We start from the raw sequence: 72,089 nt of genomic DNA, 5'->3' as shown, positions 1-72,089 counted from the left end.
TGTAGAGGAATCCAAGTGATTTTTGTATGTTTATCTTGTAACCTGAGACTCTGCCGAACTCTTCTATTAGTTTCAGTAGTTTTCTGGAGGATTCCTTAGGGTTTTCTGTGTATAAGATCATGTCATCTGCAAATAGAGATAATTTTACTTCTTTCTTGCCAATGCGGATGCCCTTTATTTCTTTGTCCAGCCTAATTGCTCTGGCTAGGACCTCTAGCACAATGTTGAATAAGAGTGGTGATAAAGGGCATCCTTGTCTGGTTGCGGTTCTCAAGGGAAATGCTTTCAGGTTCTCTCCATTTAGAATGATGTTGGCTGTTGGCTTTGTATAAAATGTGCTTTATTATGTTGAGGAATTTTCCCTCAATTCCTATTTTGCTGAGAGTTTTTATCATAAATGGGTGTTGGACTTTGTCAAATGCCTTTTCTGCATCAATTGATAAGATCGTGTGTTTTTTGTCTTTTGTTTTATTTATATGGTGGATTACACTAATGGTTTTTCTAATGTTAAACCAACCTTGCATAAAAAAAAAATTTTTTTTTTTAAATACCTGGTATAAATCCCACTTGGTAGTGGTGGATTATTTTTTTGATATGTTGTTGAATTCTATTGGCTAGAATTTTGTTGAGGACTTTTGCATCTATGTTCATGAGGGATATAGGTCTATAATTTTCTTTTTTTGTAATGTCTTTACCTGATTTTGGTATCAGGGAGATGGTGGCTTCATAGAATGAGTTGGGTAGTATTCCGTCATTTTCTATGCTTTGAAATACCTTTAGTAGTAGTGGTGTTAAGTCTTCTCTGAAAGTTTGGTAGAACTCTGCAGTGAAGCCATCTGGGCCAGGGCTTTTTTTGTTGGGAGTTTTTTGATTACTGTTTCAATCTCTTTTTTTGTTATGGGTCTATTTAGTTGTTCTACTTCTGAATGTGTTAGTTTAGGTAGGTAGTGTTTTTCTAGGAATTCAGCCATTTCTTCTAGGTTTTCAAATTTGTTAGAGTACAATTTTTCGTAATAATCTGATATGATTCTTTTAATTTCATTTGGTTCTGTTGTGATGTGGTCCTTCTCGTTTCTTATTGGGTTATTTGTTTCCTTTCCTGTATTTCTTTAGTCAGTCTAGCCAATGGTTTATCAATTTTGTTAATTTTTTCAAAGAACCAGCTTTTGGCTTTGTTAATTCTTTCAATTGTTTTTCTGTTCTCTAATTCATTTAGTTCAGCTCTAATTTTTATTATTTGTTTTCTTCTGGTGCCTGATGGATTCTTTTGTTGCTCACTTTCTATTTGTTGAAGTTGTAGGGACAGTTCTCTGATTTTGGCTCTTCTTTTTGTATGTGTGCATTTATCGATCTAAATTGGCCTCTGAGCACTGCTTTTGCTGTGTCCCAGAGGTTTTGATAGGAAGTATTTTCATTCTCGTTGCATTCTATGAACTTCCTTATTCCCTCCTTGATGTCTTCTATAACCCAGTCTTTTTTTCAGGAGGGTATTGTTCGTTTTCCAAGTATTTGATTTCTTCTCCCTAGTTGTTCTCTTATTGATTTCTACTTTTATTGCCTTGTGGTATGAGAAGACGCTTTATAATATTTCGATGTTTTGGACTCTGCAAAGGTTTGTTTTATGACCTAATATGTGGTCTATTCTAGAGAATGTTCCATGTGTGCTAGAAAAAAAAGTATACTTTGCAGCAGTTGGGTGGAGAGTTCTGTATAAGTCAATGAGGTCAAGTTGGTTGATTGTTGTAAGTAGGTCTTCCGTGTCTCTATTGAGCTTCTTACTGGATGTCCTGTCCTTCTCCGAAAGTGGTGTGTTGAAGTCTCCTACTATAATTGTGGAGGTGTCTATCTCACTTTTCAATTCTGTTAAAATTTGATTTATGTATCTTGCAGCCCTGTCATTGGGTGCATAAATATTTAATATGGTTATGTCTTCCTGATCAATTGTCCCTTTTATCATTATATAGTGTCCTTCTTTATCATTTGTGGTGAATTTAAGTCTAAAGTCTATTTTGTCAGAAATTAATATTGCTACTCCACTTCTTTTTTGCTTGATATATTTTTTTCCATCTTTTGAGTTTTAGTTTGTTTGTGTCTCTAAGTCTAATGTGTGTCTCTTGTAGGCAGCATATAGACGGATCATGCTTCTTTATCCAGTCCGAGACTGTCTGTCTCTTTATTGGTGCATTTAGTCCATTTACATTCAGCGTAATTATAGATAAATAAGTGTTTAGTGTTGTCATTTAGATGCCTCTTTATGTGTGAAATTGTTGACAATTTCATTTTTCCACATACTTTTTTGTGCTGAGACGGTTTTCTTAGTAAATTGTGAGATCCTCGTTTTCGTAGTGTTTGGCTTTATGTTTATTGAGTCGTTAGGTTTTTCTTGGCTTTTATCTTGAGTTATGGAGTTGTTATACCTCTTTGTGGTTACCTTATTATTTACCCCTATTTTTCTAAGTAAAAACCTAACTTGTATTGTTCTATATCTCCTTGTATCACTCTCCATATGGCAGTTCAGTGCCTCCTGTATTTAGTCCCTCTTTTTGATTATTGTGATCTTTTACATATTGACTTCCGTGATTCCCTGTTATATATATATTTTTTAATTAATCTTAATTTGTTTTGTGATTTCCCTATTTGAGTTGATATCAGGATGTTCTGTTTTGTGACCTTGTGTTGTGCTGGTATCTGATATTATTGGTTTTCTGACCAAACAATATCCTTTAGTATTTCTTGTAGCTTTGGTTTGGTTTTTGCAAATTCTCTAAACTTGTGTTTATCTGTAAATATCTTAATTTCGCCTTCATATTTCAGAGAGAGTTTTGCTGGATATATGATCCTTGGCTGGCAGTTTTTCTCCTTCAGTGCTCTGTATATGTCGTCCCATTCCCTTCTGGCCTGCATGGTTTCTGCTGAGTAGTCTGAACTTATTCTTATTGATTCTCCCTTGAAGGAAATCTTTCTTTTCTCCCTGGCTGCTTTTAAAATTTCTCTTTATCTTTGGTTTTGGCAAGTTTGATGACAACATGTCTTGGTGTTTTTCTTTTTGGATCAATCTTAAATGGGGTTCGATGAGCATCTTGGATAGATATCCTTTCGTCTTTCATGATATCAGGGAAGTTTTGTGTCAGGAGTTCTTCAACTATTTTCTCTGTGTTTTCTGTCCTCCCTCCCTGTTCTGGGACTCCAATCACACGCAAGTTATCCTTCTTGATAGAGTCCCACATGAGTCTTAGGGTTTCTTCATTTTTTTAAATTTTTTTATCTGATTTTTTTTTTCAATTCTTTTATCTGATTTTTTTTCAGCTATGTTGGTGTTTATTCCCTGGTCCTCCAGATGTCCCAGTCTGCATTCTAATTGCTCGAGTCTGCTCCTCTGACTTCCTATTGCGTTGTCTAATTCTGTGATTTTATTGTTAATCTTTTGGATTTCTACATGCTGTCTCTCTATGGATTCTTGCAACTTATTAATTTTTCCACTATGTTCTTGAATAATCTTTTTGAGTTCTTCAACAGTTTTATCAGTGTGTTCCTTGGCTTTTTCTGCAGTTTGCCTTATTTCGTTTGTGATGTCTTGAAGCATTCTGTAAATTAGTTTTTTATATTCTGTATCTGATAATGCCAGGATTGTATCTTCATTTGGGAAAGATTTTGATTCTTTTGTTTGGGGGGTTGTAGAAGCTGTCATGGTCTGCTTCTTTATGTGGTTTGATAAGGACTGCTGTCTCCGAGCCATCACTGGGAAACTAGTTTTTCCAGAAAATCCGCTAAAAAAAAATGCAGTCAGATCCCTATCAGAATTGCCTTTGGATTATAACCGCCACCTTGTTCCCTGTAAGGATGAAAGTCTGAGATTTGGATCATATATGCTTGGCTGTAGCTGGTTCTGTGTTTTCAGTTCAATTAGGGGTGGATTTTTGGTCCCTGGTTTTTTTTTTTTTTTCCTTCTCTCAGGCCGAAAGAGTGGGTTAGGAAAAGACCAAAAGAAAAAAAAAAAGGGGGGGGAAAGCAAAGCCGCCACAGAGCCGGAGCCGTTCTCCCTCTGGCTCAGGCAATTCCAATGTTAATGAAGCCGCCTGGGGAGGGTGGGGGAGGGATCAGAGAGATAGGAGAGTAGCACCTCAGAATATAGCCAGAGTTGCTTGTCTTGCTTGGAATGACTGTTATATCTGAGATTCCTGCGGGGCGTGTCGCCTATGTGTGCTGGCTGTGTGGAGATTGCCCCCAGGGGTCTGGCCCTCTGAAGCCACATGCTGCCAATCCAAATCCTAGCGTCAAGGTTCCCCTGCTGGGAAGCTTTACTCCCAGCTCCAAAATCAGTCGCTGCCTCCCAGGGACTTCTCGTACCGCCAGCCGCGTCGCCACACTGCCTCCGCTGACCGGCTGGGCCCCCTCCCCGGGTTAGTTCAGGGGAGTGGAGCAGCTCTCCGAGCTTGTTCCATTCCAGCGCCCAGTCAAAATCCCAGCGGCACAATTCCCTGGCTGGGACGCTGCTCTCCCAGCTCCAAGACCAGTCACTGCCTCCCGGGGATTTCCCCCACCGGCTCCGTCGCCACACCGCCCACGTGGACCAGCTGGGCCCCCTCCCGGGGTGAGTTCAGGGGGGTAGGGCTGGGCCCCTTGTTTGCGCCCTCAGCTCCCCTGGGCTCTGCCCTAAATCGGGCGCCAAAGGTTACCTGACTGGGACGCTGGCTCCAGGCTCTGAAAACAATCGCTGCTTCCCCGTATTTGTTCATTTTCTGTCTCTAAATCTGTGTTTGTTGTTCAGGGTTCGTAGATTGTTATGTACTTGATCGATTCACTTGTTTTTCCGAGTCTTTGTTGCAAGAGAGATCCGAGGTAGAGTCTACCTAGTCCGCCATCTTGGCCCCGCCCCTCAATGCCTTTTTTTTTATGGGTCTATTTAGTTGTTCTACTTCTGATTGTGTTAGTTTAGGTAGGTAGTGTGTTTCTAGGAATTCACCCATTTCTTCTAGGTTTTCAAATTTGTTAGAGTACAATTTTTCATAGAAATCTGATATGATTCTTTTAATTTCAGTTGGGTCTGTTGTGATATGGCCCATCTCATTTCTTATTTGGGTTATTTGTTTCCTTTCCTATATTTCTTTAGTCAGCCTGGCCAATGGTTTATCAATTTTGTTGATTTTTTTTTGGATTTGTTAATTCTTTCAATTGTTTTTCTGTTCTCTAGTTCATTTAGTTCAGCTCTAATTTTTATTGTTTGTTTTCTTCTGGTACCTGATGGATTCTTTTGTTGCTCGCTTTCTATTTGTTCAAGTTGTAGGGACAATTCTCTGATTTTGGCTCTTTCTTCTTTTTGTATGTGTGCGTTTATTGATATAAATTGACCTCTGAGTACTGCTTTTGCTGTGCCCCAGAGGTTTTGATAGGAAGTGTTTTCAGTCTCATTGCATTCTATGAATTTCTTTATTCCCTCTTTAATGGCTTCTATAACCCAGTCTTTTTTCAGGAGGGTATTGTTCAGTTTCCAAATATTTGATTTCTTTTCCTTGATTTTTCTGTTATTGATTTCTACTTTTATGGCCTTATGGTCAGAGAAGATGTTTTGTAATATTTCGATGTTTTGGATCCTGCAAAGGTTTGTTTTATGACCTAATGTGTGATCTACTTTAGAGAATGTTCCATGTGCACTAGAAAAAAAAGTATACTTTGCAGCTGTTGGGTGGAGTGTTCTGTATAAGTCAATGAGCTCAAGTTGGTTGATTATAGCAATTAGATCTCCTGTGCCTCTATTGAGCTTCTTACTGGAAGTCCTATCCTTCACTGAAAGTGCTGTGTTGAAGTCTCCTACTATAATTGTGGAGGTGTCTATCTCACTTTTCAGTTCTGTTAAAGTTTGTTTTATGTATCTTGCAGCCCTGTCATTGGGAGCATAAATATTTAATATGGTTACATCTTCCTGCTAAATTGTCCCTTTAATCATTATGTAGTGTCCTTCTTTATCCTTTGTGGTGGATTTAACTTTAAAGTCTATTTTGTCAGAAATTAATATTGCTACTCCTGCTCTTTTTTGATTGTTGTTTGCTTGATGTATATTTTTTGCCATCCTTTGAGTTTTAGTTTATTTGTGTCTCGAAGTCTAAGGTGTGTCTCTTGTAGGCAGCATATACATGAATCGTGTTTCTTTATCCAGTCCGTGACTCTCTGTCTCTTTATTGGTGCATTTAGTCCATTTACATTCAGCATAATTATACATAAATATGAGTTTAGTGCCATCATTTTGATGCTTTTTTGTGTGTATTGTTGACAATTTCATTTTTCCACTTACTTTTTGTGCTGAGAAGTTTTACTTTGTAAATCGTGTGCTCCTCATTTTCATAGTAGTTGAATGTATTTTTGCCGAGTCGTTATGTTTATCTTTGTTTTTATTTGAAGTATGGAATTGTTAGACCTCTTTGTGGTTGCCTTAATATTTACCCCTATTTTTCTAAGTAAAAACCTAACTCATATAGTCCTATATCGCCTTCTTTTCCTCTCCATATGGAAGATCTATGCCTCCTGTATTTAGTCCCTCTTTTTTGATTATTGTAATGTTTTACATAATGACTTCAATGATTCCGTTTTTAGAATTTTTTTCTTTTTAAATTAATCTCATTTTGTTTTCATGATTTCCCTATTTGAATTGATATCAGGATGTTCTGTTCTGTGACCTTGTGTTGTGTTGGTATCTGATATTATTGATTTTCTGACCAAAGAATTTCCTTTAGTAATTCTTGTAGCTTTGGTTTGGTTTTTGCAAATTCTCTAAGCTTGTGCTCATCTGTAAAAGTCTTAATTTCACCTTCATATTTGAGAGAGAGATTTGCTGGATATATGACTCTTGGCTGGCAGTTTTTCTCCTTCAGTGCTCTATATATGTCATCCCATTGTCTTCTTGCCTGCATGGTAGTCTGAACTTATTGATTTTTCTTTGTAGGTGATTTTTTATCCCTGGCTGCTTTTAAAATTTTCTCTTTATCTTTGGTTTTGTCAAGTTTGATGATAATATGCTTTGGTGATTTTCTTTTGGGATCTATCTGGTATGGTGTTCGATGAGCATCTTGGATAGATATCCTTTCATCTTTCATGATGCCAGGGAAGTTTTCTGCCAACAGATCTTCAACTATTCTCTCTGTATTTTCTGTTATCCCTCCCTGTTCTGGGACTCCAATCACATGCAAGTTATTCTTCTTGATAGAGTCCCACATGATTCTTGGGGTTTCTTCATTTTTTTTTAATTCTTTTATCTGATTTTTCAACTATATTGGTGTTAATTGCCTTATCCTCTACCTCCCCCACTCTGCATTCTAATTCCTCAGTTCTGCTCCTCTGACTTCCTATGGAGTTTTCTAAATCTGTAATTTTATTGTTAATCTTTTGGATTTCTGAATGCTGTCTCTCTATGGATTCTTGCAGCTTATTAACTTTTCCACTATGTTCTTGAATAATCTTTTTGATTTCTTCAACTGCTTTATCAGTGTGTTCCTTGGCTTTTTCTGTAGATTGCCTTATTTCATTTCTGAGGTCATCCTTCATGTCTTGAAGCATTCTGTATATAAGTTTTTTGTATTCTACATGTGGCACTTCCAGGATTGTATCTTCATTTGGGAAAGATTTTGATTCTTTATTTTGGGGATTTGTGGAAGCAATCATGGTCTGCTTCTTTATGTGATTTGATATCGACTACTGTCTCCGAGCCATCTATAAGATACTGTAATGATTTCTTATATACTTGCACACTAAGTCTTAATTTCTTGTTTTGTTTTGTTTCGGTATAGCCAGATGTGCTACTAGATTGCACTATCTTGATCGTTGTAGCTTTTGAATCACTTATGTCCTGATACAAACTGGTTTGAGCTGTTGCCAGATATAGGAGTCTATGAGTCCATTCACTATTCTTGAATAGATTCAGCTTAGGTGTGCTGATTGTGGGTCACTTAGTGTGTGGTGTAGGCTGTCACTTATTAACTTAGAGGAGTAGTGGTGACGGTTGTATTCACCAGATTCTAGTAGCAGCAGGGGGTCACACTCCAAGGAGGGCAGGATGCTGATAGCCTTCCCCCACGTGCCAATGAGGTAGAAGTGTCTCTATTCCCAGAGCATTTTGGTGAGTGGGCTCTGCTGCTGTACCTTAGGCACCCAGTGCTTGTACCTCTAATGATTGGTAGGTGTCACTATGCTCAGACCCCTTTAGCAGGTGGCTAGGTGGTGTGGGTGGAGCTTTAGCCCTCAGTTCCCTGCTGTGGATCAGTGAGTGCTCTGTTTAATAGGTAGATAGGTATCAGACCTCCAAAGCTTGTCTTTCCACTGCGTCACTAAAACAATTACAGTCAGATCTCTATCAGAATGGCCTTTGCATTATAACAGCCACCTGGTTCCCTGTAGGGACGAAAGCCAGAGACTATGGATCTCTTTTGCTTGGCTGGAGCTGGTTGTGTATTTTATTGCAGTTTAGGGAAGTCAGGGAAGGATTTTTCTCTCCCGGATTGTTAATTGCTGCTTCTCTCAGGCCAGGAGAATGGGTTAGAAAAAAAAACCCACAGAGCACTTCACTCTCTGGCCCAGGAAATGACAATGTTAATGAAGAAGCCTGGAGCAGGGAGGGGAGGGATCAGATAGATAGGAGAGAGTAGCAATATAGATAAACTTACTTATCTTGTTTGGTGAAGACTGTTTTATCTGAGATTCCAGAGGGTTGTGTAGCCTGGGGTCAAGATTTCTCCCAAGGGTCAGGCCTGCAATCTGTGCTTGCACCAGCTGTGATCTGCTCCTCAGCGCTTAGTCCAAAGCCCAGCGCCAAGGTTTTCTGACTGGGACACTGGTTGCAGGCTCTGAAAACAGTCACTGCTTCCCCGTGGATTCTCATTCTCCTGTCAGCTGCGTCAGTGTGCAGCCTGCTTGCACTGTCTGAGTCTCTGCCGAGGTTACTCCAGGAAGTTAGGAGATAGGGCTGTGTCCCATGCTTGCGCCGTCTCAGTAAGCCACAACCAGCACAACCACTCTGGCACCAGGGAACTGTGAGGGCTCAAGTTGGTGGCGGGGGATGCTGGTTCCAGAAGTGGCCGCTGCTTCACTGTGCGGCTTTTCGCTCCCCTGTCACTCAGGTCAACTCCTTAGTTTTGTGTTTGATGGTCAGGGTTTGTAGATTGTCATGTATGTGATCGATTCACTTGTTTTTCCGAGTCTTTGTTGCAAGAGGGATCTGTGGTAGCTTCTATCTAGTCAGCCATCTTGGCCCTGCCTCCCTGTTTTTTGTTTTTGTGAACTGAAATTTTGTTCCACATATTTCTCCTACTCTGCCTGGGACCCTCTATTTTGATCCCTGTCGGAGCAGTTGGTGGTCCCTCTACATTTTTTAAACTCTCCTATTTTTCATCTTTTTGTGCTACATTCAGAATAATTTCTTCATATCTTCCAATTCTCTAATTCTTTATTCAGCTGTGACTCCAGTCCAGTTCCTGTGTAGTTGACTCCAACTCATGGCCACCCATGTGTGTCAGAGTAGAACTGTAGTCATAGGGTTCTTCTGTTTGTTTGTTTGTTTTATTGTACTTTAAGTGTAAGTATGCAAATCAAGTCAGTATCTCATACAAAAATTTATATACACCTTGCTATATACTCCTAGTTGCTCATCCCCTAATGAGACACTCCTCTACACCCTGTATTCCCATGTCCATTCGGCGAGGTTCTGTCCCCCTCTGCCTTCTCATCTCCTCTCCAGAAAGGAACTGCCCACATAGTCTGATGTGTCTACTTGAGCCAAGAAGTTCACCCTTCACCAGTATCATTTTCTGTCTTATATAGTCCAGTCCAATCCCTGTCTGAAGAGCTGGCTTTGGGAATGGTTCCTGCCTTGGGTTAACAGAAGGTCTGAGGACCATGACCTCTGGGGTCCTTCTAGTCTCAGTCAAACTATTAAATCTGGTCTTTTTACAAGAAATTGAGGTTGGCATCCCACTGCTTTCCTGCTCCCTCAGGGGTTCTCTGTTGTGTTCCCTGTCAGGACAGTCATCGGTTGTAGCCGGGCACCATCTAGTTCTCCTGGTCTCAGGCTGATGTAGTCTCTGGTTTATGTGGCCCTTTCTGTCTCTTGGGCTCATAATTACCTTGTGTCTTTGGTGTTCTTCATTCTCCTTGTTCCAGATGGGTTGAGACCAATTGATGCATCTTAGATGGCCACTTCCTAGCGTTTAAAACCCAGACACCACTCACCAAAGCGAGATGCAGAATGTTTCCTTAGTACATTTTATTATGCCTATTGACCCAGATGTCCCCAAACCCCTGCCTCTGCTACGCTGGACTTTGAAGCATTCAGGTTATTCAGGAAACTTGTTTTTGGTTTAGTTCAGTTGTGCTGACCTCTCCTGTATTGTGTGTTGTCTTTCCCTTCACCTAAAGTAGTTCTTGTCTGCATTCTAATTAGGGAATACCTGTCTCCCTCTCTCCACACTTTCGTGACCATCAGAGAATATTCTCTTCTCTGTTTAAACTATTTCTTAAGCTCTTAAAATAGTAGTCTCATACAATATTTGCCCTTTTGCAACTGACTAATCTCACTTAGCCTAATGCCTTCCAGATTCCTCCATGTTATGAAATGTTTCGTATATCCATCATTGGTCTTTATAGATGTATAGTATTCCATTGTGTGAATATACCATAATTTATTTGTCCATTCACCCACTGATGGGCACCTTGGTTGCTTCCATTTTTTGCTATTGTAAACAGTGCTGCAGTGAATATGGGTATACATACATCTGTTCGTGTAAAGGCTCTTATTTCTATAGGATAGGATATATTCCAAGGAGTGGGATTACTGGATCATATGCTAGTTTTATTTCTAGCTTTTGAAGGAAGCTCCAAATCCATTTCCAAAGTGGTTGTACCATTTTACATTCCCACCAGCAGCATATAAGTGTTCCAGTCTCTCCACAACCTCTCCAACATTTATTATTTTGTGTTTTTTGGATTAAAACCAGCCTTGTTGGAGTGAGATGGAATCTCATTGGAGCTTTGATTTCCATTTCTCTAATGGCTAATGATTGTGAGCATTTCCTCATGTATCTGTATCTCCTCATGTATCTACCTGAATGTCTTCTTTAGTGAAGTGCCTAATCATAGCGTTTGCCCATTTTTTAAATGAGTTGTCTTTTTGTTCTTGAGTTTTTGCAGTAATATGTAGATTTTAGACATCAGACACTGATCCAGTCTGTAGGTAGTCTTTTTACTCTTTTGGTGAAGTCTTTGGATGAGCATAGGTGTTTGATTTTTAGGAGCTCCCAGTTATCTGGTTTCTCTTCTGGTGTTTGTGCTTATGTTTTGTATACTGTTTATGTCTTGTATTAGGGCTCCTGGCATTGTCCTTATTTTTTCTCCCATGATCTTTATCGTTATAGATTTTATATTTACGTCTTTGATCCATTTTGAGTTAGTTTTTGTGCATGGTGTGAGGTATGGGTCTTGTTTCATTTTATTGCAGATGGATATCCAGTTATGCCAGTCTCATTTGTTAAAGAGGTTGTCTTTTCCCCATTTAACAGACTTTAGGCCTTTGTCAAATATCAGCTACTCTTATGTGGACGGATTTACATCTGGATTCTCAATTCTGTTCCATTGGTCTATGTATCTGTTGTTGTACCAGTACCAGGTTGTTTTGACTACTGTGGCTGTATAATACATTCTAAAATCAGGTAGTGCAAGGCCTCCCACTTTGTTCTTCTTTTTCAGTAAGTTTTACTTATCCGGTGCCTCTTTCCCTTCCATAGGAAGTTGTTGATTTGTTTCTCCATCTCAATAAAAAACGTCATTGCAATTTGGTTCAGAATTGCATTGTATCTATAGATCACTTTCAGTACAATAGGCATTTTTACAATGTTGAGTCTTCGTATCCATGAGAATGGTATGTTTTTCCACTTACGTAGGTCTCTTTTGGTTTTTTGAAGTAGTGTCTTGTAGTTTTCTTTGTATAGGTCTTTTACATCTCTGGTTAGATTTATTCCTAGTATTTTATCTTCTTCAGTGCTACTGTAAATGGTATTGATTTTTTTATTTCCTCTTCGATGTTCTTTTTGTTGGTGTAGAGGAATCCAACTGATTTTTTTATGTTTATCTTGTATCCTGTTACTCTGCTGAACTCTTCTGTTAGTTTCAGTAGTTTTCTTGAGGAGTTTTTAGAGTTCTCTTGTGTAAGATCACGTCATCTGCAAATGGAGATATTTTTGCTTCTCCCTTACCAAACTGGATGCCCTTTATTTCTTTATCTAGCCTAATTGCTCCTTACTGAGCTAGGATATCCAGCACAATGTTAGTAAAAGGTGGTGGTAAAGGGCATCCTTGTCTGGTTCCCAACCTCAAGGGTGAATGCTTTCAGACTGTCTCCGTTTAGGATGATTTTGGCTGTTGGCTTTGCTTTGTATAAATGCCCTTTATTATGTTGAGGAATTTTCCTTCTATTCCCATTTTGGTGAGAGTTTTTATCATGAATGGGTGTTGGACTTTGTCAAATGCCTTTTCTATATCAACTGATAAGATCATGTGGTTCTTGTCTTTTGTTTTATTTATATGGTGGATTACACTCGTTTTCTACTGTTGAACCATCCCTGCATACCTGGTATGAATCCCACTTGGTCATGGTGAATTACTTTTTTGATATGTTGTTGAATTCTATTGGCTAGAATTTTGTTGAGGATTTTTGCATCTAAGTTCATGAGGGATATAGGTCTGTAATTTTCTTTTTTTTATGCTGTCTTTACCTGGTTTTTGTATCAGGGTTATGCTGGCTTCACAGAATAAGTTTGGGAGTATTCCTTCCTTGTCTATGCTCTGAAATACGTTTCGTAGTACTGGCATTACCTCTTCTCTGAAAGTTTGGTAGAACTCTCCAGTGAAGCTGTTCAGACCAGATTTTTTTTTTTTTGTTGGGAGTTTTTAAATTACCTTTTCAATCTCTTCTTCTGTTATGGGTTTATTTAGTTGTTCTGTTTCTGTTAGTTTAGGTAGGTAGTGGGTTTCTAGGAACTCATTCATTTCTTCTAGGTTTTCAAATTTGTTACAGTTTTTCATAGTATTCTGATATGATTCTTTTAATTTCAGTTGGGTCTGTTGTAATATCGCCCATCTCATTTCTTATTTGGGTTATCTGCTTCCTCTCTTGTTTTTCTTTTGTCAGTTTGGCCAATGTTTTATCAATTTTGTTAATTTTTTCAAAGAACCAGCTTTTGGTCTTGTTAATTCTTTCAATTATTTTTCTGTTTTCTATTTCATTTAGTTCTGCTCTAATTTTTATTATTTGTTTTCTTCTGGTTCCTGAGGGTTTTTTTTTTTTTTGCTCTCTATTTGTTCAAGTTGTAGGGATAATTCTTCGATTTCGGCCCTTCTTTTTGGATGTGTGCATTTATTGATGTAAATTGACCTCTGAGCACTGCTTTCACTGTGTCCCAAAGGTTCTGAAAGGAAGTGTTTTCATTCTTATTGGATTCTCTGAATTTCTTTATTCCATCCTTAATCTCTTCTATAATCCAGTGTTTCTGGAGGAGGGTACTGTTCAGTTTCCAAGTGTTTGATTTCTTTCCCTGCTTTTTCTGTTATTGATTTCTACTTTTATGGCCTTATGGTCAAAGAAGATGTCCTGTAATATTTCAATGTTTTGGATTCTGCTAAGGCTTGCTTTATGACCTAATATGTGGTCTATTCTAGAGAATGTTGCACATGCACTGGAAAAGAAAGTATACTTGGCTGCTGTTGGGTGGAGTGTTCTGTAAATGTCTATGAGGTCACTTTGGTTGATTGTGGCAATTAGATCTTTCATGTCTTTATTGAGCTTCTTTCTGGATGCCCTGTCCTTCACCAAAAGTGGTGTGTTGTAGAGCTGTCTATCTCACTTTTCAATGCTGATAGACTTTGTTTTATGTATCTTGCAGCCCTGTCATTGGGTGCATAAATATTTAATAGGGTTACATCCTCCTGATATATTGTCCCTTTAATAATTCATGTCCTTCTTTATCCTTTATGATGGATTTAGCTTTAAAGTCTATTTTGTCAGAAATTAATACTGCCACTCCTGCTTTTTTGATTGTTGTTTGCTTGATATATAGTTTTTTCATCCTTTGAGTTTTAGTTTGTGTCTCTAAGGTGTGTCTCTTGTGGGCAGCATATAGACAGATTGTGTTTTTTTAATCCATTTGCCACTCTGTTTCTTTATTGGTGTATTCAGTCCATTACAATCAACATAATTTTGGATAGGTATGAACTTAGTGCTATCATTTTGATGTCTTTTTTGTGTGTTGTTGGGAGTTTTTTTCCACTTAATTTTTTGTGCTGAATAAAAAAAATTTTTTTTTTTTTCTGAATAGATTATCTTTATATATTGTCCTTTCCTCATATTCTTTGTTGTTGATTCTGTTTCTGCTGAGTCTCTCTTTTTTTCTTATATTTTATTTTGATGTGTAGGATAGTTTGTCTCCTTTGTGGTTTTCTTAATATTTACCCCTATTTTTCTAAATTTAAACCTAACTTTTATTTCTTTGTATCACCTTGTCTTTCTCTTCATATGAAGGATGTATGACATTTCTGAATCCCTCTTTATTGTTTTAATGTTGTCTTCTTTTACATAATAACATTGCTGTTTTCTGTTTTGAGCTTTTTTTTTTTTTTTAATCTTGATTTATCTTTGTGATTTTCCTGTCTAGGTTGACGTCTGATTGCTCTGCCCAGTGTTCTAGTCTTGGGTTGATACCTGATATTATTGATTTTTCTAACCAAAGATCTCCCTTTAGTATTTCTTGTAGTTTTGGTTTGGCTTTTACAAATTCTCTAACCTTCTGTTTATTTGGAAATGTCCTACTGTCAGCTTCAAATCCGAGCGACAGTTTTGCCGGATATATGATTCTTGGCTGACAATTTTTTTCCTTTATTTTTTTATATAAGTCATCCCATTGCCTTCTTGCCTGCATAGTTTCTGCCGAGTAGACTGAGTTTAACCTTATTGACTCTTCTTTGTAGGTGACTTTTCGTTTATCCCTAGCTGCTCTTAAAATCATCTCTTTATCTTTGGTTTGGCAAGTTTGATTATAATATGTCTTGGTGACTTTCTTTCAAAATCTACCTTATGTGGAGTTCGATGAACATCTTGGATTGATATCTTCTCATCTTTCACAATATCAGGGGAAGTTTTCTGCCAACAAATCTTCAATTCTCTCTGTATTTTCTGTTATCACTCCCTATTCTGGAACTCCAATCACTCGTAGGTTATTTCTCTTGGTAGAGTCCTACATGACTCTTAGGATTTCTTCATTTGTTTTAAATTCTTTTTTCTTCAAATATATTGGTGCCAAGTGCTTTATCTTCAAGTTCAGAAATTCTGCCTTCCACTTGCTCAGTTCTACTTCTGTGACTTTCTATTGAGTTGTCTAATTCTGTAATTTTATTGTTAATCTTCTCAATTTCTGATTGCTTTCTATGGATTTTTCCACCTTATTAAATTCTTCATTATTTTCCTGAATAACCTTTTTAATTTCTTCAACTACTTTATCTGTGTTTTCTTGGCTTGTTCTGCATATTGCCTAGTTTCCTTCCTGATGTCTCGATGTGTTCACTATATTGATGTTTTGTATTCTTCCTCCAATAATTCCAGGAAGGCACTTTCATCTAGAAGATCCCTTGATTCCTTGTTTTGAGAGCTTGTTGAGGCGATCATGGTCTGTATCTTTATGTGACTTGATATTGACTGTTGTCTCCAAGCCATCTATACATTATTGTGTTAGTTTAGTTCATATTTGTTTACTGTATCATAGCTTTTTGCTTTGTTTTGATATGCCCAAATGGGTTGCTTGAGTGAGCTAGCTTATTTTCGCCTTTGGAGCTCTTATGTCCTGTCCCCAGATGGCTAGAGCTGTTATCAGGTACATCAGTCTAGGAGTCCATTCACTTTTCTTGTATGAATTCAGCTGAGGTGTCTAGGTAGCTGATCAAGTGTGTGGTACAGGCTCTGTCCTACAGTCTTAGAGGGGCAAGGGTGATTGGTGTAGGTACCAGTATCTGGTTGCAGCACGAGGCCACATTCTGAACAAGGCAGGGGGCTGAGATTTGTCCCCCAAATGTCTCTGAGGAAAGCGTGTCCCTGTTCCCTAGAACGTACAGGTGGGTGGGTTCTGCAGACGGACCACGGGCACCCAATGTTTTTGGTTGTAAGGACTGGGAGGTACCAGTTATCCTTGGACCCATTGCAGGTGGCCGGGTGACCTGAGTGGAGCCACCAGTTCTTTGGTCCCTGATGTGGATAGGTTAGGACCCTATTTAATAGGCAAACAAGTGTCAAAAACCAAACACCCCACCTCTCCACTGCACAGCTGAAACAGTTGTAGTCTCCCAACAAGGGCCTATTCTCCTGAAAGAGTCCCACACAAGTCCACGCAAAAGGGAAAGGCACTCAAAGTCCACGGACCTTTTACGCCTGGACAGGAGCCACTCCTGTCCTCAGCTACCCCAGTTAGTGGAGCTGGTAAATTACCTTTTCCCCCAATTGTGGATTTATTCCTTCTCCAGGGCATGGAGGATGGCTCCAGGCGCTCAACAGGGCCTATCTCAGGCCCAGGGAAATCAACAGCCGCTGAAGCCAGCTTGGGGGCTTGAGGCATGGTAAGATATACGAAGTACTTAGCGTTTGCGGAGAGCGCCTTTATTCTCTGGTTCTGGAGGTGTGAGTAGGATGTGTGCTTGGCTGCTCCTCCCTGAGGAAACTGCGGCTCAACGCTAGTACCAGTCCGCGGCAGCCGTTCCCAGGAACAGTGCTTGAGGGCTTCTGGCAATTCAGGTCCGGTAAGTTCTCTCCTCTTCTGAACTGTCTCTTCCTTCCCCTACCCCTCAGTTTGTTTTCTAACCTCGCCTTTGTTGTTTAGGGCTCCTAGCTTGTCATAAATATACTCATTTCACTTGTTTTTTCAGGTCTTTGTTGTAAGAGGCCTCGCCAGAAGTGTCTGTTCCGCCATCTTGGCTTCGCCTCCCCATAATTATTGTAGCTTTGTAATGAATTTTGAAATTGGGAAGTGTGAGTCCTCCAACTTTATTCATCTTTTCCAAGATTGTTTTGCCTATTCAGGGTCCTTTGCAACTTCATATGAATTTAAGGATATGGTTTTACATTTCCACAAAAAAGAAAAAAAAAGCCATTGGGATTTTGATATGAATTGCATTTGAATCTACAAATCTCTGAGAATTACTGCCATTTTAACATTAAGTATTCCAATCTATGAACATGGGATGTCTTTCCATTTATTTAGGTCTTCTTTCAGCAATGTTTTATAGTTTTAGTGTACAAGTTTTGCACCTCCTTTGTTAAATTTATTCGAGTATTATATTCTTTTCAATGCTATTTTAAATGAAATTGTGTTAATTTCATTTTCAGAACTTTCATTGCTAGTATATAGAAATACAACTGATTTTTTAAAAATCGTTTTAGGTGAAAGTTTACACAGCAAATTAGGTTCCCATTGAACAATTTTATACAAATTATTGTGACATTGGTTACAATTTTCACAATGCATCAGCATTCTCATTACTTCCATTCTGTTTGTTGTGTTTCCATTGATCTAGCTTCTTGCCCACCTTACCTTCTCAACTTTGCTTTAGGTAAATGTTCACCATGACTTTTTAAAAGAGCTCATTACTGTCTGATATGGTTTATTTTATAAGCCAATCTCACAAATAGCTGATAGGTGACCAACCTCCAGGAGTGGTTTCAGTTCTATGTTTAAAGGGTATCTCAGGGCAACAGTTTTGGGGTTCCTCTAGTTTCTACCCATCCAGTAAGGCTTTTTTTTTTAAGAACGTGAGTTTTGCTCTACCTTTTTCTCCCCTTCTATCCAAGATCCATCTATTTTAGTGTCCCTAGTCAGAACAGTGAGTACAACTAGCTGAGTTTTGTGGGTTGATCTTGTCTCACATAGCTTTGGTCAACTCATTAGTTCTAACATATATATTTTGGTACATTCTTTAGAATTTTCTCTATATAACTTCATGTAATGTGAAAATGTAGTATTTCCTCCTTTCCCAGGAATGCTCTGATATCTTAAATGTCTAAAATCTTTGAAAGTCAGCTGAGTCCCACTCATGGTGCTATGTCCCCTTATATATATTTTTTCTTCTGATTTTTAAGCTATTAGTTTCTGCAGAGTGCTTGTTTGCTTCTTCCAGTACCTGACTGCTCTTCTGATTTGTATTTAAAAAATGAAATCTGCTTGACTTTCCTGTGGTCACTTAGGTAGTAAGATTTAGGGCTGCAAATCTTCAAAGGCCAGCTATTGCTACAAATTCTTGTGGGGTCGGGGAAGGGTATCCTCTGCCACAGAACACCAAAGTTCAACAAAAATTTCCTAATTGTATTACAGTTCAGATTCTTATTCAACATCACTCTTTGGGTGCTCCTGGGCTTTGTTAAAACTCTAGTTCACTTGGTTTATCAAGTGTTCTCAGGACTAAAGCTGACTTCTGGGTATGTTCTCCTTCCTTTCTGGCTGGGCTCCTGGTTTTAAGTTTTTTACCTGAGAATATTCCTTTTCTTGACAGACCACTGATACATTCAAAAATAATAAAGTTTTGTTTTCCCCAGCCTATTTTTTTCACAGGAAGGGTAGTCAGAAATGTCTACACACTCGTTTTGGTGGTACTTTACCTACAGTAGTCAAAAGAGCAAGAAGGCCTGGTGGCGCAGTGGTTAAGGGTTCTGCTGGTAATCAAAAGGTTGGCAATTTGAAACCACCAGGTGCTCTGTAGGAGAAAGATGTGACAGTCTGCTTCCATAAAGACTACAGCATTGGACACCCTATGGAGCAGTTCTATTCTGTCCTGTACGGTCACCGAGTTGAAGCTGATGTGACAGCAAAGGATTTTTTTTTTTTTTTTAAATCAGAGTAAATAAGGTTGATTCATTACTTTTCTGTAGCACATTGCAAAAAATTTTTGTACTTACGAAGCTACAACAGAATGCAAGGCAAGGAAAACAAGCTCAATAATTCATCTATTAAATATCTGATCACCTATAATGTGCCAGGCAGTGTTAGTCATTGAGAAAAGATTATCAGTAGAGCAAAACAAAGTCCCTGCCCTCATAAAGCTTACCTTCTGGGGTGGGGTCTAGGGGAAACCAAACATTACATGTAAGGTGGATAATAATATGCCACAGTGCACTCTATGGTGGTTGTGTTGGTATTTTATACAGAATGTTCAAGAAAAACCACTCAAAGGCGGTACCTGAAGAGATACCTATCTAAAGTTAAGAAAGGAGGAAGCCATACAATGCCTGGCACAAGAGCCTGGCAAAGAACAAGAGCAAAAACCTTGAGACCGGAGAAATCGTATTCCATTCTCAACACAGGTTCACCAAATACATAATTTAGCTGAATTGGCGGTGGTAGTGCAGCCAAACAAGAAATGAGAGGTAAGAATGGTGGCAAAGTCATTTACCTCCTTGTAGGTTACTTTTAATATTTCTGCTTTCATTTAGCAGACAGGAAACCATGGGGGGTGGGGGGGGGGTGGAACAAAGCATTGTGACTTATGATTCAAGGCTGTGTTGGGTGCTGTGTTTAAGACCGCTCGAAGCGAGGACTAGTGGAATAAACTAGGCAAGAGATGGAGCTTCAGATGCTGGTACCAGCAGTGAATATGGCAGTCAAATTTTGAACAAAATTTTAAGTAGCACTGACAAGAATTGCTGTTTGATTGGAAATGGAGTGTGAGAATTCAAGTCGAATACCTAGGTTTAGAATCACTGTAACTGAAAGAAGAGTTCACATTTACTGAGACCAGGAAAGATGTTTGTAGAACCAGGTCAGTTTTACACATCTTAAAAGATGTCTCAGAAGTAATTATTTTGCTTCTGTCCTTATAGATGTCTAAAGGTGGATATTGATGTCGTGTGCCACTGTGAGCCAATTCTGACTTCTAGCTACCCTACTGAACAGAGTAGAACTGCCCCGTAGGGTTTCCAAGCAATGGCTGGTGGATTTGAACTGCCTTATGCTCAGCAGCTTCAGTTCTCAACCACTGCACCACCAGGAGGGATATAGAATATGCAGCTATATACAGGAATCTGGAATTCAAGAGAGATTGCTGGGAGGTCAGCAAACAAATGACTGTTAATTCTGTTCCTACCAAATTAGGGCACAGAAGTACTTTGACACTATTCAAATTCGATATGGTAAACAAAAAGGTTATATAGAGGCTGGTTAAGCACCTAGCTGTACTAACTGAAAGCCTGGCAGTTGAGTACACCCAAAGGCACCTCAGAAAAAAGGCCCGACAGTCTATGTCCAAAAGGTCACAGCCACTGAAAACCCTATGGGGTGCAGTTTTTTGACACATCGAGTTGCCATGAGTCAGAACTGACTTACTTGACGGTAACTGGTTTATTTTGGCCAAAACAATTTCATAAAACCATTTTTTACAGTACAGATTTTTAAAATTAAAAAATAACCTATTTCAGAAATAATGTACAATTTGAGATGATTAACAATGGGACCGTAACTAAAACAGTATTTCCCATGTAAAAGAACAATTAACAATGTAGCAGAGTTAATCGTTAAAAATTCTTCAAAATTTAAGAAAGGAGCAAGTAGATATATAGAGTAGCAGGGAAGAACACAAACTAGTCATCAGCTAACTTCATTCTTTCTAGCATTTCTAGAAGTTTAGTTTTGATCTTTTTACATGTTCCTTTGTGTTTTTTTTTTTTTGGCTTCCAGGTTTTAAATTCAAATTTACATTTCCCATACCGAAAGAAGAAAAAATTTTTATAAGTACCTCGGGCTACATTTAATATCTTAAATTCAGTAAACACTGCAAACACCCTTAATATGACATCTTACCTATTCACTGGAGTGGGGGTGGGGGTAGGGTTGTTTAAAGCCACAGAATGAGAACTGGGTTCAAATCCTGGTACAACTATTTAGTGCAATGTTGAAAGGGTAGACTTTTGTACCTCATTATACATACCAAAAATAAAGTTACATCTTAAAAAATTTTGAACGTTCCTAGGTAAGCCGTTACACTCCAATCAGGAAACTGCAGGAAGTTACATTTTTAATATTCAAAGTGTAAAAGTAAAAATCGACTTAGTTTTACAAGTCAAAGTATTATGAATTTGTTAAATTAGAAACATACTAATACAAGTTCTAAAAAATTAACTCATTAAAGAGTTGTAAAAACAAAAAAACCTACGGGGTAAAAGATTATTGGCTGTCACATTACAAAGGAGAGCTACGGATTTCTAAAATTGGTTTCTCAAACTTTACCACATATCAAAATCACCTGGATGGCTTTTTACGATTCCTGGACTGCACCCCCATAGCCCATAGTTGCTGATCCAGTGGGTCTGTGGGGTGGCCCAATAATTTACATTTTAAAAAATTTCTCAAAAGATACCAATACTGTTGGTCTCTGGACCACACTCTGACAACCAGTCCTAATTCTTCATAGACCAGTTTCTTTATAACTGCTGTTTTAAGAAGTTCAAAATTGAGCTCACATACATTTACTTCAAGTGTGGACTTCATGTGTTAGCTGGAATTACTGAGTAAGACCAAAGTGTCTTTAAACACAGACTTTAATGGTAACAATTCCTTTAAGCTCAATAACTTTTAACTATTACAAGTCTTATGCAAATGTCACTATTAGACAATATTAGTGACTTGCATTGGATTCCTCATAAAATAGAAGACAAATTCACTGAAAAGTGTAACCGACAATCATTTAACAGTTCTGTTAACGCCAACACAAAACATGGCTAATGAGTCACCCCCAAAATCACTAACACAGCATGATCAGCATCTTAAGTATACTTCAACTAAGCCTTTAAAAAAAAGTGAGTGTTTTCACTACCCCTGAGACCACTAGTTAACTGTGGTTCATACTTTAAAATGTGAGTACACCCACACATGAAAGCTAACTAATCATTGTTTTAAGTTTCCTATATCTGATTATCACATTGCAAACTTGCCCAGGAACAAAATTTGAGTTACTGAAATATAAATTTAAGTCCATTAACAGGCCAGCTGGACTATAATCCCTATACGTCAAGAGAAACTTTAAGGATTAATTTAAAACTCATTTATGCATTAAAAGATGTAGGAAATTTATAGGCAGAGCTAAAACAATTCTTAATCTGCTGATATTCAATTAGTCCTATACATGGCACAAGTAATGTCAAATTCCTGGGTTGCTTAGGGAAAGGAGGGCATATTTTTGGATTTCTTTGAAGGTTTCATTGGAGATGGTCTCAAGTCCAGTGTCCATACATTCAAACACATTGGTTTTCCAGGTACTTCAAATTATAGTTCTCTTAAACCTGGAGAAGCCTTTATGGCTTATTCCCTTAGAAGTGGCATATGAAATATTGCAGAAAGAACTGGACATACCCACTAGTCATCTTTATGACAATGATTTAAAGAAATCATCTCTATAATACCTAAGGGTTGTCTAAGGCTAAAGAGGTCAATTTGAAAGCCAATTAGGGACCCAGACGCTCTGACAAGTTGTGTTATACTCATGGCTGGCTTTCAAGAAATGATATGCCTACTAAAGCTGTTATTTTTAGAGTATAGGAGTCTCAGAAGTAATTACTTTGAAAATAGAGCCTAACAGCAGTACTTCTTACCTTGTGGAGTGGTGTTACTAATTTCTCATTCATAATTTGAATCCAAAAAAGTCTTAACAGTACAAGATATACCCTTTAAGGAGCTACTGGTATTTTTAAAGCATCAGAATGAAAAAATCCACTCACTGGAAAATTGTATAGCTGGACTGGTATTTCCCAATGAACTGCTTATTATAGAATTAACAGTCAGAACTTCTTTAGAAGGCATGCATTTCATTTCCAGTTTAGAGAACAACCTTAAGTCAATAAATCATGTCCAAACTACATATTAAAATGTTTATAAAAATCAAGCTTTAACATTTATTTTATATCTAGCTTACCACATCTGTGTGCAGACAAGAAATAAGACTGCACATATGGGTAAGCAGTGCAAAAATGTGGAAATGGGAGAAGTCACAGATGTGCTAGAAATAGAATACAGGACTATTAATAAAGCAATGGACAAATAAGAATAACTAGGAAAGAAAAAAAAACAAAACTACAGGGTCAGAATTGGGAAGGGTGAAGATAATGCCTTTGTTACTACAGAAGTTAAATCAGTGGCACAGATAGCACTTGTCAAACAAAATCCAATAGCATTGACTTTTATTCATTCATGTTAAGTCACCTGAAATGATATCCGTTGCACTTAAATGCTCATTAATGTAAATGGCTGAACAAATCCATTTCAATGGATACTCAATATCCCACATAGTAAAGTCACTTCAACACAGCCTCATGACAACTCCCACACCAAAACAGTACTTTATTTTGTAAATTTTGACCCATTATTATTCCCATTTTATGTTTTTTTCCTGCTGTTAAGTGTACAAGGTGAAGAAAAATTTTAAATGGGGGTTGCACCTGGAAAATAACTTTCTTAAACTCCATATACATGTTTCAAAACTGCTGGGTCCCAAGTCCATCTCTGAACTCCAGGGCTGCCAGTATCATGTGCAGCATACTAAAGCTACACTATTTGATTAGCTTATTAATTCTGCATAAATCAGGTCAATCAATGTGTCAACCTGTAACAGACTGTGCACTTTAACTGAACATGGCAAAATATTCACTCTTTTGAACTTTACATCATTATTTGATGTCAAACAATGAAGCAAATCCCAACAGTATATACAAAAACAGCTTTGCATTTACAAAAGATTGTTTCCCATACTGATTAATCCAGGCAGCTAACTCATTGGTTTATGCAACTTTATTGAAGAAAAATAAATCAATTACTAGCAGAGCTATTAGTTGATCACTCATCCATTGACAACTTGCATCATTTATTCAGTGCTATATTAAACAGTGTATTGGAAGATAGATTAACTAATAGCTCCAAGCCTCCTAACAATTTAAATGAAAATTACAAAATGTTTGAGACCCTATTTTGGAATACAAAGGGTGTTGGACTTCCAATTTCCATTCTCTGTAGAACAAGAACAGGTCATTCCTTTATTGACATGCATAAAATACATCACATTTTCTGTCCTGCTGATGCTATAAATTCAATACCAATTCTCCAGCCACATCAGTTATGAGCATAAAGTATATCATGTAACCTCAAATCTCTAACAGTGGAAGGCTTAAACAAGAATGGATGCTGCTAGAGTAATGCTGCTTCCTTTGATGTGACAACTGAGCATCCATCTCCCTCCCCCTCAGATGATTTCTTCAGCATGTTAGAGCAGTGAGGAATGGTTTTAGTCTCATAACCAAGTTAGAGTGAAGACATTGGCCACATAATACACATGCTCCATTTTTTAAAAAACTCTGAATCTTGGGCAACTGTTCTCTTGTAACTACTTTACAGTTTCTAAAAGCAGTTATTGTCCAAAGCTGGAAGAACTTAAGTCTTCTCAGATGAGCATGTGAATAAATGGAGGGAGGTAAACAAAAATAAAATTAAAAAAAGATGAGGTCTGATAGGGGAGCAGCCGGATAAGAAAATCAAAAAAGGAACAGTAATTTAAAGTTTATTCCAGCTATAATGCAGGTTATTCTGACTTTAAGGTAGCATCACATGGCATACTTCTGAGTCCATTCCCGAGATATTCTGTTGTACCTGTAACAGAGGTTATTTAAAAATTTAAAATAAAGTTACAAAAAATTCTTAATACTTATAAAAGGGGAGGAAAGACTTATTTTTCACCACCAGATTCATCATGGATTTCCTCCCTAATGACTATGATTAGAATAAAAGCCAACAAGGGAGAAATAGCATTGGTACTCAAAGCTATGGAAGAGACGAGAGTTCTATGCTCTGAAAGCAGTATTATTTTAATAAGCACAAGAATGTGGCATGGAGGACTGAGGCTAACGAAAATCAGACCTTTTCTCTCCCCTACCACTGAGCTAATGTTCTATTAGAAACTCTAAAATTATGTAAAATACTCATTCTGATACGTTAATATTTAAGAAACTTCTTCATTTGAGCACAGACTGATGTTAGAATAGCATACACATTCGGTACGTCAATAAAAATTTCCATCAAAACCAGAACCCAACAATTACTAAAAAAATTATCTTAATTCTAGACTTTGAGAGGAATGCAAAAGTTACGTGGCCCTGAGTATTACCAGAAGAGAAAATGCCTTTGAGACTTAAGACACAAACGGAAGAGTTAAGACACTGGGAGAGTGATAAGACAACAGTGGTCTTGAATAGGAGGTAGGTGTGAGTTCTATGAGTTAATCAGAACTACCTGGGTTACTTTTCAAAAGTGTGGTGAATTGGAGTTAATAAGCCTCACCAGAGACGTGCTGAATGGGAATTGCTAGGAGTATAAACCGGGCATCTTTGTTAAAAAGGTCAACAGGTAATTCACGCAAAAGTAAGGTTATTACTGAGGAAAATCACTAATATCAATAAATGCTATCAAGTTTCTCTCCAAATTATACCCATGCCTCAAGCTACTTACCCCAACAAATAAATACCTTAAGAAATGAATTTGTAGCCAAGAACACAGGAGATATTTCAAATTTACATTTACAGTTTGAACTTAAAAAAATATGAACTAGCTTCATTTCACACCAAGACTTAAATGTAGGTCAACTACTTTTCTTAATTTTAAGAAATACACATTCTATTAATAGTTATCTATTTAAGGATATCCTCTCAAAAAGCTACCACTTAAAACAGACTTCATTTACATACAGGGAGCCACAAAGTATAGCTGACACTAGTGCATGCTTGTCAGTAATAAACATTTAGCTTAGATGCTTAGGCTTAAAAGTGTTTTTCCTTATATTACTACCTACTGGCAAAATTTGGACTATATCACCACACTCCACATAATAGTGACTGAATATAAAAGTCTAAGTTAAAATTTAAATATCATGGTAGTTTGGAAAAAATACTATTTTTCCATTTCTTACTACTACTATAAAATTTCTTTGCCATGCAAGAATACTTTCAAGCAGTAATAACTAACTGGTACACTTTCAAGCTAAATGAGAGATCAAGCAGTTAAATAGTTTTCAGAAAACTGACAAATCTGTTACCTTTTGTTAGTTAATACAGTGCCTTACAGCATGCAGCACTCAAGTGCTGGCAGTACCATGAATAAGCGCACCATAGAGTGCAGATCCTCTTACCCTACAACATAGCGTATTTCTCTGTCCACTCTCTTGCTAACCTATTGTACCTAATTGAACAAGTATACTTAGCATTAATTATAACATACGGAAGTTATATTGGTGAAGTTGAACATAAAGATAATTCAAACACTTGAGCAATTTAGATCAATTTTACAACTGTACCAATATTTTTCCCCAAAATTATAATTAGGGTAAAGAAAAATTTCTTTCTTCTCCAAAACTTGGTAAGAATTTAAGAAACAGTGTTTTAACACATTATGAAAATAAAACATCTCAAGGGGGCTAATTCACTGTTACATAAGCTAAAACCTAGCGATTTTTTAAACCACATTTCAATAACTAGCTTTCTGGCACATTTTTAACTATAATCTTACCAGAAATTAGCATCGTCTTCTTGACATTGCCGCAACTTATAGCAGAGCATTAACCTAGCTCATTAGATAAGACCATTTTTTATGTTATTTCCTTAAACTATTTCATACTTACTTATCTCTGTCTGTTTTATAGATCCGTGCAATCTCTGGCACTAGGGGGTCATCTGGGTTCGGATCACATAGCAGTGAACAAATGGATAAAAGAACTGCAAGAAAGCAAATGTCTATTTATCCAACATCAGGCATTGGGGTAAGTAAAAGTTATCAAAGAGTATTTTAAAACTCAAACATCAATCCTCAAAAGAAATGTTATCAGTTTGTATCTTAACTTCCATGAGATAAAGCTTTACAGAGATTTTGCATTGCAGGAGAGAAGTTCCTGGTATATAATTAATGCTAAAAACTGAGCTTTACTGGCATCAAGCCCGGAACCAACTAGGTATAAAACATTGCCAAATTCAGGAAGTTCTAAGGTATCCAAATGATGGCATATTAGTTTATTCCTTATTTTTAAAATAGGTAGGCAGTGTCAGAATTTAAGGAATCAAAAGTTAAAGAGAATAAATTTTCTTTGTATGGACAGAAAAAAAAAAAAAAAAACTTTAAGAACATCTAGTGAACACCTATGCCATATACTATTCTTGATAAAATACCTACATTCTGCCCTGCCCTGGGGAACTTTCTTACAAAATCTCAAAAATTTCCCATTAATGTTCTGTCTCCTTGAATTTATAGTGATCCACAGTGGTATGAGATAAACCTTATGTGTAAACAGAAGCTATTATTTCCAAGCCAAAAAAACCAAACTTGCTGCTGTTGGCTTAATTCTGACTCATAGTGACCCTAGGACAGCGCAGAACTGCTCCAAAGGGTTTCCAAGGCTGTAATCTTTTTGGAAGCAGACTGCCACATCTCCTGCAGAGCAGCTGGTGAGTTCAAAACACCAATCTTTCACAGTTAGCAGCCAAGCGTTTAACCACAGTGCCACCAAGGACCCCTTATATCCCCGCAAAAGTACTGGTTAAATGGAACAATGCCTCCATCTGTCCAGCACTAAGTGAACCTTCAGCTCCATTTCTTAACCCCACTTGTTCAACACACCAACTCAGAAGATGTCAAGTATCATGAGCCATACACTGCATTCAGTTCATGTAAGGGGTTATATAAAAAAGCAGTATCGTAAGAGACAAAGCGATTCCACTTAAAAAAATTACAACATTGACAGTGGCAAATATAATTTTAAATCTAAGTATATGTGTATGTGTGTGCTGGGGGAGAAGCAGATAAAATATTACAGAATAAAAGAGACTTAGCTATACAGTAGCTCAGAGAGCTTCAGTTTTGACTGCCAGTTCAATGAATTAGCAAAATATACCTGTCAAAATAAGCTGTTTAACAAAAGTTTCAACCGGCATACACAGAAATATGTGCTGCAGTATACAGCACTCCCCAAAATGATAAACACTTGGAATTTCATATTTAGGTATGAGGGCCTGATGTGAAGAGAAACAAGAAACTAGAACATATCCAAGATGGGGAAAAGCAGACCTAAAATTCTGTCAAGTTTTCACACTTGAAAGAATTAAAGCAGCATTCCCTGTAATTGTCCCCCTGTCCCCCCGATAACAATTCTAGTCAAATACAAGTTTGAGAAATGCTACGAAGCCTCTCAAGGAGATTCAAATGCATTGTATAAGCAAATATCTGAAACACTACCACAATCGGCAACATTAAAAATGTATTCTGTGTACCTAAAGAACGCTAATACCAAAAACTGAACATTGTTAGAAGGCAGACCTCCTTTCCCAGTTAAGTAGTTTTGTATGTGGGTGAGCCTATTTGGAGGTTAAAAAAGACATAAAAGCCATTGGAAGTCATTCAGAAAAGAGAGATGGGGAATGGAACTTCATCTGCTATCCGGGATATTCACGAAGAGACTGGACAACCCATCAGACATGTCACATAATGGATCCCTATTACAAGTAGGAGATCAGAATTGACCTAAGAGACCTTTCCAAATCTATCATTTTAGACTGTTACTAGGTAGGAACAACCTACTAATCTAAAAACAAACACAGGAAGGCAAAAACAGAATATTTTCTACAATGGAAACCTCAAGATTTAAAAACTAGTCATTAAGTTTAGCTATATTATACCATTCTAGCTAAAAGGCAAACAAGTAAGCAAGTGAGATGTGCAAGTGGCTTAGGATCGAAAACGGTACAGAAATCTATTAAAATAAACTTTGCTGTATTTGTAATAAAAGTTAACTAAGGCAAAATAATCACCCACCACACATACCAATCTGAATTTTAACTTCTTCCCACAAAATCGCTAGTCAATACTGCTAAAGGAGCAAAATGATATAAATTACTTCTTATTCTCCTTTCCCACCTCTTACCGAATAGTTGGCAAAAAGATAAGGCTCAGATAAGTAGGTCCAAAAATGAAACTCTTTGATTAAAAAATCAGTGCACCTCAAGACTTTCTTTAAAAGTATTTTACCTTTAGAAATAGTTAAAGCAGGAGACCACTGTGATCTTAGAATATCGAGACAAATGCTGCCATTACTGTTAATATTTGGATGATAAATTCTTGTTGTAAATGCAACCTAAAATAAACAAAAAATCTTTATTTTTCCCAAATAAAAACAAGCATTCCTAAACTTAAGACTTTCAGCAAGGCTTAAAAAATTAAGTCACAATTTAAGAAAATCAAACAGCCAATACGTAATTTATATGCATAAAAACAAAACAGCAAAAATTGTAAAAACTGGCTTTAAAATTCCAACCAAAATCCCACCAGGCTCACTCTTTTTAATTTAAATGGAAAATATGACTTTGGGCAAAGATTTCAATATCAATGATATGGAATTAACGTTGGCCTTATTGAGTACTAAAGAGCAATTTGCAGGGTATTTAAATACCTTCATTCCAAAATAAAGGAACTTCTGAGTGTAACCAAAATTTACAGACCAGGTCATTAACTTTAAACTATCATTAAGTACATTAGCTATGTGTCTGAATCTGTGTTTCCAGTGTATATAAAGCACAAATTTGAGTATCACGAGAGTGTTTCATCTAAAGAACTGTTATGTTGCACCTGTAACATGACTGTGATGAGAAATTCCCAAGACATTTATGGTGTGCCAATGTCCTATGTCTATTACCGTTTACAATTATTCACATTGGTGAATTTACGTTAATAGCTCTGAGAAGTCAAAGACCATGTGCTTCTGAAAAAGAAATGATCTTTGATAGTTATGAGAGAGGGCAGAGGTGGAGATGGAAAAACACTAAATAGACAACAGATAAGTGATAACTTTGGTGAAGGGTAAGACAGTACACCATATTGGGGAAGCCAGCACAACCTGTCCAGGCCAAGGTCAAGGAAGCTCCATAGGTACATCCACATTCCTGAAGGACCGAATTACTGGCCTGAGGGCTGTTGGGACCATAGTCTTGGGGAACATCTACCTCAACTGGTGTAACATAAGTTTATAAAGAAAATGCTCTATAGTCTACTTTGGTGAGTATCATCTCGGGTCTTAAAAGCTTGTGAGCAGTCATCTAAGATGCTCCACTGGTCTCACTCCATCAGGAGCAAGGGAGAATGAAGAAAACCAGACACAAGGGAAAGATTAGTCCAAAGAACTAATGGACCACAACCACCACAGCCTCCACCAGGCTGAGTCCAGATGGTGCCCAGCTACCCCTACCGAATGCTCTGATGGGGATCACAATAGAGGGTCCTGGACAGAGCTGGATAAAAATGTAAAAAACAAGATTCTAAATCATGAAAAAAGACCAGACTTAATGGTCAGACAGAGACTGGAGAAACTCTGCAAGTATTGCCCCTAGACATCCTTTTAGCTCAGTAATGAAGTCACTCCTGAGGTTCACCCTTCACCCAAAAGATTATACAGGCCCGTAAAACAAAACAAGACTAAAGGAGTACTATAACCCAGGGGCAAGGACTAGAAGGCAGGAGAGGACAGGAAAGCTGGTAATAGGGAATCCAAGGTCCAGAAGAGGAGAGTGTTGACATGTCATGCGGTTGGTAACCAATGTCACAAAACAATATGCGTACTGTTTAATGAAATGCTAGTTTGTTCTGTAAACCTTCATCCGAAGTACAATTAAAAGAACAAAAACAAGACCATGTGCTTTTAATACCCATAGACCAGTCACCTCAGTGAAGAGTAACTCTGATTTTTGATAAATTTATTCAATTATGTATGTTAATCCGAACTTCAGCCAAGTCAAAATGATTATGGTCCATCTAAACTGCAACATGAACACAGTGTTTGTAAATATGCTGAAGGTGAGCACTGGATGTTTATTATGTACAAGACACTACGGATAATAATCCAAATCTGTATAAGCACAATAAAGTAACAAACATCCACACAGTATAGTTGAGCCCTCCAACTCTAAGGATAAGGCACATCTTACACCATTTACAAAATTCAAATCTAGGTCCAGCTCTTTTAACTAAACATCAAGTATCAGTATTAATGGATCAGTGAACTCAATTCAACATCCATGTTCAGACTCAATTTCTAAGAATGTTCTGAGATAAAGCGTAACATCTATAATAACAGGCTTTGGGGGAAAATACTTGCCTTAGGTGGTTTGAAGGGGTAATCTGTAGGAAAATGAATTGTCAAAAAGAATACACCGCCTTGATACGGGCTGTCATTCTGTGAAGAGAAAAATCTACTTAACTGTGACATTTAAAACACTGCTAAATATTCTACACAACATTCGTTTTTTAAGCACTTCTCTCTAATAACGAGTCCAAATTGCTCCTTTACACTGCAATGAAGAATTTAAATTATTCCAAAAAAAAAAAGCTCAGTTCAAACTAATGGAAAAAAAAAATACAATCTAAATTTACTATATAGTACTGAACCCCAATTTACTTAGATTTCAATTTACGTAAGTCATCAAAGAATATTCAAAAAATTACTAGAAACAGGAGTGTACTAGATTCTGATTCCCATGAAGACAAAATGTATACTTAGCAAATAAAGTCTATGCTCAGTATTATGTATCAACCCATAGTTTGAAAATAAAAGCTTATATTTGTAAAATATTTCTTCACACTATAGGCCAGATATGTGCAAATAGCTATGTGCAAATTTGCCCACTGGCAGCAAATCAAAATGCTATTTCAGGTTCAGACACAACTACTACTCCCAGCAGGAGAAGCAGAAGGGTAACAAAATAGGTCTAAGGAAAGTTTTAATTCTCGCCCAGATCCCCGAAATTTTAACTTAAAACCATCAAAGTTTTTCCTTCAAAATCATACTGAATTATCCATAGAAAATTAATACGAATACAGGATTATTAAACTTCAGGGGAAAAAAATCTAGGACATTTGCATTTCCATTTCAACAAATATAAATTTTCAAGCTATAGCAGTACTTCTTCCTCTTTGCTAATTTGCTGAGTACAATTTAAGAAACCCCTTAATATTATACAATGATAGTATGTTAGTATAAACTAACATGAGGAAAACAACGTACCAGAAATTTTACATTTTAATTTAGCCAATACCAAGAAATATGTATCACTGTTCCATTTTACCAATTAATATAATGTACTTAGTGGTAACAACTTAGTCAAATGTATAAATGAGAAACGATTCAAACAAGATTCTTCTGAAAACTACTTAAGATGACAATGATAAAGGAAAACAAAGACAAAAGATACTGGCCTACTCAACAATTTTCAAATAAGAGTTATGAATAACAAATTATGAAATTGCCTGCCACCGAAGACATGCTTTAAACATTACATACTGAGTATGAGCACAGAACACAAACCTTTTCATGATGCCCATTCAGAGTGGCAGGCAAATAAAAACTGGGGCTACCTCAAATAACATACAGTTTTACAAAAAAGGTTAATACTGAAGATAATCTCCAACATTAAAGTTGTTACAAAACCCAACTCCAAAAATTCTGTTTAAGCTTTACTTCCTAGCTTCACAAAATCAAGTGCTATATTTGGCTGCTTTTGAATACAGACAATCCAATGAGATTTAGACAGTCCAAAAAAAAAATAATAATAATTTTTTTTTTTGTTGTTCTGTAATGAACCTACTGGATGAAAAGCATTTCAATCTTATAATACAAAAATTCAGCAAATCAAAGACATAAAACTACAAGATCCGGAGGTAATCTAATTAGGCCATGTAAAAAAAAAAAAACTGAAGCATTCAAATTTATTATGAATTCACAGCAAACAAAACACACAAACAAGAAGGAATACTTTGATCAGTGATGTGACCAGAATCTAAGAAATTGAGAATTTATATAGGATCTCTAAATAACCTTTTCCTCTGGTTTTGCTCCCATCAGTCAAATTTGCTCCTTCTCAGTCTCAGTGTCTGTACTCCTTCCCTATGGCAATCACAAAACGTTGCGTGTTCCTACAAATCCATCTTCTGCCATATAAATTCTGTAACTCTCAAATCTTTCTCTAGCTCAGTTATTCACTCCAGATACATACATTCAAATGCCTACTGAATATTTCTATTTGGGTGTCTCCAATTCATTTTTCCTATCTATCTGTAAACTATTCAAAGCCATAAACCAGGAGCTCATCCTTAATTTATCCTGTCTCATCTCCTCAAAGTGGTTATCAAATTTTAAAGACCCTTAAGATCTCCTGAATTAGTCTCCTGTTCATTATAACCACTGCCAGTACACCACCTTAGTTTAAGATGTCACTACGTTTTGACTACATTAGGGCAATGGCTTTCTACTGGTATGCCTGCCTTCACTCTGGCTCCCTAACAGTGCCCAATTTATCCCTCACTCTGATGTTCAACACAGAAGTTACTCCTCCGTTTGATATCTACCATAACTTTCAAGATAAAGTCTAAACTCCTAAGCTTAAGCACCAAAAAACTCAAAATCAAACCAGTCGCTACTGAGTCAATTCCAAATCATGGAGACACCATGTGTATCAGGGTGGAACTGTATTCTGTAGGGTTTTCAATGACTGATTTTTCAGAAGTAGATCACACCAGGCCTTTCTTCCAAGGTACCTCTGGGTGGCCAAGCTTTCAAACAAGCTGAACACTTTAGCAGTTTTGCACCACCCAGACCAAAAAAACCGAAACCAAACCCAGTGCCATCAAGTCGATTCCGACTCATAGCGACCCTATAGGACAGAGTAGAACTGCCCCATAGAGTTTCCAAGGAGCGCCTGGCGGATTCAAACTGCTGAACCTTATGGTTAGCAGCCGTAGCACTTAACCACTACGCCACCAGGGTTTCCACACTACCCAGGGACTACACAAAATGCTTTATGATCTGGTTCCTACTAATCCATTTAGTTTTACCTTCTACCTCTACTCTAGAACATACACTTTACTGCTATAAATTAAGTAGTATGTGGGTAACTCTAACTCAGTCTTTTCTTCCTATTTGCCTACTAATCTATTCAGTCGTATCTTCTATCTCTACTACAGGACATGTCTTCACTGTATATAAAATAAGTATTACATAGGTAATTCAGTTTTTTCCTCTTATTTCCCCAGCTTGGAATACTTTTTCCTATCTGCTTACTCTAATTCCCACCCACATTTAAGGGTTGACCTTAAGCGTACATAAACTTTTTAGAAAAATAAAAACACCTCTCCCTTCAGTCCAGGCTGCTTTTTGCCCTTCCTTTACAGCTCTTTATGTACATACGTACCATTACCCACCACATTTATAACTTATTTACTTATATCTCACCCTTCTACTAGACTACTAACTCCTTAAAAAGAGTAAGGTACAGAAGGAAATAAAGTTTGCATGTATCTTCAGCCTTTGCAGGGCATGACATAACATGCTTAACATAAAAAATAACCCAATGGATCAATAAAATAACACCTGTGTACCAATTATTTTACTTCAAATGATTTTTGTTAACTGATTCTGCTCAGGCTGCCAAAGGTTACATTATTCAGAGTGCTTTCTTCTGTGGCTGTGTCATAGACTAGGTGGAAGTTAGTGTAGTTCTCGAAATAATTTCAACATATCTCTTTCTGCCAGTTCCATTTCCAATTAAGGAAAATTAAACATGTAAACATCAGCAGTGATAAGAAAGGAAGTTAATTTCTCTTCATTGCATCATTCATATTGGGAACTACCTTTAATGTGGTACAAAAAAACCCAAACAAATAAATGTAAAAAACCACTTAACTACCAGCAATCCATAAATTTTTTCCAAAGGCTTAATTTTTAATCAACATTTGTGCTTGCAAAGTATTTTTTAAAATTAAAACCAAACAATTTTGGCCTCGTAACTAATGATCATTTCCCAAGCACATTCCACCAACACTGTGCTGAAAATTCTATGCGTAATTTTTTCAGATGCAAGAGTATGAGTAAAAAATAGCTACTCAAGTAAGTACTTGATTGACATTAATTCTGCAGTCTGCATTATTAATGCTGTTTTCATAAATTAGGGGCTATGTTCCTTAGAAAGTCAGGAATCTTTAATTCTGTGGCACTGCCATCACTTTAATTGATCTGAGAAATACCACAAGGTAAAAGTAATTTTCTTACCATCCAGCTTTCCTAGCAAATCTGCACTTTATGCTACCACTGACTCTTGGTCGTAACTGCATGCCATACAGGGTGAATACTCACAAAATATTTACCTAATAATACCATGATGCTTTGTTACAAAGATGTATTCAAAAACCAAAATTATTACACAGGAAATGATGGACTTCACAGTAAGAGTAACAGTTCATTATTTACAAGCTGGCATCTAAACTTGTATGTTTACTTATGTAAGATAAGGGCCCAGTCAGAGGGATCTTATGTGAACACTGCCAATTTTTTAAAACATTGTATAAGCCAAACTGGTTAAGCCACCCATTAGTTAACTCTATGTACTAGAAATAACTATCCTGTTACTAAATTAGATAAAAGCACTTTAAACATTAAACAAAATAAAATTTAAATCATACAAGTATGTCTTGAAATAACTCGAAATGCACAATCAAGCCTTTGTAAATTTTATTAGGATAATTCAAATTATTAAACTGAATTACCCAACCCTTATTTGACTTAATTTGACTCATAATCTCCCTATTGTATGTCATAAAATTTCACTTCCTGTAAGTCAATTGCCCCTGCTATGATTTTTCATAAATTTCTTCCACTTTGCACGTCACTAACATATCCCTTATTTCTCATCTCACTAACACTTGTTTTAATTGTCTGTCTCCTCCACTAGAGTTTAAGTTCCTGAAGACTGAGAGGGTTTGTGTCTATTATGTTCACTTTGTTCTTAATGCCTGGGAACACAGCAAATGCTCACATTTGTTGACAGGAAAGAAAAAAAAAAAAACCGAAGTGATCACTATCAAAACTGCTGAATAAATATTGCTGAACCCATCCCAATGGCACTTTTTCTTAATGACCATTATCTCTCCTCACACATTACTGGCATCTGGAGATAAAACCACCAAAACCCAAAGAAAGCAGAACGTTTTCAATAAGAATACACATGTAACTAGAAGAGAAATCCTAAAGAGCCTTCCAAGTCAAAGAAATGTTAGGCATCATTCAAGATACAGTCTTATCCCGGATGCTTTACTGTGCTCTAATTCTCTTACATGGTATCCATAATTCTGAACATTCGATTACCCAGCACTCAGTTTTTTAATCTACCCAGAATAAAAAGGAATTTTGCTATATTCAAATTATCACTTTCTATCTAAAATATTCAAATTTTCTATAATACTCAAGTGATACAAAGAATTAAACACCTGACTCATGGTAAGATCACAGCCAGTAAACGAACTGGCTCTATAAATAATAGGAAGGTCCGTGACAATGCTTTAACATTGCTATGAAGAGAAACTGGATTTAGGTCAAGAGATATTTGGTATATCGTGGAAATGCTACACTCTAGAACCTGAATACAGGGACATATATACAGTACATGTAACAAATGATTAATTCATTAAAATGTCATGCTCTTTTCAAAAAGCAGTATAACCATGGCATATCCGAAACAGAATAATTACTACATAATAAAATTACCTAGACTAAATTAAAAATTACAACCAAATCAACAATGGATTTTTTATTAAAAGCAAAATTTAAAAATTCTTAATACTTACAGGTCCCATAATTGTGGCTTGCCAATGAAACACTAGAGAGAAAAAAAAAACTCTTGTTATTATTTTAAAAATACATAAGCTCTTTTGAAATCAGCCATAAAAATCAACTTGAAAGTTACTTACTATCATCCCCAACTGGACCTGCAGAACATTGTGCTGGAGGGTCACGGGCCAAATCACTAAGTTCCTACACCAAGACAGAAAATGATAGGTCACATAAGCTTAATAAAAAACACAAGCAATCAGAGAGTCAACTGCTTCCAGTAATGTTTACTCCATTCTTTAAGGGACATGCAAATTACAATTCACATTAACAATACATTCCATTAGGAGCTATAAATCATGAGTAACTTTAGTACGGTGCTTGAAACATGGTAGGCATAGTTGCTTAATGGACATATACTGAGACTCATAAAAGTATATACAGACATAAACATTTCTTAATTACATAAACACACTCAAATAGTTGTAATCAGATACTTTCATAGCCTAAAAACTTAGGAGAAGGCAGTTTTCAATATCCAAGTTGCTGTATTTATTGAATTTTCTGACCATCTCAGAGGCCATCATTTCCACTGTCTTAAATTCTTTGTTCTTCCTGAACTATACTTCACTCCCTTAAACTACTGACCCCCTTCCCACTTGAGAGCTGAATGCCCTTTTGAGTTTAATCTAATTCCCTCAACTTAATCTAGTATTTTCCTTAACATCCATTTTTAACTATTCTTAAAATTCTAACTCTGAAAAAACCTACCTCTCTAAGTAGGAAACAGGTGAGTTTCCTTTCAGCAAAATAAGCCGTTTCCACAATTCCACCTGGACTAGTATTTCCAAGAAATATTAACCATTTCATGATTCATACATAAAATGGACAATTTCGTATGAAAAAGAAATAGTTTCTTTACTAGGGGTTTTTTTTTTCCCCCTAACTTAAGATGACATAGGTCCATCCTACCAATGATGCTGTCTACAATCATCAAAAGCTAAAAATGAGATAAGACCAACATTAATACACTGCTGCCTTCAACATTTTCAAATTCATCTGTAAATTCAGTCTATGGCACACATCAGTTAAGAGCCAAAACCAATTTAAAAAAATTACAACTAAGCCCAAGAATTGTTTTAACTTCTTTATCCCTTTGTCTAAAATGTGTAAATAACAGAAAGAATGTTTGGGATTCAGTTTGAACAACAAAATAGAACAAAGAAACTGGAAAGAACTTATAATGTACAAAAGACTACATACTAAAAAGCAAAGAAATGGATACCTAAATAAAAAAGATACAATAAAGGATTTAACCAATATCAATACATCTATAATACCTCCAGACACAGTGCTCTCCTCCCTCATTTAATACACTATGACAATTTATTCCCTATAAACAACCATACCCCAAAAAACAAACCCACTGCCATCGAGTCGATTCTGACTCATAGTGACCCTACAGGACAGAGTAGAACTGCCCCATATGGTTTCCAAGGAGTGCCTAGTGGATCTGAACTGCTGACCTTTTGGTTAGCAGCTGAGCTCTTCACCATTACTCCACCAGGGTTTCCCCTATAACTACAGGAACTGGATTAAGAGGAAATACATTTCCAAATATTCATCTTCTTCCAACTCTCATCTTTGCTTTCCATTGCAAAGTCAGAAATATAAAATACAGAATATTCAGTAAAAGCTCCCCCCCCCGCAAAGTATAGAAGAACAGGGAGGAGTTAAATATCTCAATTTAAATTCCAGAATTACCACCCTGTGGAAGAATGTAGAAAATAGTATCATTAACACGGGAAATAAGAAAGCTATGACCACTACAAAAGGAAAACAAATTGCATCACACACACACACAAACACACACTTTCATTTGGAAGTTCTGGAAAAACCAGATATTAATACTTTTCACTTTCTTTGTATCACTGAGTAAACAGCTCTAATCTGTATATGATATACATGAAGGATGAAAACATTTTCATGTCCAGCCATGTATTTATTAAAACATCAGCTACTACGTCTAGCCATGTATTTATTGAAACATCAGATACTTGACAATAGGAACGCAAACTGAAGATTCTCATCCCTCAAGTGTTAAAGAGATTTTATCATGTTTTAAATACATCAATTATAATCATCACAGTAATTTAAAAAAACCAGATTTCAAGAGGCAGTACAGAGCATTTGAGCTGATATCCAAAAGGATTCTGACAAAAAGCATACTATGCAAGGACACAGACAAGGAAATATTAAAAATGGCATTAATTTTCTAGGAAATATCAAATAGTCTTGGCAAGAAAGGGCTAAGAATAAACTTTATCAATGTTAACATGTTCCATGAATCCAATTCCAATACACAAATACAAAGTCTACAGCTTTTAATCTGCTGAAAGTTAAAACTATACATAGATATGAAAAACCAAACTTGGTAACTTCAACAAATTTAAAGGTATCCCTAAAGTGACTACCCTTGTTGCCTGGAGGAGTCCCAGTTTTTACCAACTGTCCTGACATGCCACCTGGCTTAGCCTTTGATTTATTCTTTCAGGAAGGTAAGGCTGTTGTTAGGTGTTGTCGAGTCAGTTCCTAATCACAGCAACCCAATGTACAACAGAAACACCACCCAGTCCTGTGCCATCCTCATAATCGTTGCTGTGTTTGAGCCCATTGTTGCAGCCACTCTGTCAATCCATCTTGCTGAGGGTCTTCCTGTTTTTCGCTGACCCTCTACTTTACCAAGCATGATCTCGTTCTCCAGGGACTGGTCTCTTCTGATAGTATGTCCAAAGTACGTGAGACTAAGTCTCACCATCTTTGCTTCCAAGGAGCACTCTGGTTGTACTTCTTTCAAGACAGATCAGGGTCGTACTTTGGCTCTCATAGGCTTGTTTTAATTTTCTTCAGCTTCAACTTGAACGTGCATATGAACAATTGATGTTCTGTTACACAGCTGGCTCCTGGCCTGGTTCTGATTAATGATATTGAGCCTTTCCATGGTTTCTTTCCACAGATGCAGTAGATTTGATTCCTGTGTATCCCATCTGGTGAAATCCACGTATAAAGTCGCTGTTCATGTTGCTGAAAAAAGGTATCTGTGGTGAAGCCATTGGTCTTGCAAAATTCTATGATGTGATCTCCGGAGTCTTTTCTATCACCAAGGTTGTATTTCCCAATTATGAATCCTTCTTTGTTCCAAACTTTCGCATTCCAATGCCAGTAATTATCAATGCATCTTGATTGCATGTTTGATCAATTTCAGACTGCAAAAGTTGGTAAAAATCTTCAATTTCTTTATCTTGGGCATTAGTGGTTGGTGCATAAATTTGAATAACCATCATACTAAACTGGTCTTCCTCGTAGGTATACGGATATTATGCTATCACTGACAGCACTGTACTTCGGGACAGATCTTGGAATGTTGTTTTGACAATGCATGTGATAACTCTTCCATTTGACATTCCTGGCATACAGTAGACCATATGATCATCCTACTCAAAATGACCAACACCAGTTCATTTCAGCTCACTAATGCCTAGGATGTCGATCTTTATGCATTTCATCTTTGCTGGCTTCCAATTTTCTTAGATTCGTATTTTGTACATTCCATGTTCCAGTTATTTCCTATATTCTGATTACAGATAGGCAGTATTAAACCAGTTACCGTTTAGTCCATTCAGACTCATAGTGACCCTATGTGTGTCAAGGTAGAATGTGCTCCACATGGTACAGATGCCCTGGCCTTTCTTCTGAGACACCTCAGAGTGGTCTTGAACCTCCAACCTTCTGGTTAGCAGCTGAGAGCATTAACCATTTTCACCACCCAGGGTCTCTGAGGCAGTTATTCGCTACATTAAAATAACCTAGAATGGGTATATCAGACCTTCACTTTGTATACTTCCACATTCTGCCTTGGCTCATCTATTAGTGTGAAATGCATGTGCAGTAAACAGCTAATACATGATTAAACCTGAAAGATTAGCAAAATCTTGTCTCGTTTTCCCCGTCCCTTTCTGACGAATGGTAAACAACACTTCACCTTTAGGGGCAGCACACAGGATTCACCGGTATTACAAAGTATGCCTAGATATGAGGGCCTCATTACCAACCAACTTCTCCAACCTTGGGTGGTAATTCCAACTCATGACAATCCCATTTCTTTCAGAGTAGAAGCACACCATAGGGTTTCCTTGACTGTAATCTTTATGAAAGCAGATTGCCAGGCCTTTCTTCCACGGCATTGCTGAGTGAGTTCGAACCACCAACCTTTAGGTTAGTAGCTGATTGCTAACTATTGTGCCACCCAGGAACTGCAAGTGCAATCAATTAAGCAGGTACATAAACAAGTCTAAAACAAAAAAATAATAATAATAATTTAAAAAAAAAAACAAGTCTAGTGAGGGGAAAAGGACAGGCTGGAAGCAGATCTGAGTCATTAGTACACAGATGGTATTTACAGACATTAGACCGGGTGACAGCACCTTGTGATAAAGTATACACAGAGAAAAAGACCCAGGAGTGAACCCTGGAATAATTCAATATTAAGAAAGGAACGAGTAAAGGAAACGAGTTTCTTTCTTTCATGAACATTAAGTGAAGGAAAAAAGGACTTTAAAGAGGAAGTGGTAAGCAACTATGTTTAATGCTAACAGATTAAATAAGATGAATAAAAGACTTCGCTACCAAAAGCAGTGCTACGGATTTATAGATCAATGAGATAATAACAGACTTCTATAAAGAAGTTTCTATAGTCAGAGAAGCTGGACTATATGAAGAACGGCGAATTAGGATTGGAGGAAGACTCATTAACATCCTTCAATATGCAGATGACACAACCCTGCTTGCTGAAAGTGAGGAGGACTTGAAGCACTTACAGTGAAGATCAAAGACCACAGCCTTCAGTATGGATTACACCTCAACATAAAGACAATAAAAATTCTCACAACTGGACCAATAAGCAACATCATGATAAATGGAGAAAAGACTGAGGTTGTCAAGGATTTCATTTCACTTGGATCAAGCAATCAGAAGACGCATTGCATTGGGTAAACTGGCTGCAAGAGATCTCTTGAAAGTCTTGAAAGAGATCTCTTTAAAGTCTTGAAAAGCAAAGATGTCACCTTGAAAACTAAGATGTGCCTGATCCAAACCATGGTGTTTTCAATAGCCCCATATGCGTGCGAAAGCTGGACAATGAATAACGAAGACTGAAGAACTGACGCCTTGGAACTGTTGTGCCGGCAAAGAATACTGAATATACCATTGACTGCCAAAAAAGAACAACTGTCTTGGAAGAAATACAACCAGAATGCTCCCTGAAAGCAAGAATGGTGAGACTGTGTCTCACATACTTTGCACACGTTGTCAGGAGGCATCAGTCCCTGGAAAAGACATCATGCTTGGTAAAGTAGAGTGTCAGCAAAAAAAGAGCAAGACCCTCAATGAGATGGACTGACACAGTGGCTGTAACAATGGGCTTAAGCATAATGATTTTGAGGATGGCATAGGACCGGGCAGTGTTTCGTTCTGTCGTGCATAGGGTCGCTGTCAGTCGGAAGCAACCTGAAGGCACCTAACAACAACAACATAAAGACAAAGTAGGAAGAAGAACTACAGCAAATACTTGTTTATACCTTATGATCAAAATGTATGTTAGGAAATGGCCAACTGTTTAGGAATGATCAGTCTAGACACACTTCACTAAAAACAAAACAACTATGGGGGAAACTCTGTAGGGCAGTTCTACTCTGTCTCATAGGGTCACTATGAGTCGGAATCGACTCGACGACACTGGGTTTGGTTTTTGGTTTTTATGGGGTAAATAGACAGCAAGAATTGTCCTGATACAGTCTGTCAATTCACTTCTAAAATTCAGTAACAAACTGCTTATAAGGTTACCAAGGAAGCCAGAGATTATAGAACTCACAATTTTAAGATCTAAATCATCAGACCTTTATGCCTGCCTATGTAAATAATTTACCCTCCTGTGTTTCACATACTCAAGAATGAGAGAAAATTAATTCCAAACACTTGATTCTTATCAGCAGAACTTACAGAAACTCCTATCTGAGTCGGTTTATTAAATTGTGTGGTTTTAGTTTTTTAAAAAACCTTACATACTAAACAAAATTGAGCCAAACCAGCTTTTGAAAAATACATCTTCCAGTATAAAAGAAATGTACTGGCAGCTTGAATCCAAGTATCCATTATTGAGCAAGTGACTTCTTCATAAGTCAGAAAAATCTAATACAACTATTTGCAATCTCAGGATCACCAAAATTTCTATCTATTACAGGGGCAATCCACTTTATCATCATCTTAAGGCACATACCACAAGTCTTGTAGGTTAAGGATCAAGCACCGTCTAACCGATACGAACAAAGAATTCTCCATGTACCAAAACTTACCAAGTTTTACTGTCTAACTGGTCATCAAAAAAAGATAAAAGAGACTAAAGAACTTATACAGCTTAATTCCCTGTCTGTAAGTCACACAACCATCCTAAAAAGTCTTTTTTAAGCTTACAGCATCAGTTTGGAGTCTCACTTTTAATCCAATTTAGACCCACTATTTACTAGGCCAAAATAGGAATGCTTGTTTGTGTACGGTTTTTGAGAGGAAATGAGACTTAAAAGCGCTTTGAGACACTAGCTCGCACGTAATATATTAGGCATTCAACAAGCAGACCGCTGCAGACTACCCATCTTGTAGGCAAAATTCCTGGATAGGCTTCCAATTCATTCAATTACTAGGCTAGAGTGCTTCATGAATACGCTACCTTTGCATTAAGTCTTTAGTACTGCCTACTAACAAATCCTTAAATGCTTAGCTGTCTATGACATGGTCATCTGACCTTTAATAATACATTAATAATTAAAGGAATGTTTGCTGATAAAGAAACCATGGTACTTAGGTTGAGCTATAGAGTATTATCAGTATTTGACCATTTTTTAACTATAGAAACTACAATTTCATGTGATTCTACCTAAAAATAGCAATGCTAAGTGAATTCAAGTATTACTGAAAGGGATTAAAAAAAAAGTTGACAATGAATCCAAGTTTCTTACATTCATCTACCCCAAATCATCTATAATACGCTTGGATATTGTAATAAAAAAATCTGGTAGTTATTTCTTAATAAAAACCAATTTAATGATGGTTGATCTAAACAAAATATACAAGAATCATGTTGAAACAATTTATTACACAGGAAACCTATAAAGTTGACCTAGAAAAGATCAACATACTACTTTGAATTATGAAGAATGTAAGAAAGTTTTTTCTTATACAGAAAGTGAGTTTTTTTGTACTCTGTTATTTATGAATCACTAAGCCCTTAAATGCTAGAAGTATCATTCCTTTAGAGTGAGGGTATAATTTCAGCTAGTTAGTGCTGAATTTTAGCTCTTAACTCCTATAATTTCAGGCTTTTGTTACAGTCAGAATCTTTCAAATGCCTTCTTTTCCAAATTTCCATGACCAACATACCTATGAAGTAATAATTAAAGGTCTAAAATTGGGCCAATAAACTTACAAACTTTAAAAACGACTTTAAACTTTACATAGAAAAATTAGTTAAGTATTTTAAGGATCAAAATGGAAGCTCTCTCTTAGGATTAAAAATGCTATTCTAATTTCACTTTTCTTTCTTGCTCTTTAAATAGTGTCCCCTGGGAATCAAGTTGTGACCAGCACTTACCTCTGAGCTATCAAATGATTCACATGACATTATTACGTCCAGAGGACAAGCAAATAAGATACGAAATCTAAGAATATCTTAACAGGGAAAAAAACGCAAGGAACAATGTAAGTATCTCAGACGCTGCTGTATCTAACATTTTGTGAACTCAATAAGCCACCTTACCCATATTTTCAAGGAACTACTTTTCCCTTACTCCAAACATGTGATTACAGTGTTGGATGATGGTTAGCCATGTTAACCAATTACTCAGACAGGGCTATCTTAGAATTCTCTTCCAACCAATCTCAGTGATTGACTTGAGGGGTTAGAAAGCAATCTAAGCCCAAAACAGACCTTATCAATTCCTCCCTTCTGAGACTTCCCAAACTGAAGCTGGAAGGGATGCTCTTCCATTTCTAATCAGGAGCTTTAAGGATGTGACCCAGAGCGCTGCTGACAGGCATGTAACCTGGAATTACATAGTGAAGCCAAAGAAAAAGAAACCACAGAGTGGCAGAGATAACAAAGAGCTAATCTGGAATTCATACGTGCAATTTCAGATCCTGAGATTGTACTGCGCCCTGGTTCCTACAACTATTCCTTTGACAGTTAACTACTCCAATTTCCTTCTACTTAATTTCCCTTATTTGATATGGTCTTGCCAAAAAAGGAAAAAAGGGGATGCCCATTCTAAGCAGAGTGCCACCTGGGCCCATTACCAATTATGTAGAATATTAACCCACTAAAACACAAAGTATGTCTTTTATTGACTACGCAATGACATTTGACTGTGTGGATCATGAAAAATTATGGATAACACCGCAAAGAATGGGAGGGAACTCAACAACTTAACTGTGCTCATGTGGAACTTAGACCAAGAGGCATTCGTTTGAACAGAACAAGGGGATAATGCATGGTTTAAAATCATGAAAGGTGTGAGTCAGGGTTGTATCCTTTCACCATAATTATCCAATCTGTATGCTGAGCAAATACTCCGAGAAGCTGGACTACATGAAGAACATGGCATCAGGATCGAAGGAAGACTCATTAACAACATGCAATACACAGATGACACAACCCTACTTGCTGACAGCAAAGAGGACTTGAAACACTAATAGACCAAAGACCACAGCCTTCAGTATGGCTTGCGACTCAACATAAAGAAAACAAAAACCCTCACAACTGGACCAATGCACAACATCACGATTAACGGGGAAAAAAACTGAAGTTGTCAAGAATTTCATTTTACCTGGATTCACAATCAATGCCCAGAGAAGCAGCAGTCAAGAAACCCAAATGCAAATCTGCATAAAGAGCTCTTTAAAGTATTAAAAAGCAAAGATGTCACCTTGAGAACTAAGGTGTCCCTGACCCAAACCATGGTATTTCCAACAGCCTCATATGCACGCAAAAGTGGGAACGAAGAATTAATGTGTTTGAATTATGATGTTGGCGAAGAACACTGAAGAACAGACTGCCAGAAGAATAAACGCTCTCTCTCAAAAAAAGAGTTGCAAGGACGCTCTTTAGAAGCAAGGATCGCAAGACTTCAACTCTCATACTTTGGACATTTTATCAGGAGGGACCAGTCTCTAGAAAAGGATATCATGGCTGGTATTGTAGAGGGTCAGTGGAAAAGAGAAAGAGCTCTATGAGATGGACTGATACAGTGGCTGTCTAACAATGGGCTCAAACATAGCAATGATTGTGGGGACAGCACAGGACCGGGCAGTGTTTCTTTCTGTTGTATATAGAGTTGCTATGAGTCAGAACCCACATGACCGTCCCTAACAACAAAAAAACACAAAGTAATGCCTAAGTCTTCCTGAAAGGCACGTAAGAAATCTAAATGAAACAGTCTCAAAATTAAACAAGGGGTAACACAGAGAAAACATGTGCCCTTTCTAGTAAATAGTTAACTTTCAATCTAATCATGGAAACCAGAGGTTACTTTAAGTCCATTTCTAAAATGAAAATGTTGTATTGGCTACATTCATTTATTTGCTCATATGAACACTTCGTTTTCAGTTATCAAACATGTCAGGTCCAAAAATGCCAAGATAAATAAAAACATGATGCCTCCCCCAATAGAAGGAGTTAATTAGAAGTAGGCAGAAGATAAATACAATAAACCACATTTTAAAGCCAAATCTTTAGAAAAGGCATTCAAATGCTATTTGAACCCTGAAAAGGTAAGCGATTTGGCCTGCGTTTAAAAGCGACATCTGAACTAGATCTTGATGGAGTAAGGAGGCATTCATCAAGGGAAGGGGGGGAAGGAGGACCATTCTAAATATAGAAACTCCTTCAAGAAGTCAGGGCTGTTCGTAAAAATTGGCTTTGAAGCAAATACAGTGTGGTATACCAGAGATACAAAGTGCCAGTAAGGGATCAACAAGGCTGGAAAGACTGATCAGGGCTTCATCTCTCAGAGCCTTGAACGTTATATTGAAGACTATCCCAAAGGCAATGAGGAGCCACAGTTTTTAAGCAGTTAAGACAAATCAGATTTGGGTCTTTGAATGTACTGGCAGTAGTGCACCAGAAGCGATTCTGTAGCTTTTGGTTTTAATTATTATGTCATATCCTAAAAGCGCTTATATACCTGTATACTCGGCTTCATCAAAATGTAACATTTTCACTATACTTCCTTCAGATTTTAAGAAATGTTGCAGATGAAAACAAACTTCTCCCATGTACTTTCTAATCTGATTTCCCTCCTCCTTCCCTCCTAGAGGTAGGAGCCCTGGTGGCACAGTGGTTAAGAGTTTGGCTGCTAACCAGAAAATTGGCAGTTTGAATCTATCAGCCGCTTCTTGGAAACCCGACAGGGCCGTCCTCCTCTGTCCGATAGGGTCACTGTGAGTTGGAACCAACTCGAAATCAACAGGTTTTCCCTCATGAGGTAACCCATTACCCCAAATTTGGTTTTTATCATTTCTAAACATTTTCAGATACGACTGTACCTATGAGCCATGGTAGCACAACGGTCAAGCACTCAGCTGCCTGACAAGTTGCCAGTTCGAACGCACCCAGTGGCTCTGCGGGAGAAAGACCTAGCAATCTGCTCCTGTAAAGATTATAGCCTATAAAACCCTATGGAGCAGTTCTACTCTGTCACATGGCTTGCTATGAGTCAAAATCAACTCCAAAGCAAACAACACCACTGTACACATACTTGTTAAGAACACGGCATTATTTTGCAGGTTTTCAAATTTTAAACTGCATAAATCTACACATATAATTCAGAAAACTGGCTGTTAGCCCTATTTGTGAAAAGAACTTCTAGAATCTGATAAAGTATTGACCCTCTACCTTCAATACGGGCATAACTCACATAAGATTTTACTTATTTTTGTGAGATGTCACAGACGCTGCATATTGTAGGAATACCTACTACAGAGGGCAGGTACATAAATAACTGTTACAAAGCTACAGCAGTAATTCAGGTGAGAAATCATGGGCTGAGTCGACGTCGATAAAAAAGTACAAAAAGTGAGCATTTATATCCTCACGTAAATGGGCTATATCGTCATTTTACATTACAGCCCCTTACTAGGGAAAGGAAAGATTATGAGTGCAAATTTCGACATAGTGAGCTTCATGATGGACAGGAGAACGAAGCTATTCTCGTAACAGCTACTACTATCATGTAGTAGGCAACTTGAAAAATACGTCTAGAGATAAGTTTCAAGAAAGAAATGTTCCTTTCTCAACAGGGTGGCCTTGCATCACAAGCACATTTAGATCAAATCCGATACAGTATTTGGCAAATTGGAGAAAAAAAAATTCAATCGCACCAGCCCAACTCTCCATTCCACTTGCTCAGTAAATGCCCCAGAATGAACAAGGTATGGAAAACTGGTGTTTTCTCAGGATCAGGGAGTTACCTCATCACTATCCATTGATAGTCTGCGTCTCACTAAACTTAGGGTAAGTCTACTGTTGTTTATTTTTCAAATGACATAAACTCTAAATGAAAGGCAACTGAGAAAACAATGATCTGTTCCACTGTAAGAGGAACCTATTCACTGGACTTGAGAACAATTTTCCAATAAAGCACCAACTCAAAGAATCCTCAAAAGTAATTTTGTGTAGGGTTTTCACCTTATGAAATGACTTTGAGCCCTAAAAATTTTAGACTTCAAGAAAAAAAGCAATTTATAAAAGTATTTGAAGAATTGCAATTGTCAGCTCATTGCTTCCTAGTAGATGAAGAGGAACAGTGGCAAGTAACAACAGCTCACATATGGTAAACCTGTTAAGTTTTCATACTCTGCTGACCAAGTGGAACAGCATTACTCAGGTGGTCTAGACAATGAAATATGGAAACAGCTGGCAGGGGAGTGTTACTGACACACACTAGGAGTGAAGGTTCCACCCACCTTGAAGGGACACTAAGATGGGTTAAAGACACAATTAGAATACAATGTCAAGAAACTACACTGTCTATAAAAAAGTTAGACCTTTCTTTCCCATGATGTGTTCTGGGGGAAATCTCTTTTAGGGTCATCTTCCCCTGAATTGCTCCTCTTAAAACTTCCTACAGCTGGCTATTGTGAGAAGCATTTAGGTCTGCTGCCACTGGGAAACGTGCTTCTGCTTTCCCTTTAAAAGCTTATACAGATCCAGGGGAATAACAGACCAGTGAGACCACTCTCTCATTGAAATAAATGAGATCCTCAAAATTCACACATGGTTTAATTCACCTCGCTAGGTTAAGAGATTACACATGAATTTGGGATCAAAGCGCAAGATGGCGAAAAACAGATTTCACATGCCTTAAGTGTCTGCGTATTTCTTGAAGGCCTGGTGAGCACCATAGTAGAGAAAGAGGCAGGATTCGGGGCACTTGTTCATCAACCAAATCATTCTGAATGGCAACCAATAGGTACAGCCTAAGCAAATGAGTGTTCTTATTTGGAGGTACATGAATAAACAGTAATGGGCTTGACCACTTTATTTTGGAAGTCTTCCTTCCTGGCATTGATAAAGCCTATGAAAAAATTTATTTTAGGAAGATCTTTGTTTTAATCTCTGTGGGATGAAGAATCTCTTTAACAATTGATTGTTGGAGGTAAAATATGAAAAGCCTGGGGAACACTAGCCTAAATGTCTGAATATACTGCTAAATATTTGTTTCTCTGCTTCTCTCTTTCTCATTCAACAATGCATGGTGCTAGCAGTTAAGCGGTCAGTCACAGACTATATTACAAAGAACAGACCAAGGTACCAAAAACATTGAGGGCCCAAACGTTACGTTAAAAAAGTATGAAAAATGATCCTTTCCTTCAAAGAGCTTGCAAATTAATTTGTAACAGGAAAAAAAAATTTTTTTATGAACAGGAAAGCTACAACCCAGCCAAGTTAGATCAGCCTCTAATATGAATTATTTAAGCATCCTGCTAAATTAGACACATTATCTATGTCAGATCAACATAACCAAAAAGGCAACACTTACAAAAACAAAAGTTCTAACATCAGCCCTGCTACTGAAGTGTAACTTCGCCAACTGCCTTATTCCAGTTTGTTCATTCCCCAAGGCTTGCCAAAACTTAACTCAGGTGATTACAGCAATAAGGTGAAGTTTATGAGTACCATCCTCAGGTACAATAATTATCAGCACTGTGTTCCACAACCATTTTGTTACTCGATCTCAGCCATCTTGTACAGCATCACACAAAGGTCGTAATGACGATAAAATAAGGCAGTACAGGCCCATTTCCCACTAGCACTTTTGGGAAAATGTAAAAAGCTCATGCCACCAGTGACAAGCGAATTCCTTGCATTTTATTTACCAGTCCTTTTCTTTCAAAATTAAATTTTACTTGAATGTTAAAGACAAAATTTGTATGACCACGTAAATCAACACTACTAAAGACACCCTTGTACCTCTGAAACTTATACTGAACAACTACATATTAAACACTACCTTGGGGCTGAATGAGATGAGGGCATGAGGTAGGAAGCAAGGTGAGTAACAGCCTTTATAAATACTTATGAGATAAGACTTACTCCTCGAAGAGCCTTTACAACCTATTAAAATATAAAAGTATATACATATCCAAATTCAGTAAAATCGATCACCCAATTAGGCAATGACTGCTATAATTATTCATCTACAGTAAAGATCACTTTAGGCTTACTACAAAAATTGAAATTTTTATGAAATTTTAAGAACAGTACAAAATTTCTAAACACCATATTGCTGTTACTTGCCACTGCATGATTCTTACTTCTAGCAGCCCCATGTGACAGAGTAGAACTGCCCCGCAGGGTTCTCTTTGCTGTAATCTTTCTGAAGCAGATCACCAGGTCTTCCTCCCACAGAGCCATTGTATGGGTTTGAACCAACAAGGGTCCTTCTATATACTGTAAGTAGATACAAATGGTAAAGAAAGAAACAAAGATCTCAGAAATGTATAGTTACTAGTAGTTATTTCAAAAGAAGCATCCTTGGCAAAAAGATTTTGTGATGTGAACAATTTCAAAAGATTTATGCCACCACTGACAAGCTAATTCCTTGCATTAAGGCTTAAGAATAGAAGGAATAGTTCCCTTTAAAACACATTTTACTTTTGAATTCATGATACCTGAAATCCTGAAAGCTTCTTCTAAGTATTAATGGGCAGGTATTGCACATATGCACCACTCATCTGGCAGTTTGTTGTACTGTGGTAGCTCATGTGTTGCTGTGACACTAGAAGCTATGCCACCAGTACTTCAAATACCAGTAGGGTTACCCATGATGGACATGTTTCAGTGGAACTTCCAGTCTAAGACGGAATGGAAAGAATATGGCAATCTACTTCTGAAAAACTGGCCAGTGAAAACCTTATGGAGAGCAGCAAGACACTGTCTGATATAGTGCCAGAAGATAAGTCCCTCAAGATGGAAGGCACTCAAAATACAACAAGGGAAGAGTTGACTCCTCAAAGCAGAGTCGACCTTAATGATGCGGATAGAGTCAAGCTTTCAAGACCTTCATTTGCTGATGTGGCACAGCTCAAAATGAGAACAGTTGCAAAGATCCATTAATAATCCAAACATGGACTGTATGAAGTATGAATCTAGGAAAACTGGAAGTTGTCAAAAATGAAACAGAACTCTTGAAAATCCATGTCCTAGGTGTTAGTGAACTGAAACGGACTGGTATTAGCCATTCTGAATAGGATAATCACATGGCATACTACGGCTGGAATGACAAATTGAAGAGGAACGGCGTTATGTCCATCATCAAAAAGAACATTTCAAGAACTATTCTGAAGTACAATGCTGTCAGTGATAGGGTAACATCCATTCACCTACAAGGAAAACCAGTTAATATGACTATTATTCAAAGTTACACATCAACTACTATGCCCCAAAGATGAAGAATTGAAGATTTTTACCAACTTCTCAAGCCTAAAATTGATGTCACATGCAATCAAGATGCACTGATAATTACTGGCGACTGGAATATAGAAGTTGGAAATAAAGAAGGATTGATAGCTGGAAAGTATGGCCTTGATGACAGAAGTTAACTCTGGAGATTCCACAATCAAGAATTTTGAAAGACCAACAACACATTCATTAGAAATACTTCTTCTCAACAACATAAACAGTGACTATAACCATGGATCTCGCCAGATGGAATACACAGCAATCAAACCAACTACATCTGTGGAAAAAGATAACAGAAAAGATCAGTATCATCAGTCAGAAAAAGGCCAAGGGCCAAATGCAGAACAGACCATCAATTACTTCAAGTTGAAGGTGAAGAAAATTAAATCAAGTCCGCAAGAGTCAAGTAGGACCTTTAGTATGTGCCACCTGAATTTAGAGGCCATTTCAAGAATAGATCTGACACACTGAACACTGATTACCAAAGACCAGACAAGTTGTTGGATATCAAGGACATCAAACATGAAGAAAGGGAGAGGTCATTAAAAAGATGGGAAAGAAAGAAAATACCAGCATGCATATCACAAGAGACCCTAAAACTTGGTCTTGAATGTAGAATACCTATAGCGAAAGGAAGAAATGACCACATAAAAGAGATGAACGCAAAATTTCAAAGGGCAGCTTGAGAAGACAAAGTATAACGAGCAAAGACCTGGAGTTAGCAAACCGAAATGGAAGAACACCCTTGGCATTTCTCAAGCTAAAAGAACTAAAGAAGGAATTCAAGCCTTGAGTTGCAACAGTGAAGGATTCTATGGGCAAAATACTGACCGATGCAGAAGATGGAAGGAATACTGAGTCACTGTACAAAAAAACTGGTGAACATTCAACCATTTCAGGAGGTAGCATATGATCAAGAACCTGTGCTACTGAAGGAAGAAGTCCAAAATGCATTTAAGGCACTGGTGAAAAACAAGGCTTCAGAAACTGACAGAACACTAGTTGAAATGTTTCAACAATCAGATGTAATGCTGGAAGCGCTCACTTTGTCTAGGCCAAGATATTTGGAAGACAGTTAGCTACATGGCCAACTGACAGGAAGAGATCCATATCTGCGCCCATTTCAAAGGAAGATAATCCAACAGAAGGTGGGAATTATTGAACAATTATCATTAATATCACACACGAGTAAAACTTTGCTGAAGATCATTCAAAAGCTGTTGCAGCAGTACATCGACCGGGAACTGCCAGAAATTCAAGCCAGACGTGGAACCAGGAATATCACCACTGATCTCAGTTGAATCTTGGCTGAAAGGAGAGAATACCAGAAAGATGTTTACCTGTGTTTTATTGACTTTGCAAAGAAATTCGACTGTGTGGATCATGAAAAATTACAGGTAAGACTGTGAAGACCGGTAATTCCAGAACACTTAATTGTGCTCATGCAGAACCTGTACATAGACCAAGAGGCAGCCGTTAGAACAGGACAAGAGGTACTGAATGGTTTAAAATCAGGAAAGGGGTGCATCAGGGTTGCATCCTTTCACCATACTAATTCAAACTGTTGCTGATCAAATAATCTTAGAAGTTGGATTATGTCAAGAAATGAGGCATCGGGATTTGAAGAAGACTCATTAACAACCCGCAATATGCAGATGACATAATCTTGCTTGCAGAATGTGAAAAGGACTTGAAGTACTTACTGATGAAGACCAAAGACTACAGCCTTCAGTATGAATTACACCTCAACATAAAGAAAACAAAAACCCTCACTTGTGGACCACTAAGCAACATCACGAAAAATGGAGAAAATGTTGAAGTTGTCAAGGATTTCATTTTACTTAGATCCACAATCAACATCATGGAAGCAGCAGTCAAGAAATCAAACGATCTATTACACTGGGCAAATCTGCTGCACAAAAAGACCTCTTTAAAGTGTTAAATACCAAAAATGTCACCTTGAGGACTAAGATGCACCTGACTCAAGCCACTGTACTTTCAAATGCCAGATACACACGTGAAAGCTGGGCAATGAACAAGGAAGATGGAAGGAGAATTGATGCCTCTGAATTACAGCGTTAGTGAAAAACACTGAAGACACTACGGACTGCCAGAAGAACAAACAAATCTGCCTCGGAAAAAGTACAGCTAGAATGCTCTTCAGAAGCGAGTGTGTTAGACCTCATTTCATGTACTTTGAACATGTTATCAGGAGAGACCAGTCCCTGGAGAAGGACATCATGCTTGGTAAAGTACAGGGTCAGTGAAAAAGAGGAAGACCCTCAACTAGATGGACAGACACAGTGGCTGTAACAATGGGCTCTAACACGGCAATGACTGTGAGGATGGCACAGGACCAGGCAATGTTTTGTTGCGTTCTGGTTCGCAGCGAGTCAGAAATGACTTGAGGGCACCTAAAAACAACACCGCACATCCGTCTCATTACATCACTGACAAGATATTAACTTCCTGTTTAACTGTAATTATAGGTCAGACAAATATACTTGTTCATTAGGCAAAGGACTAAGAATGACTCGGGTAGATACGATTTTCTTTCTTTAGATCACCATGAAATGTTTGTAAACATTATCTGGAATAAGCAAAGACAGAAGCAAAACTTAAGTTCTAAGCTTTGATCCATGAAAGCAAAATTATTTTACATAAATGGGGAAAAAAAATTAAGAGCAGCCTAGTAGAAGAAAACATTAAGTTATACATTAGCCATGAAATTATAGCAAGGCTGGGATTAAATGGAACAAGTATTCCATCCTGAAAATGAACAAGTAACCAGGTTGCAGTGAATCACAACTGAGAGACCTGTACATTTTGAAAAGAATAAGTTCAGCTATGGAAACTTGATTGACGGTCCCCAAATGATACAAAATAGAATGTTGAAGGTATAGCTGGAAATAAAATCACAAGTTTGGACAAAGTGCGAAAATACTTGATTCAATAATGAATTTCTTCATCCTCCTCCCATTACAAGGCTGATAGGACAGTCCTGAGAAAAAATCTTACTTAAGATAATCTGGCTAATAAGATACTAAATGCATCCATTTTTAATTACACTATTAAGTTTTAAAATAAAACCATTCCTAAAGTAGCAAAATCAAATGGAGAAAAAAAATTTCCAGTTAAAGGAATGAAAATAATATTGCTTACCTCAAAATACTGATTTGTTTTAGTAAGGAAAATTAAGTATAATTGTAAAAAATAAGCCACACTATAACGACAAAATGTAGTACAGAAGACATTTAGACAAATGCTGTCTCTAAGAGCAGGTAAACCTGATATATGGATATCAATTTTCACCTTAATTTCTTTTAAATAAAATGGTTTCCCTACTAGATTTATGCTGTCAAAAGTTAAGTTGTATAAAACACACCTATTCATGTGATTATACATACTCATTTTCTCCACTGGCAGTAGATATTCTCATGGGTAATGACAGAACCTTCATTTTTTATCCTCTGGGACTCAACTACTGTGCCCAACAGAGTAGGACTTCAGTTAAGTATTGATTAAATGACTACCTCTCCTAAGATGTGGTTCTTATCCAGAGGGATGGGCTTCAAAATCAGGCAGAGAACATTTCAAAATTACGCCTGTTCCCAGAGACAATGATTCTTTAAGTCTGATTAGACTACATGTACCTGTATTTTTTAAACATTCTGATACGTAAAACTCAGGTCAAAACCCAGTGACTCACAATCATCTCTTAATAGTTATACACACACTAATGGATAAAAGACGTTACTATTAAACAGAAGAATACAAAAGCCAATCTAGGATTTCTGTTCAAAATTTAATTTGAAACATTTCTACCTCAGTGTTAGGAACTTAGTTTAAAAAAAAAAGGGATCACTATAGTGAAATGCTTTGGACAATTCTCAAGAACTATCTTGGAAGAAGGGATACCTGAACCCATTAATTAATGTACAAAGCTTGACAGAGCAATCTAGTGACAAAAGTAGCTTTTCCTTGACCTAGCAAGAGTGTTCAACTTTGCACTTGTATGAAGAGCAAGATTTAAGACTGCAGATAAGCACGATGATGAAAGAAAAACATCTAGTGTCAAAATAAGTCACCATTACTCAAATTAAATTTTGAGGTCATTATACATGACCAGTGTCTTGCTGTCACAGAACGGCCCTACACACTACGTTAGCTGGCTATAGACGAGCCTCGAGGACTTTAAAATACACACGAACCTTGAAACAAACACAAGCTAGAAATAGTCTGTCTAGCTTGTTGGGGGAAAGAAATTTATTTTCTTCAGTTTAAAATACCCCTACAGTCCTTGAAGAGAATAACTAGAAAGAATTAAACTCACTTTTCACAACAAATCCATCAGCCACTTTTAGGAAACCCTATGGGGCGGTTCTACTCTGTCCTATAGGGTTGCTCCGAGTCAGAATCAGACTCGAAGGAAGCAGGCACTTTTTAAAAACACGCTAGCTTAAATCTTAATTTGCAAACTATTAGCTATATTCTTAAAGTAAGGCCAAATCCCAATTATTTAAATGTGAAGTGAGGGAGAAGAGAAAAGCTTATTTCTAAAATCACACCCATTCAACTAACTATAAAACAGGCACTGAAATGGTTCAAAACAGCAGCACAGCATGGAGCAGAGCTTAAACTCTTAAAGCAAACTAATATGAATCTCAGCTTTACCACTCACTACCTGTGTTGACTACAGACAAGTGACTTAATCTCTTTGTGTCTCCGTTTCCTCACCCACAATATGGGATTCAGGGCAGTTATCTCATATGTTGTTGTGAAAACTATATGCGTTAATAAGGGAAAAGGGCTTAGAAACAGTGCCTCAAATACAGTATAAAAAAATACAGTATAAGCGATATTAAATCTCAGTAGTTATTAGAAATACAAAATGATATGCAAAAAGAAATTTTTGAATACTCAAAACCAAAAGGATGGCATGAATGTACAGTGTGGTTAAGAACACAGACTTCAGTCTGACTGCCTTGTTCTAATGCCAACCCCGCCACAATATAACGCCAGGTGGTTTTTTAACCTCTCGGTGCCTCCCCATGGAAACCCTGGTGGTGCAGTGGTTAAGAGCTAGAGCTGTGAACCAAAAGTTCAGCAGTTCAAATCCACCAGGCGCTCCTTGGAAACTGTACGGGGGCACTTCTACTCTCTCAGGGTTGCTATGAGTCGGAACTGATTTGACTGCGATGGGTTTTGCTTTTCTGTGCCTCCCCAATTTTCTAATGTCAAAAACAGAATAATATTACCTACTTCCTAAGGTTGTTATAGGGTAAATGAGTTAACACAAAGCTTCAAACAGTTCTGATACACTGCACACACTCAAAATATAAGCTACTTTAGCTTAGTTCACATGCGATTTTCCATAAAGTTCTTTTGAAGCTTCTCCAAAAAAGTACACACACCGTATTGTGTATATTTTCACCGCACATACACAGTATATACACTGTATTCGTTCTGTTAAAAATACTAACGGTAGTAAAACCATCTATGACCTTCAAATAGCACCAATCAGCTTGAGTTCCCATTTTTTATTCTTGCTGATTAATAGTCCTATAAGAACATACCACAGCTTTTCAAATAAAGAATACACAAGAAATACATAGAAGGTTGTTTGATATGGCAGCTTGGTGTAAGACATTCTCAAAAAACATAATAACAAAGAAAAACACCAATTCAAAGGCTCAACCAAGTCAACTATTAAAAATGAAAAATTTCCAACAAGCATTTCAATGGAACATTACTAAGAAATAGTTATAGATTGATATTTGAAATTTGGGAGCTTCAGACAAGAACTAAAAAAAAAAAGTCTACAAGACAAGCGATACCACACCAACATGAATACCAACTTGACCCTGTATTTCTAGAACCCACCCAACCCACTGCCGTCGAGTCGATTCGTATTTCTAGAACAGAGGTGTCTAAAATAAAGAGCATCCTGCCTTCAGCACTGTTCACTCACTAAAAACTAGTTGGATCTGAGATGTATTTTTAAAAAGCTTCGCCCTGTGATTCCGAAGGAACAACAGCTGAAAACCAAACTTCATGGAGGTGCTGAACAACAATGTTCCTCATACTTCGTTTTCCCAGTGCAGAAAGTGTTACTGTGGCAAGTCTCTGTATTATATAAATCTCCAAAACAGTTACAGAAAACAATATGATATAAACTAAGTATTACAGAAATCAATATTCTTTCATAAAAAAACTTCTCAGCATTAAAAATAAAAATATTAAAACAGTAATAACTAATTTGAGTGTCAGGTGCCTGTTCGAAGCTGTATCAACCCATTTAAACCTCAACAAACAAAATCTAGGGATTTAAAATTTGTTTTGTTTACTGCTGCATCTACAACAGTGCCTGGAACAGAAGTGGCACGCAACTATTTAGCATTCATATATAACAAATACCCATTTTACAGAGCCACACAGAAAAGCTGCAGAGCTAGAATTCTAACTGGACCATTTCTGTGCCAAAGTTCAGTCTTAACTATTGTTATATTGCCTCTCTCGAGCTTTTAAATAATGAAAGTCGTGTCACAGCTGTTAGCTAACACCTGTAAAAGAAAAAAAATGAGACCTTCCTTTAAAGTGTTCTGCTCCACATGAAGGGAAAGCTATGTATTTGAACTTATTTCACATCTTGGTGGGCTGAACTAATTCCCTTAGATAAAAGATCTTGATTTGCACCGAATGTTAAATTTTTTGTATTAGGCTTTTCAATGTGCTGGTGGCTTTCAAAAGTTTGCCCTGATTAACAGAATGGGTCAGAGGAAGGGATGTTTAAGGAATCCTTTATCACCTTTAGGTCTTAACCCCTAAAACCTTTTCCTCCTCTACTTTCCCATCATCTCAAAAACTACAAAGATTTAAGTTCATATTTCACATAAACCCACAATGATAATGCAATGGTCTAAAACAAAATCCAAGATTTCAGCATTTAAAGCTTCATTTTTCGTATAATACCGGTGCTGCCAATAAACCCCGAAGTCACATTTACTAAATAAATTTGCAGCATCAGGTCTCCAGTACTTTAGCAAATCAGTCCTTGCCATTACTTCCATGTATAACTCTTTAAAAAGTAACCTATCAAAACCAAAGTTTCTAACCTACAACATCCTCAGTCAACTAGTTTCTAGTAAGGCTGAATTTACTCCATGACATTTTTTTCAAGTTAGCTGTAAATACTCCACCCTCATCGATTGTGCAAGACCCAAACACACCACACATACACAAGTTACAAAAAAGGGAAATACAGTCTGAGAGTTTGAATTCAGATTAGTCTTGGGGGGGGCGGGGGAGGGGTCTTACAGCAATGTACAACCTGATGTAAAAGTTAACATTTAACGAAAAATATTATTTCATATGCTTATCAAAGGAGATGCCGGAAAGAGTGAACCAGTTAAAGCAGCCGCCATCTTAAAATGCGGGACAGAAGTTAGAGCAAGAAAACGAGACTAAACCACCGGAGGTGGAGGTTCCGCTCTCCCCCCGCCCCAGCCTCGACAAACCCTAGTTTCTGTTCAACTTAGATCGATAATTTACTATGAAATCACGTATTAACTAAGAAAACGATCTTACCCACGGATGTTACTAAGGAGCTGAGGCAAAAAATAGGTACCTCCAGCCTTCCCTTACAGCCATTCTACCCCCTCCCCATCTCCTCCGCAAGCCAAAAGAAAAAGGAAGCTTCCAAAGCTTTTACATCAGTTCCCGCTGTGCCTCTGATACAAAGCTTCGGGGCAAAGCCGCAACTACAAAACATCGGAAGTGGCAACATTGTGTCAGATCATCTCCTCCCCAAACCTACTTATTCCGGTGTAACCTGCTCAGAGTCAATGAAGAGTTTCTGGCTAGGCTCATTCTGGCAAAAAACTTCCATCTACCCCGACCCCCAGTAAAGTGTGGAACCCCCTCAGAAGGCCTAGAGCCTTGGTTTTACACGAAGTTCTCAAGCACAAGAATAGGAAGCGCCATGACATCTGTCGGAGCGTCTCTAGACAATTTCGATCCCCAAACGGGACTAACTCTTCTTTAAGAAGCACAAATAGAGATGCCTTAAATAAGAGCTTCACTCCCCCACCCCCCGCGCCATTTCCACCGGTAACACTGAAATATACTCAGGATTAAGACCTCGCTTGCGACAAGTGCTCTCTGTGCCCTAGCTTTAAACCTCATCTTTTCATAAAGTATATCCCCGTTCCCCATCTCTCATAGGAAGTGACTCAATGGTAGGTATTTTCAGAACTCTTTCTCCACCCCCACGCCTTCCCCCGAGCCTGAGCCTTCCTTTCCTCCCATAACCGCATTCTTTTCAGCCCTGTGGGTTACCTTATTAATCCGTTTCAGCGCCATAGTCTGTGCTTTTCGTCTGGCTCCGCACTATCTCGGTGTGCAATCAAAGGTCCGGCCAAAACTCTGATTATCCGGGCGGCGGTGAAGGATTGTCTCTTCGTCTCACACCGGCTCTGCCAGACACAGGCGCCTTTTGCAAAAACGGAGCAGATCAGCACTCGCACGGGCCCCGGAGAGACCCTGATGAATCCAAGTCCCTTAAAACGGTCGCGATCCGGGGTGGGTGGGGTGGCAAAGCCACCAACAGCCTCTATGCCGTGCTTCAGCTCTAAGTGGGGGCGAAGGTGACGGGAAGAGCGGAGGGGTGGCTACAAGTCTGACTTCCCGGCCTCCCGAGAGGAAGAGACCCGGGTGGGAGAGGAAGAGGCGTAGGAGAAAGGGGTGGGTGCGGGGCAGGGTCCGGAGCCCAGCAGAGGAGGAGCCGGGGCCTAGTCGGCGCTATGCCGGCGTCACTAGGGCAGAGAAAGGCAAGGGGGGAGGGGGAAACAGGAGACTCCGGACTCACGCCGGGCTTCTTTCGTTTTCTGCTCAAAGGTGCGGCCGGGAAGGGGAAGAAAATAAAGGAAGAGAGACTTGGTATGTGTTGCTGTCCCCGCAGCTAAGGCTATTCTGTGTCGCCCCTGACGCCACCGTACACTCCGCCTTCCAGCGCGCACCCGCGCGCGCCCGCCCAGCCACCGCCACCACGCGCCCGCGCTGCCCCTGAAGCTCCGACTTAGGCGCGAGGACGCGCCCATTCCCCCTCCCTCTTAAGCAAAAGAGGCCCCGACTTCTCCAGCATTCCCTCCTTACCCCACCCAACAGGCTGGTGGTCACTAAACCCAACCAGGGCCCGTATTTCCCCTCTTACCCGCCGGCCAGGGGGCCGGCCTCCCTTCCCTTCCCCAAGCTGTCCACACCCACGCGTACAGAGGGGCCGGGGCCTCCCTCAAGCTGCGGCCTCGGCCTCCTCCCCGCGCGGCAGCTGGTGCCTCCCCGGCCCTACGGGGCTCACGCGCACGACACAGCCACAAGATGTCCGCTCTGACGGAACTACTGCCAGCTGCCACGCTCCGCCCCTCCCCCCTCCTCCTGCCTCTTCACCGCCGCGTATCAGTCCGCCAACGCCGCCGTCGCGAGCACAGGACGAGTCTAAAGGGTGAGGGGGGACGTTTTACTTCCCACGTCCGGAGTCCAGTGTGTGTCTCTGTGCCACTCCCTTTTCCTTCTCCTTTTACGAACTGCACCTCTTAGTAAACGAATCGGAGGCTGGACTGAGAGGGCGGGGGCCGGAGGCGGGTCATGGGCTGGGGGAGGGTAAACGAGCGGCGGAAACCCTTAGACTAAGAGAAGCATCGAGAACCGGAAGGAGTCCATGGGAGGAAGGTAATAGAAGCGGCAGCTGCGCGGTCGGTCCCCACGCCCCTCCCAGCAGTTTCCTCACTTGGTATTGAGGAGGCGGATCTCGCGAGAACCTCGTGGCTGGCTACCAGGAGCCGTAGGTCTGCAATGACTTAGGGCCAGTTTTGTGCGCTCTTCCTGTCTGCAGCCCGCCCCCAAACCGCAAATTCTCGCGAGAAGCAATGGGCCCCCAGCTCGAGGGGGGCGGGCCGACTGCAGGGAAGCACCGCCCCTGAATGCGTATACTGGTGGGAGGAAGAGGAAATGGAATTCCCCGAACTGGTAAGAGCGGGCGCTGACACATCCCTCCCTCGCGCGCCCAATCAGGAATGTGCGGTGGGAGGTACCATGGATACCTTTAGTCGAGGTAGACCAGGGCTTTTGGAGGTTTCCGGTGCAGCAGGTGAACAGTACTCGTCGCTTGTCTGGGCCGGTTGACCGGTGGGAAGGGGCGCCCCGTATAATAGGAGCCGTAATTTTAAATAAAACCAGATCGACCTCTGATCTACTCTCTCACGTGCCGAAATTTAGTGCATTTCTGACTCTAAATGTTCAGTTTTGAGGAGACTAGGCCCATAGATCAGTGTGCAGAGTTAGAGCAGCTTCCCAGTCAAGCTCAACTGTGAATCGATTAGGACGGAGCATAGGTGAGGCGGGTTGTCGTTCGCCACCACCCGCCAAAGTTTAGCCAGGTGTGGAAGTGGGTTTCCTTCCTTAGTATCTTTTTCTTCCCGTTGCTATGTCTCAATTCCTAGAGAACTGAGGAATTGAATTTCAGTTTCTGAAAGTGGCGAAACCCAATCAAGAAAACAGGTGGAGTTTTAGGTTAGTAAAATTCGGTTTTTAACAGAATATGTAAGGGGAAGGGGGATAAAAAGCATTGGCCTGCTTTATCTGTCTGTGTACAGTATGGAGAGGGTGATTTTGTTTTCTAGAGCATCCTTCGGACATTAATTTTTTTAAAACGAATTTAAAGGCGGGTAAGCACTAACTTGCTAAAGGTTTTCTAACGTTTCTTAATGAATCCACTTACCGAAATGGAAATCTTTAAAAATTATCTGGAAAAATATACCTGTTTTTAAAATATGCTTGATTTTTATAAAGGTAGCAGCAAGCTGTTCTGTTGCAGAAAATACTACCTAACAAAAACTTCACAGGTCACTGGTAAATGGTTTAATACATACTGTTCAAGTGACCATACAGTGCTAGTAGAGCAATTAGTGAAACAATGCTCTCAAACTCTAGTGTCCATACAAATCGCCTGGGGACTTTGTTCAAAATGCAAACTTTAATTTAGTAGGCTAAGGGTGGAGTCTGAGATTTTGGATTTCTGATAAAGCTCCCAGGTGATATAGATTATTCTTGTCCGAGGACCACACTGTCAGTGGCGAGGAACTAAAGTGCTCATCTAATGGCCTACTGGATATATCTGCCATCTCACTCATCTCTGAATAATCTTCCCTTTAGTCCTCTATCTTTTAGCCAGATTTAATATACTAGAAGCACAGAATTAGGCATGGAAGTGGGGGGAAAAACCCAGGTTTGAGTTACTGCCCTATTACTTCCCAGTTGTGTGATCTTGGTCTTGTTACTTATCTTCTGAGTGCTTTCTTCAGCACTAAACTAAATAGCGTAACCCAATGCGGGTTCTTGTCCTGTCCTATTAACTGATCGAAATAAGATGGATGCAATACCACCAGTTGTAGGGGAAACAGAAAGTGGAAATTCATTGTTTGCACAAATAAGGAGCAATGTGGGGCCTAGCAGCCAAAAGACCACAAGCTCCCCGCCCCAAGGGAGCTGGGAGTTTTTATGTCCTCAAGTCCCCAAAGGGCAGGGATTGGCCCCTGAAACCTCAATCCCTCCTATGCTTATATTTGGAGATCCAGGTGCTGAGTTATGTTGCAGAGGAAGGGACCTGTTGCTTTCCAGATGGCTTCAGGCACTGTGGTGTGCTGGAAAATATCTTCCTCTCCAGCAATGTTCAAGTCTAGGGTGAAGTACAGGACTGCGGCTCCTCAGGTCCTGTACATGCACCAGGATCCTGGTTGGGCGTGCAGGATTCTGGCGCCAAATTCAAACCTTGATTAGGGCGGAGGCCAGTCAGGCCAAACCGCAGTTAGAAACAGCGGCTTGGCGGGCTGCAAGGGATGGGGGAAGCTGCTGCAGCGCGAGGGAAGCCCTGGCGGCGGCTTGAATAGCTGTTCTTTCTCACAGGGTTATTGTATGGTTCAAATGTCATAATGTGTGTGAGAGGACACAGTAGACTGTACAATGTAGTGTTAATGTTATTAGCCAGTCAAACATCAACTGGTGATAGTGTGAAACAAATATGTTATGAAAACAACAGCAACAACAACAAAACCAGTTGCCATCTAGTCACCTCCAACTCATTGTGACCCCATGTGTTTCAGAGTAGAACTGTGTTCCATAGGGTTTTTAATGACTTGATTTTTTTTTTTGGAAGTACATTGCCAGGCCTTTCTTCTGAGGCATCTCTGGGTAGACTTGAATCTCTAATCTTCTGGTTAGCAGCCAAGTGCATTAACTGTTTACACCACTCAAAGACTATAGTAATAAGTATCTCATTACTCATTGTCATCGAGTTCGTTCTGACTCATGGTGACCGTATAGGATAGAGTTGAGCTGTCCATAGAGCTTCCAAGGAATGCCTGGTGAATTCGAACTGCCAGCCTTTTGGTTAGCAACTGTAGCACTTAACCACTATACCACCAGGGTTTCCATAATAAATATAGGTTAATGTTTATTGAATACTTACCATGTACCAGGTACTGTGGTTATTAACCCCTTTTTTACAAATGAAGAATCTGAGGCACAAAGTGATTAAGTTACCACTCCAAGATCACACAGCTAATAAGTGGCAGAAGGAGAATTTTAATCCATGAAGTTAACTTCAGAGTATTTATTGAATGGAATTTCATATTATTTCATAATTTGGAAAGTAGGAGGGTAGTGTTTTATATTTCTATTTAAAATGGCATATGAAACTAATTATATTTGATTTATTTCTTTGTTTTGTTCTTTCAGGAGTTCTTCATTGGATAAATGAACTCCATCATTAACCCAGAGCATTAACGTGTACCTATATAGTTTTATAGTTTTATATTGATGCTTGTTTAGGTCAGGGCAATATAAATTGCACTGGGTTATTTATTTTTTTTTAATACAAATTAGCTTCTCTGGGGGTTTTCCTCACAGACCTCTCTGGATATTGTGAGTTTCCCTTTGGGTAAGTGGAATGTTTCCTACCACCCTGTATCTTGGCTTCAAAATAACAATAATAGGCTCATTTTCATCCTCAGAGAACTTCATAGTAACTTCTTTTTGAGATAGGCATATTTGACTCCATCTCAATTTATAGGTATATAGACCAGAATACCTTGTCTAAGATCACACATCTAATCAGAATTGGAGCAAGGGCGTCATTAAATTCTTTAACTAATTTGCGTTGTGAATATGATATTAGGGAAAACATTACTTTTAGGTACATAAGCACTATGAGAGACAAGTATTAAAGAAAAATTACTGAACCAGACTGCCACCTGTCTGCAAGTCTATCATACTGTGGTGGGTGGTGTATTGCTCTGATGCTGGAAGCTATGCAACAGGTATTTCACATATCAGAAGGATCACCTGTGGCCAGGTTTCAGCAGAGTTTCCAGACTAAGACAGAAGGACTTGGCGATCTATTTCTGAAAATTATGCAATGAAAACCTTATGGATCACAACAGAACATTGTCTGACTTGCTTGCTTTGGACACATCATCAAGAAGGATGAATCACTAGAGGAGAACATCATGTGTGGTAAAATACAGGGCCAGCAAGAGCAAGTAAGGTCCTTGGTGAGATGGATAGGCAAAGTAGCTGAAATGATGATTCAAACATGCCAGCAATCATGAGGATGTCACAGGACCAGGCAGCATTTCTTTCTGTCGTGTATAAGGTTACTGTGAGTCGAAGTTGACTCAATGGCACTTATCTATCCATCCTGAACCAGAAGTTAAAAAACAAGAGTTTTATTTATTGGAAGAATTTGGGAAAGACTTCCTTAGGCCCGAGTTTTTTGTCTAGAAAACTAAAGTTGAGATGCTGAGATTCTTAACATGTCCAAAGTTCTGTGAAGCTACCATCTAGTATAGCTGAATAAATTCAAAACGAATGAAGTAATATAAACATAATTGCTTCACATGTCTTTATCAGCTCTTTATACATTTGAGTGTTTCATAGCATCTTATTATAAAAACATTTCACATGAGTGGCAACTACCTATCGAGTATTTCAAAACTTCCATGAACAACTAAATGAGCAGAGGTGTCTGAGTAGGCAACGTGTGTCACAAAGTTCATAGACTTTTAGAAAAGCTGCAATTCTCTCTCAAAACTTGGTTCTTTTAAAATTTACTCTCAAAATCTAACATTTTTAGTTACACATTCTGCTCACAGAAGAATAAAGGTGCAAAATAGAAGGGCGGTAGAGGGTACACTCTCAACAAGCAGGTACACTGACAGGAGAAATTGCAGATTGACAAATGGAGGAAACAAAAAAAAGCATATAAACTTTAAAAAGCACAGTGGACTGAGACAAATTAACGTGTTTTTTTGTACCACGAATCACTTCGGCAGTCTGGTGAAGTCATGGACCCTTCTCAGAATGTTTTTAAATGTATAAAACAAAATTCATAGCATTATAAATGAAAACATTTAAAATACAGTTTTCAAAATATTAGAGAAAAATTAGTGATATAGGAATAAATGTTTTTTGTTAACACAGTAAATAAGATCTAGTGGTGGGTCTAATAAAGACCAAGTTTTTGAAATAAAGATGGGTATAAATAATACTTCCATAGTTTGCAACAGTTGCAATGTTATATAAAGTATCTGTGATTTCTATTGATGATACAGACATGTTGTTATTGTATGACATTGAGTGGATTCCAACTCGTAGCCACCCTATACATACAGACATAAACCAAAAACCAAACCCAGTACCTTCGAGTCGATTCTGGCTCATAGCAATCCTATAGGACAGAGTAGAACTGCCCCATAGAGTTTCCCAGGAGCGCCTGGTGGATTCAAACTGCTGACCCTTTGGCTAGCAGCCGTAGCGCTTAACCACTATGCCAACAGGGTTTCCACATACAGATATAGGTAATACTACTGTTTGTTGTCTATATTCATAATTGAGGAAAATGCCAAATTTAGAGTTAGAAATTAGTGAAGATAAACGTGTAAATTCACATGCCATCTATTCATCAACTTTGTGATAAAAAAAGTCTGATACGGTGTGACGTAAGCCTATTCCTGTTGGTAAGCCTTGAAGGGATTGTAAAACTTAACATAAAATAATAATTGATTTTCACAACGATAGTGCTTTATCAAGAAAAAGTTTAGTTACAATCAGTGTACTGTTGTTTAGAAGGCTTGGAAGTGTGTATACTCGTCATCATATCAACTCCAAATCATAGCAACCCTACAGGACAGAGTAGAACTGCCCCGTAGGGTTTCTGAGAAGCACGTGGTGGATTCAAACTGCTGACCTTTTGGTTAGTGCTGAACCAGGGTTTCTGTAATGGGTATAGGATATAGTTTTATCCCATTTGTTGTTTTTTTGGCTTTTGTTACCCATAAAGGTACCATATGAAAAATGTAGTCATCCAGAATGATTCATTTCCCAAACATTCTAGAAAATTAGATTTTACAGTAGCACTCATTTATTACATGCCTTCGTAAATAACGTATGGTAGCAGAATTTTAAAATGAAAACAACAAAGATGAAAGAAAATATTGTATATTTGTTTTATAATAGTAACTGTTCATTATTTGAAGTAATTTAATTCCTACTGTCTCATCACATCCCCATTATACAGTTGAAAACGTTCAAAGTCATACAATTAATAAGTAGTAAAGCTAGGACTTAAACCTAGACGGTCTGACCTCAAAGCCCACTCTTAACCACTAAGCTGTTTGATTATTTTTTAGCCCTTCTACTATTAGCCCTTCCAACACTATTTTGCCCCCTAGTGCAACAGCTACATATTTGCTGCCTCAAAATGTTTATGTACTCCTCAGTATTCCAAGAAAAATTCTACTTAGTGAGTAAAAGGGATTTTCCAGCTTCTTCCTTTGTAGTGGAATTTATTATATCTATGTCACTATTAAATAAGTGGGCTACTGGTTGGGGCTGAAAAATAGCTTTATAGACATTTTTGTTGTAATGGAGTTTTGTTTAGAAGATGAAGAAATTCATTCATGCCTTTTCCTCCCCTTCAAATGTACTTTCACATCTGAAATTTAAATCTTTTATTTAGTTCATTTTGTTTTATAATAATGCCAGTTTTATACAGTGCCACTATATACCACAGGATATCATACAAGAAATTATAACATGTAAGTAAACTATAATGTATGGAATTTTAGATTATCCATGCTTAATTTCAAATTCATTTTTATTTGGCACTCAAGTGAATTTATTTGTTGATTAGGCTTTCTGTTCATTTGCTTGTTTGTATTTGCACTTAACGTGTTTAAATTTTTACTCACGTTTTCCTAGGGTTAGAATTAAAAGGAGCATGACCCAGAAGCATTTTGATGCTTAGGATAAGGCAGCCTAGGGTCAGCTCAAACTTTTAAACAGCATTTAAACTTTTCACATATTTAGCATTATAGAGACGGGAGGCCAGTGGTGCAAGTGTTAAACACTTGGCTGCTACCCAAAAGGTTGGCAGTTCGAACCCACTCAGGAGGAAGACCTGGTGATCTGCTCCCATAAAGATTACAGCCAAGAAAACTGTATGAGACAGTTCTACTCTGTCATGTGGGATTGCTGTAAGTTGAAATCTACTGGACGGCACCTAAACAAGTGTTGTCGACCTCCCACTTTAGTTAAAACTGACTTTTAGTCATTTGCCCTATTTGAATTAAGATGATAGAAATATTTCCATCTGAAAAAAGAAAGAAAAATAATTTTTTTTATATTGTAGTCTGGGATATGCTAAAAAAAAGATTCTGGTTTTAAATATTGAAAGAAACATTTACGTTCAGAAGCTAATAACCTGTTGCCATTAAGTCAATTCCAACTCATAATGACTCTATAGGACAGAGTAGAACTACCCCATAGGGTTTCCAAGGAGCAGCTGGTGGATTTGAACTGCTGACCCTTTGGTTAGCAGCCTGACCTCTTAACCACTGCACCACCAAGGCTCCAGAATTTAGTAAAGATACAAAAAAAAAAAAAGTCAAAAAAATGATGAGCAAAAAAACCCTTCCTTCTTATTACATTGAAGTTTCAAAAGCTTTCTAAGTATAGTGGATCAGACTTTCTTGCATGAATTGGGATAAAATGTGAGAAAGATACAAAAGATCTTGAAAATGGCAATGAAAAAACCGAAATAATGAAGGTTTGCCAAGGTTCCAATATGTGAATGCATCAGTGAGGCCACATTATTTTAATAACTTGAGAATAGGGGTTAATTAAAATGTGCTTGTGCATAAGTAAAGTTAACTTAGATTAATACATATAGTCTTAATATCGTATCTGTGCTTTCATGTCTTAACTTTGTCGTAGATTTTTATAACTTGCCAAGGACATGGGCTCAAGTACAGTGTATGCTATTTTATCAGTTGAATTAATTTTTAAATGCTGTGTTTCAGATTTTACATTCAGAATGCATGTTTATGTATTCTGCTTAAAAAAAACCCCAGTGCCGTCAAGTTGATTCTGACTCATAGTGACCCTATAGGACAGAGTAGAATTGCCCCATAGAGTTTCCAAGGAACGTCTGATGGATTTGAACTGCCGACCCTTTGGTTAGCAGCTGTGGAACCCAGGTCAATCAAATGTTTCATACTATTTGTGCAAAAATTAAACTTGTTTCTGTACCTTACCAGTTTAGAGGCTCATTTTTATGATCAAGACAATGTGGCTTAGGAAGCTATTTCATGCTAAGAGCATCATTCTGACCTTAATATGATTTTGGGCATATAATGAACCACGTACAAACTTTTGGTCTAAAACTAAGTTAGAACATTTGTCCAGACAAGAACTTTTATACACAAATGTTCAGAACGTTATTCATAACAGCCAAAAAGTGGAAACAACTCAAATGTCCAGCTCCTGATTAATGGATAGAGTGTGGTATATCCATATGAGGGAATTGTATTTGTCAATAAGAAGGAACAACTGATACATGCTAAAACTTGGATGAACCTTGAAAACATGCTAATGTTTGCATTAAAAGATACAAAAGGTCACATATTGTATGATTCCATTTATATGAAAAGATCACAATAGGCAAAGCCACAGAGACAGAAAGTAGATTACTAGTTTTAAGGGACTTATTGGGAAGGGGTGGCATGGAGTGACTGCTAATGGGTATGGTTTTTTCAGGGGCGATGAAGTGCTCTAAAATTAGATAGTGGTTATGGTTGTACAACTTCATGGATGTACTAAACACCACTGAATTGTACAGTTTTAAAGGGTGAATTTTATGGTATAGGAATTAATATAGATGTTACATTAAAAAAAATAGAACCAAAACATGAAATCAATCTGGAAGTTCAGTAATAAATATTTTAAATATCGCAATGTTTCTTCAGGTTACTAATGATAAATGAGATATAGTGTCCTTGTAACACTGAAAATATGAGAAATTTACAGTCTAAGATTTTTCCTTCAGTAGAAAAACAACATAATTTACATTTGATTTTAATAACATTTGCTGTCAAATAGTCTTAGTTTGGAGTTATTTTCATCAGTATTATTTGCTTAATAAAACAGTGATTAAAAATCGAATCACATTGTGTTTTCTTGAAAATAAGTGTTCATGATTATGACCAGAAATAGAATGCATCCCATTTTGGCATACTTTAAAAAATTTCATTAAAATTTCAAAATGAAATTAAAAATGGAGGAAATCATCTAGATAAGGATTTGGGGGGTTAAGTCCTTGTTATGGATTCAGTTGTGTCCCCAAAAGAGATGTTGAAATCTTAACAAACTCCCTCTCCCCCATCCTTCCATATGTGATCATGATTTTGTTTGGAAATACGGTCTTTGAAGATGTCATCATTTAGGTTAACATCGGGTAGTACTGAAGTAAGGTGATTCCTAATCCCCTATGACTGGTACCCTTATAAAATAGAAGATACACAGAGACAGGGAGACAGAGGAGGGATGCATGTGTTGCTGCAGCTGCAAGCCAAGGAATGCCTGAAACTACCAGAAAGTAGGAGAGAGGCAAGGAACAGATTCTTCACAGCCTCAGAACAAATCAACACTGCCGACACCCTGATCTCCAACTCTCAGCCTCTGAAACAGACAATTTGTGTGTTTAAAACCAACCACTTTGTGATATTTTGCCACGGCAGCCCTAGGAAACTAATATAGCACTTAACTAAAAATAAGGAATTCAGTTAAAATTACTTCCCAAGCATAATTGTAATCTTTCTTACTTCAGAAACAGTATAAATTTTAAAGGTATGATTTAGATGTTTGGATGTAACTAGGCTTAAGCCAAAGAATGTTGAGGTAATTCAGGTCTGTTAATAGAATCACTGTCATTTTCCTAAATATTCATTTATTCAAAAAATATCAAGTGCCAGGAACTCTGCAAGGTACTGGGGATACCTAAATGACATGCTCAGATGTCACTTTCAAGAAATGTTTTTAATTGGGAAGACGTATAAAGATGAGTCATTCACTATAGAGTGTGCCAATGACATAAATGTATGCGCAGAGCAATATTAATATACCTAACTTAGCTGGGAGTGGTCAGGGAAAGTTATCTGTGGAAATGAGTTCTCTTATACAAATGAAAAAAAGGAGATCTAGATGGAAAAAGAGGAAAGCTCCCAGGCAGAGGGAATGTTCTAAGTCTCAGTTTTCGAAACTGCAAGTACTTGGCTGCAGTATAGTGTGTGAGAGACAGAAAAAGGGGAAAGGAGAGGGTGTAATACACTATTACATGTAAATACACTTGGTAGAGCTTGCCTGGGAGGAAAAAAATTCTTGAGGACCCCTCCCCCTAGTTATTATGAATATATGTAACATTATAATAAAATATATAACGACATGCTAATAAAAACAAAATACTTGGTATGAACTCATATGCCCTTAGCTCCTAAAGAGCTATGAACTAAAATTGACATAGTAAATGTGGAAAAATGTAAGCTAATAAAATTAATAACAATTGTGCTGTGTGATTATTTTTTAAACAAAATAACCTATCAGAAACTAGGGACCCTGGTGACACAGTGGTTAAGAGCTCGGCTGCTAACTGAAAGGTCGGCAGTTCGAATCTACATTAGAAGCCCAGTGGGGCAGTTCTGCTGTGACCTGTAGGGTCACTATGTGTAGGAATCAAGTCGACAGGCAACAGGTTTGGTTTTTTTGGTTTTGGGGTTGCACAGTGGTTAAGTGCTTGGCTGCTAACTGAAAGGTCAGCGGTTCAAATCCACCAGACGCTCCACAAGAGAAGGATGTAGCAGTCTGTGTCCATAAAGATTATTACAGCCTTGGAAACCCTATGGGACAGTTCTGCCCT

The 72,089-nt window shown here is 38.0% G+C and overlaps 1 protein-coding gene across 3 annotated transcripts; it reads right to left on the bottom strand.

Moving 5' to 3' along the window:
* Window positions 1-20,707: 20,707 nt before the first annotated feature.
* On the bottom strand, window positions 20,708-61,336 carry UBE2D3 (ubiquitin conjugating enzyme E2 D3). 3 transcript variants are annotated; one of them, XM_010590477.3, is made up of 8 exons: window positions 61,224-61,336; window positions 60,125-60,278; window positions 36,861-36,924; window positions 36,738-36,769; window positions 31,222-31,299; window positions 29,103-29,208; window positions 26,710-26,803; window positions 20,708-24,689 (listed from the first exon to the last, which is right to left on the bottom strand). In XM_010590477.3, the coding sequence occupies exons 2-8, from the start codon at window positions 60,146-60,148 to the stop codon at window positions 24,644-24,646; spliced, it is 444 nt and encodes a 147-aa protein (XP_010588779.1). In that variant the 5' UTR covers window positions 60,149-60,278; window positions 61,224-61,336; the 3' UTR covers window positions 20,708-24,643. The 3 variants fall into 3 exon arrangements, with proteins under 3 accessions (XP_010588779.1, XP_064141565.1, XP_023404306.1); XM_064285495.1 differs by lacking the exon at window positions 61,224-61,336 and adding an exon at window positions 60,999-61,017; XM_023548538.2 differs by lacking the exons at window positions 60,125-60,278; window positions 61,224-61,336 and adding an exon at window positions 59,375-60,034.
* Between the last annotated feature and the right edge of the window lie 10,753 nt (window positions 61,337-72,089).

This window comes from Loxodonta africana, chromosome 5 (genome assembly GCF_030014295.1).
Source record: "Loxodonta africana isolate mLoxAfr1 chromosome 5, mLoxAfr1.hap2, whole genome shotgun sequence".
In the NCBI taxonomy this organism is placed as follows: Eukaryota; Metazoa; Chordata; class Mammalia; order Proboscidea; family Elephantidae; genus Loxodonta; species Loxodonta africana.
This window is presented reverse-complemented; position numbering and strand designations above follow the sequence as displayed.

What these genes read in the sequence shown, in the direction of transcription:
- UBE2D3 (XM_010590477.3), bottom strand. Translation starts at nt 60,148, where the DNA reads ATGGCGCTGAAACGGATTAATAAG. An exon ending in CGCTGAAACGGATTAATAAG is followed by an intron (nt 36,925 to 60,124) that starts GTAACCCACAGG and finishes GTCTTGGTGTAG; the next exon opens with GAACTTAGTGATTTGGCCCG. An exon ending in TGCTTTAACTATTTCTAAAG is followed by an intron (nt 26,804 to 29,102) that starts GTAAAATACTTT and finishes GCTTTCTTGCAG; the next exon opens with TTCTTTTATCCATTTGTTCA.